A 65,326-nucleotide genomic window follows, 5' to 3' on the forward strand; every position below is an offset into this window, starting at 1 on the left:
ATCGCCCCGCCCCCCTCAACTCCTGACCCCGCGGACTGTGGGGCGGCCTGGTCCTCTGCACCCTGAGCCCTGGGATGGGCACACAGCGGGCACCCCATCCACCGGGGCAGTCAGTTCGGACCTGGCAGCCCCTGCAGGCCACGCTGCGCGGGGAACCTCTGAGACGCAGGCCCAGGCCTACCAAACGACCAAATGAATGAAAGCAAGAACGCAGCGCAAAGGAACCGGAGCTGCGGCGGAAAGGACTTGGAGATCCCGCCCCCGGACGCCATTGGCCAATCATCGGAGGCCTTCAGGCTCGTGCTCGCCCCCCAGCCGCGCTCCTTGCCAATGAGAGAGGCCGGATCTGCCGGCTGCCTACCCCGGCCCCGGCCCGCTGGCTCTGCTGTTCGCGTGTCAGTCTCTAAATAAAGTTCTTCGCGGCTTTGAATTTTTTTTTTAAAGCGCCAGCTGCTGTTGCGGCCGCCGCGGGCGAGAGCGGCAGAGTCCCCGCCCCGCTACTTCCGGTCCCGCCGCCCGGAGCCGGTGCTGCTGTGAGGGGCTGCGCTTCGCCGCCGCCGGCCGGCCGGGCATGGTGTTGGGCGCCGGTCCCGCCTCGCCTGTCTCCGGGTGCCCAGGTGAGGAGCGCGCGGCCCTGCGGCGAGCGAGGGGCGGCCGCCGGCCAGAGGGCGGCTCGGTTCCCGCGGCGCCGGTGCACCCGGCGGGCGGGCGGGCGGCGCCGGGGCCGCCTCAGGCCGCGCCGCTCCTCAAGACCGGGCGCCGGGGCCCGAGGGCCGGTGGGCGGGCGCTGCGGGGCGCGGGCCGGGGTGCGGGCCGCGGCGGGGCTGGAGGGACGGCCCTCCCGGAGCCCCGACCTGTGCCGGGCACACACGGCCTCGCTCGTGGCCGCCGTCGCGGGGGAGCTGCGGCCGCACTGTCGGGGAGGAAGCGCAGCGCCCAGCGGGCCCAAGGTCACCGGCCCGACGTGGCCGGAGGCAGCGGGAGTCGGACGCGGGCGGGCGGCCTCCCGGCCTCCCGGGGAATCGGGCTAGGCCAGGGGGCGGCGCGGGTGCGGAGGAGCCGGGCTCCCGCCCCGCCAACTTGCGGGCGGCCTCCGGACAGCCCGGAGCAGCCGCGGCTGGGGTGGAGGATCTTGCCGGGGCCCAGAATGGGGGAGGACATCCTGGACCAATCCCTACGGCCAAGTCCCGGATTCTAGACCTGGTTCCGCTGGTGTGTAATCTTGGGTGTGGCCCTCGGCTCCCTGGGTCGCGGTTGCCTCTTCTGTCCCCGGAGCGGATCGGGCCCGCCCCTCTCTGCCTCCGTCCAGCGCCGGAGTGGGGTCGGCAGGGACTGGAGTGGCCAGAGAAGGCTTCGTGGAGGAGGTGGAGGAGTCTGTTATCCTAAAGAAGCAGCATTAGGGGTGGCGAAGGGAGGGCGGGCCTTCCAGACCTGGATATCAGATTGAGCAGAAGCTTCCAGAAATGAGCCGGGGGTTGGTGAGGAACACGGAGGAGGCCCACCTCCCTCGTGCAGAGGCCCCTGGCTGGGCAAGGGGGTGAAGGCAGGGGACCGGAGCGGTGGGAGCCGTGTTGAGAGAGAGATCACGGCCACCTAGGTGGTCTGGACTTGAGGACCTCCACCCCCGACGTAGCTGCCACTCAGGAGGCGGCAGGTTTACCGCTAAAATTAAAGGGCTGGGCTCCAAAGGTCACTGGGCAGCCAGCCACCTTGCCCTGGCGTTTTAAAGAGGGAGGGTGGGGTGTGGACTTCTGTGTGTCCCGATCTGGGCCGCTTTGGCTGGAGATGTGGGTTGTCCCCTAGTGACCTGCAGTTCCATCTTTTAAGCTTAGGTTGGGACTTTTCCAGGGCAGGAAGAATTGTAAATGAGGAGTTCCCCACCCACTGAGCGGATGGTCACCGGGACCTGATTTGGCCACAACAGGCAGGAGCACTGAGTAAACACTTGAGGATGAGACTAGGAAATAGCACACCAGAATCTTTGAACAGTCTGGGAGCACGTCCCGCCCAGAGGAAGAACTTAAATGGCCCGATTTCAACTAGTGGAGTTTAGAGACTGCGGGTGCTCGTCTGTGTAGTTGATCTGTTGTTACTGAAAATGCTGCCCTCGTCAAAGTGTCATTTGCAGTGAAGGGGAAGTTTAGTTTTGAACCAGTCCTGCAAGGCGGGAAGCATAGTTAAGGAGAGACTTCTGAAGCAAACTGCAGGTGTTCCGTTAATCTGACAGCTTGAATAATTATTTTTGTTCAGATCTCTTTGTATAGACTTGACTTAACAGCTGAAGTAGTCCTAGATTAGACCATTGGTTTGTCCCGAAGTGGCGTGTGGGAGAGGGACAGGCGACGTAGGGTAGATGGTCCCCGTGTGTAGATGGCTTAGAATGTTAGGAAAATAAGTCTTGTCTTCCTGAGGAAAACAAAGCACTAGTGTTATTTTCTTCTGTCTTGCACAGCCAGTGCCCAGTGTATTTTATTAAGGGCCGTAAACTTGTTGAGGGTTGCAAACCAGCAGTCTGACTCAAAATGGGATTGAGTATGGGGCACACTCTGCCTGCAGAGAAGAATTCAGGGTGGGGTAGTAAGGAGACGCGACTTAAGCAGAGACCTCCAACTGCAGCGACACGGAAGAGTGTCCGGGGTGAGCCTTTGTGTGTGTGTGTGCGTGTGTGTGAGAGAGAGAGTCTTGCCGGGACCCTCTGGGCATCTCCTCCTGTGCAGGTGCTCAGGGAGCTGAGCGTGGACCGGTCACGTGCCCTGGGACTCGCTTTTCCGCTGGGCCCTGGGACTCGCTTTTCCGCTGGGCCCTGTATGAGGACTTTCCCGGGCTGCCGCCTGCCCAGCGCTCTTTGCCGGTGCTGGGCTTTGTTGTTGGCCGTGTGTGTAGTGCCAGGGTCCGCTGGAGGATGAAGACCAAGTGGACCTTGTGACAGCTGCATTTCTCGGCCTCTCATCAGGCGACGCATCCATGTGCTCAGGCGTGGGTGCCAGGCAGCGGGCCGGCGGGGGGGGGCACACTGCTTGGGATCCAGACCTGCGTGCGGGGTCGCGGACCGGATGGTGCGGGTGGAGGCCGACCAGGAGCGCCCGCTCCAGACGGTGCTGCGGCCTCTGGTGGCTTGTGGGCTGGAGCCCCCACAGGCGTTCCTGGCTCCCCAGCGCCCTCCCTGGTGAGCTTCCTTTGTGAGCCCAACCCCTGGTTCCTGCCGCAGGTGAAGCTGAGCTGAGCGTTGGTGGTTTGGTCCTCCGTGTAGGTCCAGCTGAGGAGAGAGCGTGGCAGAGTGGGAGTGAAGAAACTGTCACGTCTTGTCACCTTTATTGAGGGCCAGCTGAAGCACGCTGACCTGTACATATTTAAATATGCAGTTTGATCGGACTTTGGTGTGTGTATAGCCTGAAATCACCCCCTTGTTCGGGGTGGAAACATCCCCGTCATCCTCAGAGGGAAACGAGTGGGTCTGCGGTGACCTCTTGTAGCAGCTGAGTGGCCTCCGACAGCCCAGTTCCTGGGCCCCAGGTGTCCCAGGGTCCACACCCATGACAAAGAGTGGGATCTGGGGGAGAAGTCCTCCCCAGATTGGAAATTCTAGGAGCTTGTGAGCGCTCGTGTCGGGTGGAACTGTCTTTTGAAGCACTTAGACCAGGGGTGCGTGAGGGGATCAGGCGTGTGTGTGTCTGTGCGTGGGTCCTGTGCAGTTCAAAAGGCCGTATTTAATATGTTGTTTTCATGGTACACATAATAGAAAGTGAAGTCCGACCGTCTTTATGGGCTGGAGGGATACACAGAAGATGGTGTAAAAAGCTCTGGGAGGACCTGGGTGAAAGTGGTTAAAAATACCAGTGGGAGTAGGGTTATTCTTACGGTTTGCCTTTAAACATCTTGAACTCAAACCAAGCGTTGTGTGCTTACGTCCATTTTTCATCTGGAAGTTTTAGATCATTTTCTTTTGAAAATGATCCAAATGGTATCAAAAGGAAATTCTGTTAAAACCACAAAGGAAAGTATGGGACTATTGAGCTGGTGACCAATTTTCATCCTCAGTCAAAAGAAGTTCCAGAATTTCTCTCCAGCTGGTACAACAAGCAAGAAGGGTTAGGAGGCCTGCCAGGTGAGGGGTGCTTTACGTGGAGAAGGCAGATTCGGCAGGATGCTCCGTCTGTAGACGCTGCGGGCCTCTTCGGTCCTTCCTCGCAAGTGGCCAGGTGCATCCCCTGTGTTTGGTCTTTACGGTCCTTCCCAGTGAGCTTTCAGAGAGGGCACCTGAAACTCGGTGGGTGGGAAGCCGCCAGTGAAGAGAATCCAGTGTGGGCACTAATTATAACTGAATTATGCCGAGATTGCCTAACACTGTAAATACAGCACAACATGAGTGAATGTGAAGGTGCTAATTAAGGGTCCAGCCACACCTTTATTAAAGGAAGGAGGAGAGAAAGCGAGGCTCCCTCCTCACCAGAGCCCGTTCCCCTCCGTCTGCGATGGGCCAGGCACTGGGGCCACACCGGGGGTGCCTGGTCCCCACGGCAGGAAGGGCCGCGCTGGGCCCCCGTGGAACCATCAGCAGAGGCTCTCCTAGACCATGAGATCGGGGAGCATGGTCACTGCTACATGCCAGGGCCTGGTGCCCACCGAGTGCTATGTGCTTGGCTCTTCAAGCCAAACTTTCATTCATACCTTAGAAAATCATATTTAGAGAGGCATAGAGAACCCCCAGATTCATTATGAAGGACTCTGGTCTTCTTTATGTACCTTACATGCTAAATTTTTCTATAGCTAAATTATGGGGAAACAATTAAAACCCCCCTGACATCACTGTCTTCGCTGTCCAGCCACGGTCCGGAGATGCGTCCTCACCCTGTGTTTGGTCTTTCAGGGTAAAGGCAGCAGGAATGCTGACGCTGGCGAGCAAACTGAAGCGGGACGACGGTCTCAAGGGGTCCCGGGCGTCCCCCGCAGCCTCCGACTCCACTCGGCGGGTTTCTGTGAGAGACAGGCTGCTTGTTAAAGGTAATGGCCGTCCCTGCGGGCAGCTTCATACCCCAAACAGAAGGAGGCCTGGCCGGGGGCGCTCTGGGGAAACGGAGCAGCCTGTTGCTGAATAGATACACCTGTTTGAAAATATTTCAAAATATTAATTGCTTATCGTTTACGACAGAGGAGTTCGTACTGCACACACACCACGAGAGTGCTCATGGCGAGAAAGTGGTATTAAAACCATGGTGTGTCTTCTGCACGTGGACCGTTCTCTGCAGGAGCTGCCAGGATGCCAGTGGAAGGAATAAGGTGCCAGGAACCAGCGGGCTCACATCTCTGGTCTCGGCGCTGTCATTCCCTGGCTGGTGCGTGGCGGGGGGGCTTTCTTCTCTCTTCCGGACGCCTCGCTCCAGAGTGTCTGACCTGTAAAGGGAGGAGTGGAACGTGGCCATCTCCGAAGACCCTCCTCTCTTTTTATTCAAGCCCCAGCCTGAGGGGAGGCTTGTGCAAAATCCGTTCTCTTCTCAGAAGTGATAACACAGCGTCCTAGGGCCGGAGGCTTTGGGGAAGGGTTTATACCATGTGTGTGTGTCAATATGCGAGCCTTTGTCTGGAACTTTTGCGTTTATTCATTGACCAGACTTAGAGCCACTGAGTGCAGTTTCCTGGGGACTTGAGGGCTACGGACGATGAAGAAACAGTTTCTGCCTTTAAGGCACTGAGAGTTTACAGCACTTCTTACTTTGTGGCTTTTTTTAGTATAAGGAGCCAGGAGGCACAGAGGGTTAAGGAGTTGGTTAGAACTGCCTGTTTTCCGGTTGAGTGAGGTGGATGCCATGGCGTTTGCAGGTCTAGGAACAGGGCTAATGGGAGGACCGGGTGAGTGTGCGGGCGCTGTGTTGGACCTTCTCAGAAACAGCTCTGCCAAGGTTGTGAAGGGGGAGGCTGGAAACAGGTGGCCTCGGGTTCCGGGAGACTCCAGTGGAATAAGGGACACTCTTCTGTGCTCTCCCGCTGCCCCTGAATCTTGACTTAGCTCTGGCTTTCCCATCTGGTGGCAGATGAGTTAAAGATGGAGTGATTCTTCAGTCGCCTTTGACATCTTGGCAACGCCTTCCAAGTCTGGGAGAGCGTCAGATTGTGCTCAGTTTGTGACCTCTCCGGCAGGGTTACCCTCTGGGGTCAGAGGTGGGGCCTGGGCTGCAGCACCTCACCAGGGAGCCCTGGGAGGACTTGAGCCTCCTAGATGCTGGCTCCAGGCTCCCATCTGCAGAGGACCCGGGAAGGGAAGCAGGCCAGGGAAGGGGGTTGATGCCTGGGGCTGTAGTCCTTCCAGGGAGGGTGTTCTGATGCCCAGGAAGTTGCAGTGAGGAAGGAGGAACGGGTGGGAAGCTGGCCAGTAGACAGCGCCGTCTCTGTACCATCTCCGTGCCCTGGTCGACGGCAGCTGTGGTCCGCTGAGCACATGGGGCCAGGCCCTCCGTCGGGTACTTGATAGGGCCGTTCTTGTTTGACTTTGGCTAAGCCTTGCCAGGAGGGTAGTTCATTTTATAGCTGAAGAACTGAGACTCAGAGAGGTTTAAAAATGTGCCCAGGTTGCAGTTTTGTTGCAGGAAGACAACCAGACCCCCATGTTGAGGCAGGGCAGGAACTTGCAAAACAGACCCAGCAAGCAGACACCGAAGGAGCAGAACAGAAGTGCAAGTCCACGGAAAAGAGAATTTAGGGAGGCACAGGGGCTCCAGCACCCCTCCGGCCCTGCTCGGGGATGCACCTGGGAGCTCTCGGAAGTCTCCAGGGCCCGACGCAGCCCAGGGGAGCCCATTGAGGCCAGGAAAGCTAGACTCTGCCCAGCTCCTAGGACAGGCGATATCTTGGCTGGGCTTACCGGGCCCCGCTAAGGTCCTCTGATCTTTTGCGACTCTTCAAGGGAAGGTGCAGGACCTCCTCGCAGGGCCACCTGTTTCCATTCTCCCGGGAGCGCTGGGGGTTATGGGCTTTCTGGGCCCCAAAGCCCTTGCAGATGACAGGTGGTCGTGCAGCAGGGCTCATGCTCCCAGGCCCCTCACGTGACCTGCTCTCTCCGTCTGCCTCGGGGGAGCCGGGCTGCCTGGGGGGCGAGCCTGACCGGAGAGGACGCCTGGGCAGGAGGCACCTGTGGGGAGTGCTCCGGCTGCCAGGTGGCTGCGGGACGCCAGAGCGCTCCTCTGCGCGGCTGGACGTGGCATCCGCCTGCGTCCTGGGGGCGACTGGCGGTCCATGTGGAGTCTGGTGGGCACAGAGGGGCGCTGGGCGGGGGTGACGGTGCGAGTCCCTCCAGGCGGAACTCCCCTCTCGGGGTCTGAGGGGAGTAAGCTGTCCACGTTCGTCCTGGGCCTGGCTCGGGCTCCGGCTCCGGCTCCGTGAGAATGCTGCTGCTCCTGGGGCTCAAGACGTTGCACAACGTGCCTTCGTGTCTCCGGGACCCGGCGCCACGGCTGGTTCTGGGGAGCAGGGCAGATACTAAAGAGTGCCCCCGGGAGCGGGCAGGGCCCGCTCGCTCTGAGGAAGGCCCCATGCAGCCTTGTTCCGAGCAGGCGTGGCCCTTGACAGCTGTCCCTTCAGATGAGACGGTCTGGCCTGAGAGGGCCGGGGCTGGGGGGCTCTGTGCCGCCCACCCAGGCCCCAGGAGGACTGAGAGCTGAAGGCCCTCGGCCGATGGCCTGCCCCGAGAGGCCCCCCCGGCCACGTGTCCCATGCCCAGAGGCTTCCAGGCCACTGTACTTTTGTACCGTTGCCCTGCCTGGCTGACCTGACGTGGGGGGTCAGCTCGGTGCAGACCGCTGTGGGGCGAAAGTGGGAGGGTGCAGGTTGACAGGGCAGCTGTGCCTGGTGGTGAGGGCCGGTGGTGGCTGCACGACTGCAGCTCTTGTTCTTGGGCTCGGGATATCGGGCCCAGTTCTGAAGGTGATAGGTGGAGGCAGCTGTTCCTGGAAGGACCAAGGCTGCCTTGGAGCGGCCGGCAGTGCGAGGCCCCTGCCAGACTGGCACCCCCAGGTCATTCTTGGGGACATCCTCCAGGTGGAGGCGCAGAGCTGCTTACAGCAGTCCCTGGAGGGACAGAAGAGGGAGGTCTGGCCGGGCTTGGACTGGGGGCTGCTGTCTGCCCCGAATCCGGGAGTCGGGGACCCTGCGGGGAGCCAGGTCAGGCCTGGGCGTTTCCTTTTGGCCCTGCCTCTGGCCTGGGCCCGTGCGGGAGCCCGCTCCAGTGCTTCACCCACAGGGCGACGGCGCTGCCTTCCCGGCGGCCTTTGTGGTGCGGAGTCCGTCAGGCTCTGGGTCTGGTGATGCCCCCACCTCCGGGCAGAAGGACCTACTTTCGTGTCTGTCAGAAGCGTGGCGTTTTCATATCACGGGCACATGGCCATGTGTCTCCTTGCCTTTGACGTGGTCCCTTGACAAACATCTTAGAGCCTGCTGTGTATCCGCCTCCTGTTAGTGACCCCTGAAGACCTCGGGGGCTCTGAGCAGGCCGGCAGGGAGCCTTTTCCTAAAGTAGTCTCTGTTCAATGTGGAGACCTGGAACTGAGTTGGCCGAGTTCAGACCCAGGGCTGGAGTCAGGAACAGAGGGAACAGATCCGTGTAAATGGGTCCCGGGCTCCACGCGCTTCCTGGTGTGCTCTTGTTGCAGCGGCTCTCCGTGCCCCGAGCCTGCTCTGCAGAGCGGAGAGGCCTGGCTGCCTACCCGCGTGGGCTTCCCAGCGTCCGGGTGCAGGCGTCTCCATGAGGAGCCACTTGGGGCCTCCCTTGGGTGAGTGCTTCTGTGTCCCCATGAGGAGTGGTCACGTGCTGGGTGGTATAGGAAGGGCCTGGTCCTGTGCAGTTCCTGGAAGAGTGGGAGGAAGAGAACCATGCATTGTTCTCCAGAGCTGCTCTCCATGCCAGGCCCTGCCCAGGACTCGGGAGGTAGGCTCAGCGTTGGCTTTCCTTGTTGGCAGGGGATTCAGAGCATTTAGCAGTGGGTGAAGCTGCTACCATACAATACATATTTTTAAAAGTAGGGCAGTAGGACAAGCATTGTGGAAAACGGTATGGAGGTACCTCAGAAAACTAAATCTAGAACCACCATATGACTCAGCAGCCCTACTCTTGGGCATATCTCCAGACAGAACTTTAGTGAACACGCCTGCATTCATTGCAGCACTATTCACAGTAGCCAAGACATGGAAACCACCTAAATGTCCACTGACAGATGACTGGATTAGGAAGATGTGGTATAAATACACAATGGAATACTACTCAGCCATAAAAAAGAACAAACTAATGTCATTGGCAGCAACATGGATGGAACTTCATACTAAGTGAAGTAAGTCAGAAAGAGAAAGACAAATACCATATGATGTCACTTATTTCTGGAATCTAATATATGGCACAAATGAACCTTTCCACAGAAAAGAAACTCATGGACTTGGAGAACAGACTTGTGGTTGCCAAGGGGGAGAGGGGGGGAGTGGGATGGACTGGGAGTTCGGGGTTATAATAGATGCAGATTATTGCCTTTGGAATGGATGAGCAATGAGATCCTGCTGTAGAGCACAGGGAACTGAATCTAGTCACTTGTGATGGAACGCGATGGAGAATAATGTGAGAAAAACGCTATGTCTGTGTATGTATGTATACATACACATATGTTTGAGTGACTGGGTTGCTTTGTCCAATAGAAATTGGCCGAACACTATAAATCAACTATAATGGAAAAAAAAATCATAAAAAAAATAAAACAAAAATCAAAGTAGGGCAGTGGCCCAGAGGAGGAGTCCTGCTAACGTGGAGTGGGGTGGCCGGCCCCAGGCTAACCTTGAAGGGCTTCTTTGCAGGGTTCGATAGAGTGAAGGGGCCCAGGGAATCTGGCAGCCCCTCGGGTGGGCAGGGAGGGTCTGTGGAGGACGGACAGCAGCTCAAGTCTGCCTTGTCTGCTCCTGTTGAAAGCGGGGGCTATGAGGCCTTGGGGCTCCATTCCCCTTGATGCCAGCCTCTGCTACCAGGGCTGTGCTGGTTTTCAGGGTCCCCACCTTGCTTGCTCTGCAGTGCGCTTCCAAAAGGCTGAGTGGAAAGGCTGATGTGGGGCACGGTGGGACCTCCGGCCTCAACTGTAGCAGTGCCACCTCTGGCCATGGGCTGATGCCCTCCCAGCACCTGTCTCCCTGTAAGGGCATCGTGTAGATCCTAGCAGTGCTGAAGAGGGGCTCTGCGGGTAAAGTCAGGCAGGAAGCCAAGAGGTGAAGTTCTAGTCCGGGAAATCGAAGAGCTAGTGGTTCCGGTAGGAGGAGGTAGTCAAGCCTCCTGGGAAGTAGCTGCAGGCTCTGCCTGGATCAGAGGGTACAGCTGCCCTGCCTGTACTGCCTAATGGGGCTCGGGGCTGGCTCTTGCTGGGTACCATCTGCATAATGACCTAGTCTTAGGCAGCTCAGGCTGCCCTCCTAAAATACCGGAGCCTGGGAGGCTTGTCAGCCACATTTATTCCTCGAGGTTCTGGAGGCTGGGAGTCCAGGATCGGGCGTCAGCAGATTCTATTCCTGGTGAGGGTCCTCTTCCTGCCTTGTAAGCAGCTGGTGCCTCTTCTCATAAGGGCGCCAATCTCATCCTGAGGGCCCCACCCTCGTGACCTCATCTGACCCCAATTACTGCCCCCTCACAATACCATCCCATGGAGGTGGGGGTTTAAGACTTCTCCCTGGGGACCTGGAGGGGGTAGGGTGGAGAAACCCATGGTTCAGTCCACAGCACTTTGGGCATGTCTCTGTCCCCAACGAGGAAGGGCTCCTCATGTCTCAGGGTATTCACCCTGCAAGTACTGCCACCCTGCTAGCAAGTGTGCTTGTTGGTCACGCATTTCCTGAGCACCCCAGCGTGCCAAGCTCAGGCCCAGGTACTAGGTCCCAGGGCTGGGTCAGCATGTACAGCCCCCGCCCTGGAGTACCCGTGGGTTGAGTGGCAGGCAGGGCAGAAACAACTAGAGCAGTGTGTAAGCAGCCCACAGCAGAAGGTGTGAGGACGTGCTGGGGGGACATTGTGCTAATGAGGTGGCGTTTGTAATCTGATATTTCAGTGCAGTCATGCTTCAAGTGGGCTCTGTGGTTTGGTCTTTAGTTAGAAAGGAGAAGGGTCTAATTTCTCAGAAGGAAGTTGTGCAGCCACTTCATTGTGCCGGGTGCTGGCTGCCTCCCCAGAGCCTGGGAGGGGCTGGCATCTTTGGAACAGGCGAGGCTTTATCACTTTAAAAATATCTGGGTTTCCTGTTACCTTCCAGGTGGGGTAGAGTCCTTCAGGTGGCGAGGTTATTGCAAGGAAGGACTGCTGCTTTGCCAAGAGGCCTTTTGAGCCCAGAAAGCAAATGGCTTGTTTCTTGGGTCATAGTCTTCTTGTAGATGGATTCTGAAGTTACGACTCTTGAGGCCAAGTGTAATTATTTGGCATCTTGTGACGTGTACAGAAACCAGTCTTTTGGACAGCTCCCTGAGAGGAGCACTGCCCTGTAGTTTGTTTGTCTTCTGTACCGGCTGGACTGAAATACCAAGCATCTTTATTGAAATCCTTGTGTCTCCGGGATTGTGTTCCTTGCCTGCACTGGTTCTTGGACCAGAAGCCTGCAGAGGCCCTGACTGGTGAGGGGGTCATCACTGGACGGGGTCTGGGCTCTCCAACCCTTGCCCACCTTCCTGAGCGAGTTGCACTGAACATGGCAGTGCAAGCAGAACGCCCATCTTTGGAGTTTACTTCTTGACTGCAGTGTCAAGTTACTAACTCCATCTGTGTACATAGTTCTGTGTAAATATTTTAGCTTGGGAACATAGCCTACAGCCATTTCCTGTACCTGGAGAGAATTAAAATTCAGAGGCCGAGGCCCCACCTGAGACTTCTGGTGTAATTGGTCTGGAGGGGGCAGGGTGGCAGAATTTGCTCAGCAGGTACTAATTATGGTGATGGATGCCCAACTTCATATTTTACTAAAAATCCTTGAATTGTACACTTAATTTGTTTTAGGGAGTTCCCTGTGGCCTAGCAGTTAAGGGCTCAGCATTGTCGCTGCTATGGCTTGGGTCACTGCTGTGGCTGGGATTGGATCCCTGGCCCAGGAACTTCCACATGCCATGCGCACAGCATCCTCCCTCCAAAAAAAAGTTGGTCTGTTTTATACTATGTAAATCATACCTCACCAGAGCTGTTTAAAAATAAATAAATAAATAAAAGGTGAAAGAACCCCTCCCCAGGTGCGGGGCAGGCGGCCAGGGTGGAGTGTCCCAGTCCTCCAGGGGGGTGTCCTCTGGCCCAGAGCTCCTCATCCCCACGCTGGCTTGTAGCACGGGGTCTGGGTCTGCTGCTCTGCCGCTGAGATGCCCTGGTCACTGCCTCCCTGCCCGCCTGGGTCCAGACCTCGCCTCTGCCCTGTTCCTGTGGCTCCCTTTAAAATCCTCTGGGCACGTGTTCTATTTCTCCGGGGTTTTGTAAACCTGGACAGTCGGAGTTCTCACGATGGCGATCAGATAGGCCCAACCAAGAAAGCCATGTTCCGGCCGCCTGCTTCAGTCTCTCAAGAGAGGGCCCTCCAGAAGAGTTGCTTATAAAATCTTATCAACAAAAAGTTAAATAATGGTATAGTAAATACGCAAATAGTATTTGCCTTAAAACCATATAGGTTTAGGAGTTCCCTGGCAGCCTAGTGTTTAAGGATTTGGTGTTGTCGCTGCTGTGGCACATGGTCGAACTCTGGCCCAGGAGCTTTGGTATGCTGCGGGCACAGCTAAAAAAATATATGTGTGTGTGTGTGTGTATTTAAGTATATATATGTATATGTATTAAGTTCTATGGGTAACATTTATTTAAAAGTGCTTAATATGCATGATTCATTTGATATAATATGTCCTTTTTTGATCAAATGAATGCCCTGGGCATGCTGTTGGTGCAGAGCTGGCCCTTGACCCCTCCTGGTCAGAGGGCCTGGTGTGGCTGGCCTCGGCGTGACTTTACTCAGGCCCCTGCCTCGGGAGGGGCTGGAGCGGGCCCAGCAGAGACAAAACTAAAGGTCACCATGCTCGTCGTAAGTGCAGCAGTCTTCATAGGGTCGGGGACATTTTAGGTGTGTCGACCCTGGCGTACGGAGCACCCGACTGCCGCGAGCATAGACTCCCAGGCTCACATTTCATCCCAAAACTTGTCCCTTTTCCATTCCTTTCCTCCTCCCTCTGCCTGCCCCCCCCCCAATCACTTTTCTGGATGCCCATTGCAAATGCCTGGGTCCCAGAGCTAAGATAGTAGGTCACCTGTTTCTGCCCAGGTTCTCAGCTGGCTGCTGCCAAAACCTAACCCCCTAGCTTCAGGATAGCCCTGGGCCAGCCTTCCCACCTGTGCCTTCAGCACCCAGCTTTGCAAACACTGTGCCCCCCCGCCCCCCCTTGAAGGAACGCTTTGCTTCTTAGTGCTTTATGGTCTGGTTTCCATCTTTCCCCTTCCCTCCCTGCTGTTTTGAAGGCCCTCTGCAGGGTCAGAGTCCCATCCCATGGCCTTGCCTCAGGCCTCGTCCCTCCCCCCTGCCCCAAGCTGCCCCTTACCCCCCCAGCCGCCTGCCCGCTCTCCTGACTCACTCCTACTTCTCCGCCTGTTCCTCGGGGTGGGGGGAGCCCCCTGCTCCTGTCCTCTGCTCTCTGCCCATGTTCTTTCTTCTCACCGGTCTCTCCCTTTTGCGGTCTCGTGACGTGAGTGGCGTCACGCTGCAGGGGTGCCCCAGCCCTGGTCACGCACCCAGACCTCACCCCCCCAATCCCGGTCCCGACTTCCCCCGCAGGTCAGCTCTGAGTGCCATCTCTGACCCTCCCCTCCCCCGTTGGCAGGTCCTTTCATCAGCTTGGCTGTCAGGCACCCTGACTCCCTGCCTTTGCTGAGTCCTTGCTGCCTGTCAGGGCGCCTACCTCAAGGGTCCCCTCCCTGGCCTCCACTTTTCCCTTTCAAAAGTTGTCCTGCTGAGGCAAAGCTGAGGAACTTCTGTTCAGAAACCTCCTTTGGCTCCTTTATGCTGCCGAATAAAGTTGAGAATTCGCAGCTGTGAACTCAGGGCCCACCACCACCCAGGCCCTGCCTTTCAGCCTTCTTTCCCGTTGCTCGGGCTGCCTCTGTGCCTGCTGGTTCCTGTGCTTGCCTGTGCTCTCTGCTTTTGCGCACTGCTGACTGACTTGCTTGAAGTGCCCTTTTGCCTCCCCCTGCAAAACTGAGTTCTCCCTCTTCTTTAAAGCCCGGCTCCAAAACCTCCTTCTTGCTTCAGTCTCCGTAGCTGGAGGGAATCTCCGTGCTCCGAGGACCCAGAGCATGTGCTCTTCGGTCCCAGTTATGTCCGGGTGCCCCTCCAGACCTCAGCTCTTTAGTAGCAGGGTCGGTGGGTGCTCGGCAGCTTTGTCCTGGCAGAGGGGCTGGGAAGAGGCCCCAGAGGAGGACACTAGGCCCAGGGGTGAAGCTCCAACGAGGAGGCTCCCTTGGCCTTCGCTTTACCCTGGATGCCAAGGTGCGGGGGGCCCAGTGGGAGGGAGAGTTCCCCTCACTGTCGAAGAGGGCTTATGGGGAGACAAATCTGGAAAAACTGGAAGAGGCGGTGTGAATATAAATCAGGTTTTGTGGGCGGTTGTTCCCCTGCTTGGGGAGACAAGTTTTCAAGAATGCTTTAGTGATTGTTTACCTTTGGGTAATTTCTGTGTTAATTTTGAATTCTTTTCCCTAGCACTGAAGAGAAATGGCAAGGGCCTCTGGCTGGCATCCTGCAAGTCGCTCTGTGTATTTGAAAGCAATTTCATTTCATGGCGTAAAATCTGTACTTTAGACCAAGTGTAGACTTCAGTTAGTTCCGGTTTCTTGTTTGTTTGTTTTGCCAGCATTTTGGAGGGATTGCCAGTTTAGCGCTGGTGACTTATGGGCAGTAACTGACCAACATTAACCATCATCTCTTTGTTCCCACAGAGGTTGCAGAGCTTGAAGCTAATTTGCCTTGTAAGTATAGCGTCCCTGGTCAGACACCAAACGCCGTAAAATAATTGCATGAAGAACCTGGTTTATGTTTTAACAACCTTGCGTAGCGAAAAGCCTGTTTTATGGGTACATTAGGGATAAACACGTGATGTGTGTAAGCAGGTAGCGGCTTTTTCCGGGGCTCTGATAGCAGGGGAAGGTTCACGTCTTTCTGAGCGTAGCACAGCCCTGCTCCCTCTCCTGACTGTCGCCCAGGAACGTCTAGTTAGCATTCTGACCCGTGTCCTCTTGGAGTGAAAAGGCAGATTAATTTGTGATGGACAGTCCTATTTTTTTTTCCATTTTATGGCTGCACCCGTGGCATATGGAAGTTCCTGGGCCAGGACTTGAATCCAAGCCACAGCTGCGACCTCCACCGCAGCTGAGGCAATGCTGGATCTTTAACCCACTGTGCCGCGTCTGGGCATGAACCTGTGCCTCGGCAGCAACCCGGGCCACGGCCGTTGGCGTCTTAACCCACTGCGCCACGGTGGGGACTCCTGACCGCCCTGTTTTTCTTAGTGACAGTCCCACCTTTTTGGTCCAGAAAGTGCTTACCTGTCATTTGTCTCTGTGCTCCATTTGTCTCCGGGTCTCCTCGCTTCGCCTGCTCCTTCCCGCTCCGACACTCGGGGACGGACGGCCAGCCTCACTCTTGAGCTCACTCACTTAGCAGGCAGCGAGCTCGTGTGCTGAGTGTCAGCGTCCCTTTCCTCCCTGTCCTCGGTGCCTCCCTCCACCTTCATGTTTTATAAGACTGTCAAAGTCTGAAAGCTTCAACCGTTTCAATATTTTTTTGTAGGACTTTTTATCATTATGTTCAGTTAAAAGTTGTTCTGAGGCTGAGGATGTTTATCGAATGTGAGTGAGATATTTGATACGTGGGTCTCCTAGTCTGGGCAGGTGCTCCACAGAGTTTGGTATGACACGGGGTAAGAAAGCACCCACCCCAACCTCCACCCAAAGTTGGAAAGACAACAGGGGGGTGCAGCCCTTACGGGTTGTGGAATCAGCATGTAAGACGAAGTAGGTCTCGTTCCTTGAAAAACAACTTTGAACGTAGACTGTTGATGTCTGAGTGTGTGAGTGTAAAATGCTTCTTAGTGTGGGTCACAGTCCAAATGTCTTACAAGTCACTGGGTTGTTTGACTTGTTTCTTCTAGTCAGAACTACAAGGAAATATCTTGGGATTCCACCGACTGAAGTATTTACAAATGATTTGCTTTAAAATGTTCTGAGTTCCCTGGTGGCTAAGTGGGGAATGGACTTGGCAGTGTCACTGCTATGGCTCGGGTTCGATCTCTGGCCTGGGAACTTCTGCATGCTGCAGGTGTGGCCAAAAAACAAAACAAAGTTCTAGGGAAACAAACAAAAAACAATGTGTGTGTGTTTGTGTGTGTGTGTCTAGGACAGACTTCAAAGTACTGAAGCTGCGCGATGGATTCATTATACTCTTTCTCTGTTCCTTTCATATTATGTAATAGTCTAATGAAATCCAATTTTAAAAAGTAAAATGAAATAGTCCTTCTATTTTCCATTCCCATCATATCTTCCCACTGGCCCCCCAGCTTGAACATACATCCACGTGCATTTAATCAAAGGCCATAGAAAACTTAAAACTTAAGTCATATACACAGTTCATTTTGTCCATGTATAAGAATCTTAGATTGTTAGTTTGTAACCCATAGAGTATAGTTTAGCGTTACCTAAAAATTTGGTTGAAAAACAATAATTGGCTTTCAAACCAAAATTTATCTTAGGTTTGAAAAAGGCACAGTCCAGCTTCCTAGCCCTCATATATAGCTAAGGTGTCAGATTTTAAAAAAACATAGTACATTCTTCTTTTCTCTTCTTCTCCCTATCTCCTCTCTCCGTCAAATATAAATCAGTTTATACACGTTCGCCAGGCTTTCCAGAAGTATGCAACTCATTATTTTAAAGAGGAAACACAGAACCACCAAAGAGTAGATCTTTGCTATCTGATTAATAATCTTTCTGAAGTATTTATGAAGGCAAACAATAACTTGTCATATAGCAGTGTTGCTTAGTAATTATTCAGAACTAGTTTGGAGCTCTGTATGTGCAAGTTTATAGAGGTTTCTCCATTTGCAAAAAATAAGAAAACATCTCTTTCAGATAGGCAGACATAGGGGGAGAGTCTTCTTAGCCTCCGCCTGCAGGTCGAGGAAAGCTTGGTTCTGGAGTTGTAATAAAGCCCCTGCATTGAACTAAAACCTGACTTTTAACTCGTTGTTGTCATTGTTAGAACTTCTTTTTAACTTTAAAATGTTTGTTTTTCGTGGATCCCCCGTGGCTCAGTGGGTGAAGGACCCAGCTTTGTCATCGCTGTGACTTTGGTTACAGCCGTGGTGTGGGTTCACTCCCTGGCCTGGGAAGAAAACTTCCATGTGTCATGGGCATGGCCGGAAAAAAAAAAAAGTCCGGTTCTTTTTAGGAGTTTCACTGTTTTTTTTAAGTCTGCCTGGACAATTTCTTTATTCTTGGTGGTCCAGTCTGTGTTACAAGGATTGATTTCTACATCTGTACCTTTATTTCAAAAGCAAGAATACTAGGTGTAAAAGCAAATGAGTGGTGCCACTTTTAATCAATGAAAACATTTCCCAAGCTCTCGTCATATGTTTTTGTTAAACTTTCTTTTCTTTTTTCTTTCCTTTTTTTCTTCTTTTGTCTTTTTAGGGCCGCAGCCACCGCATATGGAGGTTCCCAGGCTAGGGGTTGAATCGGAGCTGCAGCTGCCGGCCTCCACCACAGCCACAGCAACACCAGATCCCAGTCGTATCTGCGGCCTACACCACAGCTCACGGCAACACCAGATCCTTAACCCCCAGAGTGAGGCCAGGGATCAAACCTGCATCCTCCTGATACTAGTCAGATTCGTTTCCACGGAGCCAGGACAGGAACTTCTTTGTTAAACTTTCTGTGCATCTCGAGGTTAGCCTCAACGTAAGGACTGGTGCTAACTCTCAGACCTTCCTGACTGCTGTTTCTTTCGTAGGTACGTGTAAAGTGCATTTTCCTGATCCAAACAAGCTTCATTGCTTTCAGCTGACTGTAACCCCAGGTAATACTCTCCTATGTGTAAGTACTGAAGTGACTTCCAAAGAGCGCATTCTAAAGGCTTGATCTGTCCTCCAGCCTTTGCCAGTAGCAGCCATTCCGGAGGAAGACAGGCTCGTGCTTTGTAGTCTAATGAAGCGTAGCGCAGTGATCCGAGGCATTTGGCACATGCTCCAGGAATCAGACGCAGGCTTCACAGCCCAGGCGAATGAGGAAGGAGGCTGCTGACATGTGGTGAAGAGCAGGAGCTCTGGGTTGGAACTGGAACTGGAACTGGGTTCAGATCCCGTCCTGCCGTTGAGCAGCAGCGTGACCGTGTTACGTTGCTCAGTCGCCTCTCTCAGCTCTGGCCCACCCAACCGCAGCGTGGGGATCCAAGAGACCCTATCTCGCGGGCCACTTGCGAGGATTAAACAGATAAGGTGTGGGAAGCCCTCCAGCCCGGCTCTGGCACAGGGACGCTAGCAGATTACCAGCTGTCCTCGTGAGCGCCGCTCGGTGGCTAAGCTCCAGGGCTCCAGCCGGGCCAGCGCTTCTCCTTGTGCTGCGGTGCCGCGCAAGGGCCGGCTCGTGTTTCCCCAGCGCCGCAGCCATGGCGTTGATGATGAGCCCTGGGTGCCAGGGCCAGCAGCGCTGCTGGGGGCCGGCTGGGGAGGCAGAAAGCAGCACAGGGACTTAACCAGAGGGGAGGGAGTCGTGTGGAGGAAGGGGAGGGTGTTCTTCTGTTTGGGGGACGGAACGGGAGCGAGAAATAGTAATGAGTCACTCGCTAACTAAACAGTGAGCGAGAACGCGGAATGTCGGGAAGTGGTGATGAACCCACAGAGAAGCCCCGTGTTGTATAATAACAGGAGAAATCTCATTTTCAAAATGTGCTTGAAAATGTTACGCGACAGCTCAGGGACACGGACGTCAATTCAGTCCGGTACCATTTCCGGGTCTGAGATGAGTGACCTCGAGGGAGAGACACCAACCCCAGGGCAGTGTGGTCACAAAGGGCCGTCCGCACCCTGACACCCAGAGACCCCAGCGCGCGGCTTCTGGCTGTGAGCCAGTGAGGGTTCTGACCACCCTCCGGCCGCTGTCATAAACACGTCGCACGTGCTGCTGTTTCTCGAGAGGGGTCTGAGCACACTTCGATGCTTCCTGGTGACTGCCGGCCGGTCGGTCGCCGTCATGGGGCTGTTTACTGTTACTGGTAAGCTCTGCAGGGTATTTTCAGCAATTACCATGGTGATGAAGACGGGTTCTCTGGGTGTTGCCGCTGTGGCGCAGTGGGATCGGCAGTGTCTGCAGCCTGAGGCACAGGGTCCATCCCCGGCCCGGCACAGTGGGTCAAGAATCCAGCATTGCCCCAGCTGCAGCCTGGCTCGCCACTGCAGCTCAGATCCGATCCCTGGCCCAGGAACTCCGTATGCCACAGGGTGGCCCAAAAAGGGGGAAAAGGATTTGTTTTCTATTTCCTGAGTAGTCTCACACTTCGTGTTTGTAGTAAGAATGTTTTCTTCCCTCTGCCTTTTTAGGGCATTTTCAGTGGCTCTCAGAAAATCAGTCAGTGCTCTGCCCCGGCCCACGCTTGCGCCTTGTGGTTCTCAGCCATTCTCTGGTTTTGCCAGGCCTCTGTTGCTATCTTCTGGATAAGTGGCTTTTTTTTTTTTTTTGCTTTGACTGCACCCACAGCGTATGGAAGTTCCCTGGTCAAGGACTGAATCTGCTCCGGAGCTGCAGCCTGTGCCACAGCTGCAGCAACACGGCATCCCTAGCCCTCAGCCCCGGGCACGGGATGGAACCAGCACCTCCATAGAGACAAACCAGGTCCTTAGCCCACTGCACAACAGCAGGACCTCCCTCTTTGCTTCTTCTTCTTCTTCTTTAACTGAGGGGGTTTTGTCTTTTTGCCTTTGCTAGGGCCTTACCCGCGGCATATGGAGGTTCCCAGGCTAGGGGTCCAGTTGGAGCTGTAGCCGCCAGCCTACCCCAGAGCCACAGCAATGCAGGATCCGAGCCGCGTCTGCAACCTACACCACAGCTCACGGCAACGCCGGATCATTAACCCACTGAGCAAGGGCAGGGACCGAACCCGCAACCTCATGGTTCCTAGTCGGATTCGTTAACCACTGCGCCACGACGGGAACTCCCCAGACTTGGTAACATTTTTATGGTTTTGTTTGGGGAATGTCCCTCATGCTTGGGAATAAATGTACTCTTCAGAGAAAAGATGGAAACGTAAGTTGGTTGTAGAGGAAAAGAAAATGACTGAATTTGGGGAGGGGGGGGGAAGTCTCCACATCAGCTCACAAAACAATACTAGTAAGCGAAATGAAACAAAGCCAAAGCCTGGCTGAGATACCCCCGGGCCTTCTGTGAAGTTAGAGAGATGGTTCGAAGAGCTGGGCCAGGCCATAGTGGCCCAGCTGCCCTGTGGGGGTTCCCTCAGCCTGTCCCCACTGTGACGTGGTGGCTCGTAGACAGAGGGGACGTGGACGACTTTTTTAAAATTTTAGTTGTCACTTTTTAAATAAGCGTTACTGAGGTGGAGAACTACAAATAATACGATGTACTAATTTGAACTGCAGAGCTGAGCTTACTGAGTTTTGCAAAATGGGTACACATCCCTGTGCAGCCGCAGCCGCAGCCCCAGGAAAGATAGGCCAGCATTCCCGCCCTTCCTTCTCCTCTTCGCAGTCGGTTCCTCGCCCTCTGCTCCCTGCCCGGAATGGCTTTCTGACTTCTCTTACCATAAACTATTTTTGTCAGTTCCTGACTTTCGTATAATTGGAATCATATTCTGTACCCTTAGTCTCTGGCTTCTTGCACGTAACGTTTTTGAGTTGGTGTGTGTCGTTCCGTGTAGCAGTATTTGTTGTCTGCCTATGACGTGATTATTTATTTTCCTGTTGATAGCACTTGAATTCTTTCCATTTGGCTCTGATGAGGAGGTCTTCTCTTGACAGTCTCATGTCATCCTTTTTTACTCACGTTTTCAGTTTCTCTTCAGCTCCACTTAAGAGTGAAGTTCTGAGTTATGGGAAAGAGGTCATTTTAACTTTCTGAGAAACTTTCTAGAATGGCTTATTATACGCAGGCCAGCAGTGTGTAAGTTCCTGTTGTTCTACATACTTCCCAGTGCGGGGGCGTGAGGTGGTAGCTCATTGTGGTTTGATTAGCATTTCCCCGGTGCCGGGGTCTTGATGGAGACGGCGTTGAGGCTGTGGATCCGTTCGGGACGAAGTGGTGTCTTAACAACATCGAGACTTCCAGTCCACCAGCAGAGTAAAGGTCTCCATTTATTTAGATCTTCTTGAGTTTCTCTCAGAAAGTTTTGTAGTTTTTAGTGTATAGGTCTTACAAATATTCTGTTAAATATATCACTAAGTATTTCATGTGTTTCAAAACTGTTGTGAATGGTATTTTTAAAATTTCATTTTACTTGTTACTAGTGTATAAAAATACCATTGACAGAGTTCCCATCGTGGCTTAGCGGTATTGAATTGGAGTAGTATCCGTGAGGATTTGGGTTCGATCCCTGGCCTCGCTCAGTGGGTTAAGGATCCAGTGTTGCTGTGAGCTGTGGTGTAGGTCACAGACGTGGCTTGGATCCCCCGTTGCTGCTGTGGCTGTGGCGTAGGCCAGTGGCTACAGCTCTGATTCGACTCCTAGCCTGGGAACTTACATATTCTGCTGCTGCAGCCCTAAAAAGCCAAAAAAAAAAAAAGTATATGTATATATATATATATATATATACACACACACACACACGTGACTTTTTAATATATTGATCATATGTCCTGTGACCTTGCTAAATTCCATTATTAAATTCTGGTGGCTTTTTCATATATCTTTTGGATCTCTACGTCCATGACCATCGAATATGTAGTTAAAGACATTTTTATTTTTAACTTCTCTCTCACCGGTACGTATGCCTTTAATTTCTTTTTCTTATTGCACTCGCTATGCCCTCCAGTACAGTGTCAAATGGAAGTAGGGAGAGCATGTGTCTTTGCCTTGGCCCTGATCTTTAGGGGAAGTGTTCATCACTCACTGAATATGATGCTAGCTGTAGGGTTTTGTGTTTGTTTGTTTTTGTCTTTTTTAGGGCCGTACCCGAGGCATATGGAGGTTCCCAGGCTAGGAGTCGTATCAGAGCTACAGCTGCTGGCCTACACCACAGCTCACGGCAATGCCGGATCCTTAACCCACTGAGCGAGGCCAGGGATGGAAGGAACTCTCAACCTCATGCTTCCCAGTCGGATTCATTTCCACTGCACCATGACGGAAGTTCCTGGGTTTTTGTTTGTTTGTTTGTTTGTTTTTTATTAACATGTCCTTTGCTGAAGGGTTTTTTTGAAAGTAAATATTGTTGCTTTTTGAATGTTAAACCAGCTTTGTATTCCTGCAATAAATTCCACTTGGTCATGATGTAAATACTTGTTTATATTCCTGTATGCAGTTTACTACTGCTTTGTTAGAGAATTTTGTGTCAGTATTCGTGTTTTTCTTTTCTTACGATTTCTTTGTCTGGCTCTGACATAAAGGCAATGCTAATGTAATAGAATAAATGCAGAAATATTTTTTCCTGTTTTTGTTGTTGTTGTTGTTTTAAGGCCGCACCTGCGGCATTTGGAGGTTCCCAGTGTAGGAGTCAAATCGGAGCTGTAGCTGTTGGCCTACGCCACAGCCACAGATCCAAGCCATGCCTGCGGCCTACACTACAGCTCACGGCAACGCTGGATCCTTAACCCACTGAGTGAGGCCAGGGATTGAACTTGCATCCTCATGGATGCTAGTCAGATTTGTTTCCACTGAGCCTTGACGGGAACTCCTGTATCCTGTTTTTTAAAAGAGTTTATGTAAATTCTTCCTTAAATTTCTTCCTTAAATATTTGATGGAATTCCCCAGTTAAACAGCCTGGCCCTGGAGTTTTATTTATGAATTCATTTATTTAATAGATACAGGATTATTCATCGTTTATGTTTTCTACATCGGCTGTTGTAATTTCATTTTTTTGAAGGAATTTGTCCATCTTACATGTTGTAGAATGTGTTGATACAAAATCTCTTTCATTCACAGTGTTTCCTGCTAGTCTGTTGCTGTCTGTGGGACCTGCACTGATACCCCCTTCATTCCCGATAGTGGTTGTTTGGATCTTGCCTTTTTCTTGATCATGTTAGTTTGAGGTTTATTCTTGGCAAAGAGTAAGCTTTTGCTTTTCTCAGTTTATCCATTTCATTGATTTCTGTTCTTTCCTTATTTTCTCCTGCCTTATACTTTGGGTTGAACTTGCTTTTCTTTTTCTGACTTTAAGGTGGAAATTTAGATTGATTTTTTTCTTCCCCTCATCTAAAGCGATGCTGACTGAGGTGTGTTAGGTTATTTCTCTCGGCATAATGCTTTCGAGTTTCATGTGTGCTCTCTTTTGTGCCTCTTCACTGGTGAGTGGTGCTTTGTGGTATGGGTGTAACTGGTGCATTCATACCCGGTTATCAGTGATCCTTTATGTCGTTTCCACTTGGCGGCCATTGGGCACAAAGCTGCTGTAAACCTCTGCAGGCAGGTCTCCATTTGCCAGTGTGTTTTTATTTCCCCTGGCCGTGGAATTACTAGGTCATGGTACCAGAGTAAGTTTAACTTTATAAAACACTGCCACGCTGTTTTCCAAGGGGAAAGTGCTCTTCTGCATCCTGCTAGCAGTGCGTGAGAATCCCGGTTACCCCCCTTCTTGCCGACAGCTGGTGTTACCCGCCTTCTCAGTTCAGCCGTTCTCATAGGTGTGTATCTCATTGTGACTTTAATGTGCACTTCCCCCTAATGCCTAAAGATGCCGAGCGTCTTTTCCTGAGCTCACTTGCTGTCTGTATATCTCCTTTGTTCAAGCATCCAAATATTTTACCCACTTAAAAATTGGATTGCTTGGCTTCTTCTTAATGAGGTGTAAGTCTCTGTACCTGGGTATAAGTTCTTAATTAGATATGTGGGGTGTTTTCGAAATTATCTTTATTAGGTATGTGTTATCTTTATCTGATATCATATCTATTATATTATCTTTATTAGATATGTGGGGTGTTTTCTGAAGCATAGAGAAGTTCTGGGGCCAGGGATCAAACCTGTCCCACAGCAGTGACCTGGGCCAGTGCAGCGAAAAGCGCCAGATCCTTAATGCACTGCACTACGAGGGACTCCTGTTCATGTTCTCTTAATTTGCATATTTTATTGATGAAAACTCCCTGACTGATGAGTGTGGTAATAAAAGTGCAGCTTATACTGAGTCGTGACATTTAAGTTGTTTTCCCTGTCATCCCCCTCGTGTTTGGCCCTTCGTTATTCTCAGCGTTCTTTCAAAGCTTTAGAGTTAGTGCAGAGGGAAAGCGTCTAAACGTGAGGTCAGGAAGGCCTCCGTCTCTGGGCAGAGGGGTGGGGCTGGCAAGCCTGAACCTTTCGGAACAACGTGTGCATAATCATGAAGGCGGTGAAAAGCTCTGGAGGTGGTCAGAGCGCTGCCAGGCCTTCGGCTGGACCGCCGCCCCGTCTCGTGGGAGCTGATGTGTGGTTTGCTGTTACTCTGTCGAGGCCGCAGACGCAGAACGTGTTCGCCCATCCCTGGCTCTTTCGAGGTCGACGTTAAACATGGGGACATGACCATCTCGAGGCGGCAGATTCCAAGAAGAGTGTTTTCCCTCCAATAACCCTGGAACTAGAGGGGGCAATTCTCCTTTTATATGTAATGAAAATGTGACGTCAGCTCTTCAGGCAGTCAGTTATCTGCCTTCGCATTGAGTTTTGTGGGGAAAACGCCACTGCTCTTCTGCTTGCTCCTTCTCAGAACTCTGTCGATGCGATGTCTTCACGTACCATCTCACGGAGTCGGGACATGTTGTCTGGTACACCGTCCTTACACCCAGTTGTGTCCTCTGCCTCACGCATAAACGGAGGCAGACGCTGTCTTGGGATGCTCAGGCTTCTAGGAAGGGGCATGAAGTTAAATGTCTGATGCATGGTTTTTAGATCTGGTTTTTTTTGTTTGTTTGCTTTTTAGGGCCGCAGTGGAGGTTCCCGGGCTAGGGGTCGAATCAGAACTGCAGCTGCTAGCCTACGCCGCAGCAACAGTGGATCCAAGACGTGTCTGCAGCCTGCACCACAGCTCATGGCAATGCTGGATCCTTAACCCACTGAGCGAGGCCAGGGGTCGAACCTGGGTTCTCATGGATACTGTTGGGTTCGTTAACTGCTGAGCCATCCCACGCTGTGTAATTGTTACGCTTTTTGACAATGTAAAGTTCGCTGGCACGTTTTCATTTTCCCGTGCCACCTGACAGTACACTTCATGTAGCAGGCTTTGTTTTTATCTTCTTCAGAAATCATGTTTAGGGAGGTACAATTTGCAGACAGTAAACTCACCATTCTTGGGGTTACCATTCTCTGTGTTTTGGCAAACATACAGCTGTGTAACCACCAGCACAATCCAGATGCTTAGAATGTGTCCATCGGCTCCAAAGTTGGTCCCTCTGGCGGTCCCAGCCCCTGGTGTCATTAATCTGATTTCTGCCGTCATTTTGCCTTTTTCAGATTGTTATACAAACAGTCCCAACCTATATGTAGCATACTGTGTGTATTCTTTCACTTAGCACAGTGCTTCTGAGTTTATCCGTGTCATTGCATTTATTACTTCTGTTGGCCATGACTGACTTTGAGGACGGAGAAAGGGGCCATGAACCAAGGAGTATGAGTGGCCTCTTGAAGCTGGAAAATGAAGGAAATGGATTTTTCCTAGAGCCACGGAAAGAAAGGCAGCCCTGCCAACTCTCATTTTAGCCAAGATTCATTTTGGACTTCTGGTCTATAAGAGATTATGCATGTGTGCTGTTCCAGCTGCTTTGTGGTGGTTTATTACAGCAGCAATACAAAACTAATGCAGATAGCTGCGTTTATGTCGTAAGAAATCTTTGCCTTTCTTAGACAAAGATTTTGTTTTTTATTTTCTTATTTTTTTTGTCTCTTGGCTATTTCTTTTGGCCACTCCCACGACATATGGAGGTTCCCAGGCTAGGGGTCGAATCGGAGCTGTAGCCACCAGCCTACGCCAGAGCCACAGCAACGCGGGATCCGAGCCGCGTCTGCAACCTACACCACAGCTCACGGCAACACCCCATCATCAACCCACTGAGCAAGGGCAGGGACCGAACCCACAACCTCATGGTTCCTAGTCGGATTCGTCAACCACTGCGCCACGACGGGAACTCCAGGATTTTGTTTTTTAAAGTCATTTTATTGCTTTAGGTTTTTGTGGCTTTTGGGTTTTTTTGTTTGTTTGTTTGTTTTTGTTTTTTTTTTGTTTTGTCTTTTTGCCTTTTCTAGGGCCACACCTGCAGTATATGGAGATTCCCAGGCTAGGGGTCAAATTGGAGCTGTAGCCGCCAGCCTACCCCGAGCCACAGCAACGCGGGATCCAAGCTGCATCTGGACCTACACCACAGCTCACGGCAATGCCGGATCCTTAACCCACTGAGCAAGGCCAGGTATTGAACCTGAAACCTCATGGTTCCTAGTTGGATTCTTTAACCACTGAGCCACGACGGGAACTCCTGCTTTAGATTTTAAACTGAGGCCTGTGACCAGTTTGAGTTAGTTTTTGCATATGGTGCAAGATAAGGTTCTAGCTTCTTCCCCTCCCCCCCAACTCTTCCCAGAATGAATGGGGAAGTGTTCCCTTCTGTTTCCTGGAAGAGTTTATAGAATTACTGTTAATTCTTTATTAAATGGTAGAATTCCCCAGTAAAACCACCAAGGTCTAGCATTCAGTCATCTTGTTTTTGTGGTAAGAGTTTGAGTATGATTTCTTTAATAGCTATGGGCTGCCTTTCTTATTTTTGAATGTGCTTTGGTGATCTCTTATCCTTCAAAGAATTTGTTCATATTAACTACATTTTCAAATTTATTAGTGTAAGGCTGCTCTTAATATTCTCTCACCCTTTTACATTCTGCGGAGTCTCTGGTGCTATCCCCTCTTTCCTTCCTGCCATTGAAAATGTCTCTCTTGTTTCTTGATCACGTTACAGCTAGAGGTCAGTCTTACTGATCTCTGCAAGGAACCAGCTTTCGGTTTCATTGATTTTCCTCTGAGATGTTTTGGGTTTTGCTCACATTTTCTCATTTTCAGTTTAATTGCTCTTCTTGGTCTCATTCTCAAGGTGAAGCTTAGACAGGTAGTGGTGTATTTCCATTTCGCGTCCGGACCTTTATTCTGTAGTCTCGTGTACTTCACATCTCTGATACCCACAATACACTGCGACCTTTGTTTTAGATGATTACATTTTCTTTTTATATTTATCAACATATTTACCATGTACAACCTCATTTCTTTTTGCAGCTCTGAGTTCCCATCTGTTATTTTCCTTCTGCCTGAAGAACATCCTTGGATTTTTTTGTAGTGCAGATTTGCGGACGGTGAATTCTGCCAGCTTTGCTGAATATTGAATTCTTAAGTTGACAATTTCACATTTTAAGGCTGTCATTCTCCTGCCTTCTGACTTGTTTTGGGGTGTTGTTTTCTCTCATAAGAAGTTGGTGGTAATTCTTTGTTGCATGTTATGCGATGCGCATTTTCTTCTCTGGCTGCTTTTAAAGATTGTCTCTGTTACAGTTTTAAGAGTTGGGTTGCGATGGGCTTTGATGTGGTTTTCTTTCTGTTTATTTCACTCGGAGTGTATTGATCTTTCTGGAGTTACAGTTTTCATCCAGGTGAGGTATACACGACCACATTTCTTTAAATGTTCCCTCTGTGACCCTTGTCTGGAACTCCGCTTGTATGTGTGAGTGTTAGTACTTTACACTCCTCTGCGTGTGACGTGGCCTCCATCGCGGCACTGGGTTTGCTTCACGCTTCTCCGTGCTTCGCTGCAAAGCGTTTGTTTCTGCCATGTTTGCTTGACAGTGAGGTGCATCCAGTGGGTGTTTCAGATACTGTGTCTTTTTGCTATGGGTGTTCTGTTTGCTCTCCTTTCTCCAGCTTTTCCGTTCCTTTCCTTGTGGTCCTGGTTTCCTCAGTAGCACTCTCACAGCTGGCTCAGTGTCTGCCCGAAGCTCCGGTGGGCACATCCACCCCCTTCCATCCTGCCTCCGATGCTCCCAGCTGCCTTCGTCGGTACACCCCGCTCCTTGCTCTTCCTCCCCTGCCCTGCCCTGCTTGTCCCCAGATCCCAGTGAGACAGCCTCTCATGGGCCAACCAGAGGGCCGCAGCGGGTACGCAGCCTACAAGCCTCAGTGGCTCTGTACAGCAGCGGCGTCACAGGTCACAGCCTCCCACGGCCGTGGGGGGGGCCTCAGGGACCACACGTGGTCTATGCCCCACTCGTCCCCGTGCTTGTGACTGTGGAGGAGGTGCTGCTGGCCTCCAGGTCTTACTGAACGCACCCCCACCGCAGCCCAGCCCTCCCTGCGTGACTGAGCCCACACAGCTTTCTCTCCGCAGGGACGCTGCCGAGGACGTGCCCTGGTCCGCAGCCCAGCGCCACCGCTTTGTTTTCCTGTATTTTCTAATGAAAAAGCTAGACCTGTGAGCCGAAGCCCCACCCTCGCCAACCCCGGGCCAGTTTTCACGCAGCTCTTGGGGATGGTTTTCACAAAGTTAAAGGCATATGCATAGTATGTGACAAGGTAGTACACGTAGGAGCCCTGAGCCCGAAGCAGGTACGGCCTGGCCCTTTCCAGAGAGAGTCTACCACCTGCTGGTCTGCAAGCTTGGCAGGGGTTGTGTTTTTCCTACCTTTAAGTTTAAAATTTGCATAGAGTGTAATGTCCAGTATGCTGTAAATATTGACATTTAAAGAAAGCATTATATATACTACTCTTTAAATATTGCCGGTAGACTTTAAATACTGTGGATATACCCACCATCATATATTAAAAAAAAGAAGAAACAAGTTTAATGGTTGGAAAATGGTCATTGCTGCTTTTTGCTCCTTGAACTCACGTTTTTTATTGCACTTCTCTCAGAGTTTTGTCCTAATCTGCTTATAAGAATGTTTTCACCTTATCATACTCTTCGGTAACTCTCCCTCTCTCTCTCTCTCTCTCTCTCTCTCTCTCTCTCTCTATATATATATATATATATATATATATATATATATATTTTTTTTTTTTTTTGGTCTTTTGAGGGCCACAACTGCAGCATATGGAGGTTTCCAGGCTAGGGGTCGAATTGGAGCTACAGCCTCTGGCCTACACCACAGCCATAGCAATGTGGCCAGATCCCAGCTGCATCTTTGAGCAGAGGTCACCACAGCTCACAGCAACGCTGGATCCTTAACCCACTGGGCAAGGCCAGGGATTGAACCTGCGTCCTCATGGGTGCTAGTCAGGTTCGTTAACTGCTGAGCCACGACGGGAACTCCTCTCTCTATTCGGTTGTTCAAGAAGTTCCATTGGGCGTTGAGCATTTCCTTCTGAATTTTTGTTACAGGCACTGCTTGTACCAGCTCCTGACTCCTGGTTTTCCCTCTGTTGCCTCCACTGACCCATTTCCTGACCACTCTAAGTTGGGGGTACCTCAGGGCTTTGTCCTGTCCTTGGACCTCTGTAGTCAGGTCCCTGGAGGCCACGCCAGCCTCTGAAATCCGGGTAGGCCACTACACAGCTCCCAAACCACTTTGATGCAGCCCCGATCTCTCCCCTCCACTCCGGAAAGATCTTTTGGCCGCCAAACAGTGTCTCCTTGGGTGTTGAAATGTCAAATTAATCTCACATCTGAGGTTGCCCTTTGGCCAGCTGGGCCCTCTGCAGTCTTTTCTCTTGGAGGTGGCAGTTCCTCCCTTCCCTTGCAGGGCCAGAGATCCAGCACCTCTCTGGCTCCTTCCTTGGCCACCCCACCCCTAATCCGCTTGCACGTCCTGCTCTTGCCCCCTCACAGGAGCTGCACCTCAGCAGCATCCACCCTGGTCCTGGCAGCATAATCTCTCACCTGGACTGTGCATCAGATGCCTGGGGGGGGCTCCAGCCCTGTGACTCATTTCTGTGGCCCCGTCCCCCCCTGCCAGGCCCCTCTGGTGGCTCCCTGTCTCACTCTGAATGAAAGCCAGTGCGCTCCCAGTGGCCTGGGGGGCCAGCCCGCTAGTCTCCAGCCAGCTCTTCCTTCCCCTGCGTCGCCTTCTGGCCTCCGCGTTGCCAACGGCCTCAGGCCTTTGTGCAGATCCCACCCCCCTTCCCGGTCTGTGTTCCTTTTCCAGCCTTCACTCTCAGACTGCTGTTTAAGATTGCCGCTCCCCCAGCTCCGACTCTGGCTCTTTTTCACTTTCTCTGACGTGATTTACTTATCTTGTCTCCCTTCCACAAGAATGTAAGCTTCCAAAGGGCAGGGAGGTCTCTTGCTGGTGTGTCACCTCTGCCTAGAACAGTTCCTGACACATCGTGGGGGCTCATCAAATGTTTGTTGAATAAATAATGACTTTAAATGACAGGGAGTTCCCGTTGTGGCTCAGTGGTAACAAACCCGACCAATATCCATGAGGACAAAGGGTCGATCCTTGGCCTTGCTCAGTGGGTTGGGGAGCCGGCGTTGCTGTGAGCTGTGGTGTAGGTCACGGATGTGGCTCGGATGTGGTATTGCTGTGGCTGTGGTATAGGCCGGTGGCTACAGCTCCGATTCGACCCCTAGCCTGGGAACTTCCGTATGCAGCAGGTGCAGCCCTAAAATGACGATAAATAAGTAAATAAATTAACAAACAAACAATATGTTGCAAGCTTTGGTGGTTATTAAACAAAATAGCATATCTTCTGAAATGTACCTGAGAGTGATAAGGTTACTTTTAGCATTTTTCTCTCATTTAAGTGATGTATTTGAATGCTGGAAAGAAGGGTTCGGTATCAGTTTTCTCCTTCCTTTGTCTTTGCAGATGTAGACGCTGAGAACGGCTTTCCGTGTAAGGCAGGAGGCAGGCGTGGAAGGCGTTCCGTTATCTCTGTGTCATTGCTTCCCTCGACTTCAAAGTTAGAGGCCAAGGCCGTGTAGGATGTTTTCGTGATCGTATAGCTGACTGCTGGATGAGCTTCCTTCTTGCATTTCCTTGGAAGCAGAGAGCTGGAAACTCCCTGGTGGAAATGGTTTTGGGCACGCCGTCACGGGCGTCCCTTTGTGTCACATTTTCCCAGAGGTGCACCGAACCGCTTTCCCCCGCCTGCGGCTGCCCACTAACCACACCTGTCTTCTCGACCAGACAGCATCTCACTTGCCCTGAGTTCGCAGAAAGGGCTGTGCAGACGGGGATGCACCTATCGTCCCACGCTCACCCGTGTAACAGTGCACACGTAGGCCTTGCGGAAGCGTGTGGCTGCAGAGTTCGCTCCTCTGGCCCATCAGGGAAATCCTCAGCGCGCCAGCAGGCAGAGCCAGCTCTGGCAGACCTCTCTCCTGCAGTCTTAACTTTTAAAAAGGTTTGAAGATGTGTCTGCAATAGCCGTCTCACTCCCAAGTTTAATTCCTAGTGCCCAGGCGCGGTGCGGAGCTGGTTGCCTGCGTGGAGGAGGCGAGCGCCGCTGCTTCTTGGTGACGTCTTTGCTTGCTTCTCCCCAGGGCTCGTTTTTCTTACGGTAGCCTCGGGATTGAAGTTATAGTGAAACGCGAATCATCCCAGATGCCACAGTACGTCTGAATTCCAGACGTTCCAACATGAACTGTGTCTTGCTTTTAATGCCACGCTTTGCCTTTCGCTGCACTGGGCGTGAGATGGGGGAAAGCACCAGGCTGCATAACGCCGCAGCCCCCGGGCCTTTCCTGGGGGCTGTGCAGCCCACGCCGCGGCAGGGCCTCCCAGCAAGAGGAGAGGAGGCGCTGGGCGCCGGGGGTTGAGGAGAGGGCAGCTGACGGGACTGGGGTCTCCATCAGGAAAATCACAGCACTGCCGACAGGTGTGTATAACACTAGAGCACTCTGGACACCACCGTCTAGAAATGGATCCTCTTAAAGCTCTCCGTGCCCACACACTCCTTGGACAGTCTCTGCTCCCAGGGGTACCCATGCCCTGGCTGGACGACACTGGCATGTGGTCCCTCGGAGGCAGGGGGCACAAGAGGAGAGCAGGGCGACTCCTCTCGTTGTAACCCTGGGGGTGGGAGCAGGTGGCTGACTGAGAGCTGGGTGCCAGGAGCTTCCGTTACTGTGTTTCATTGTTGTACTCGAGCGCCACCCCCTTCCCTACGAAGCAGCATCTTTCCAGCCACAGTAGCCATGGGTAGTGCCATGGTTGCCTTGTCCCAGACTCAGACGTGGTGTGCCCTGGGTTACAGACACTCTGAGCCAGCCCTCTGCCCCTGGCTCCAGAGCTCGGCGGGCCTTTCTCCTCTTTCCACCCTGCACAGTGCAGAGCTGAGAGCCAGACCCAGGAGGTGAATCAGCTGGGGTCTCCATCAGGAAAATCACAGTAAATGAGAGATTCTTGGGTGCATCTCAGTCCAGTCTGCTCTGCTGCTTTAAATTAGACTGTGGAGGAGTTCCCGTCGTGGCGCAGTGGTTGACGAATCCGACTAGGAACCATGAGGTTGTGGGTTCGGTCCCTGCCCTTGCTCAGTGGGTTAACGATCCGGCGTTGCCGTGAGCTGTGGTGTAGGTTGCAGATGCGGCTCGGATCCCGAGTTGCTGTGGCTCTGGCCTAGGCCGGTGGCTACAGCTCCGATTCGACCCCTGGCCTGGGAACCTCCATATGCCGCGGGAGCAGCCCAAGAAAAGGCAAAAAGACAAAAAAGTAAAAATAAATAAATAAATAAATAAATTAGACTGTGGAGTTTCTGGGCAAGTCCAGTAATAAAAAGCAGACTAGATCAGGTCCAAAAGCTGTGTGGCTAGAAGAGGGACAAAGAAGCAGATCATTTTCCAGAAGGGGGTTTATTCTATGAGCTAGAAAAAAGAATTAGAACAATCTGCTTCTCTTTTCTGTGAGTTTAGAGACGATATAAGCCTAATAATTATTAAATGACCACTTGACTCCGACAAGAATCTGGTAAAGTCAAGGCCATATTTAGACCAAGTAAGAATTTCTTTGAAACTGGCAGGCAGTAGAGTTTAAACTCTGTAATGAGGGAGGTGGAAGGCCAAGAGAGAAGAGCTGACGGCAGTGCGATGAGCTGTGGCTGAGGGCGGGGACTGAGCAGATCCAGGCGGTCGCCCAGCAGCCGTGATGTCCACGCACGGGGCGCCCACCGTGAGGGTCAGGGAGCCGGACCTTCCATTGCCGTCATCAGTGTCAGGATGGGAGGGGCTCGTGTCCACAGAGCCCCTGGTTGACAAGGGAGCACCCCGAGTATTTTGTACCTAAGATGTCACTTAGGTGAAGAGTTCTTATATCTGGAGGGGGAAAACTTCCCCCTCGGGAGTTCCTGTTGTGGTTCGACGGAAGCAAATCTGATTCGGATCCATGAGGACGCAGGTTATCTCTGGCCTCGCTCAGTGGGTTAAGGATCTGGCGCTGCCCTGAGCTGCGGTGTAGGCTGCAGACTCAACTCGGATCCTGCATCGCTGTGGCTGTGGTGTAGGGCAAGTGGCTACAGCTCCGATTCCATCCCTAGCTTGGGAACCTCCATATGCCGTGGGTGCGGCCCTAAAAAGACAAAAGAAGGAAATTTTCCACCCCAAGTGATCTTTTCCAAAGACTTAATACTAAGTCAGTCACTAATCCAAGTGTATTTATAAACACTAGAAAACAGACATTATCAAGTAGGTGAGAGAAGGGTGGATGATTAGGCAAGCATTTAGAAAAAATATACCACCTTATTTGCAATTAACTGTAGGTGTGGAGTTCCCATTGTGGCTCAGTAGGGTAAGAACCTGATTAGTATCCATGAAGGTGTAGCCATCCCTGGCCTTGCTCAGTGGGCTGAGGTTTCCATGAGCTGCAGTGTGGGTTGCAGCTCCAGCACAGGTCTGGTGTTGATGTTGCTGTGCTGTGGCCGTGGCTGTGGCTGGCAGCTGGAGCTCCAACTGGGATTTGACCTCTAGCCTGGGAACTTCCACATGCCTCAGGTGCAGCTGTAGCAGAGAGAAGAAAAAAGAAACTCAGTCATGTGAACTGATGAAATATATGAAACCATAAGGTTAATAGGAGGAAATGTAAAAATGAAATATTTCTATAATCTTGGTAGGGAAAGACTTTTTTATTTTTTAATTTTTTTTCTTTTTAGGGCCACAGCCACAGCATATGGAGGTTGCCAGGCTAGGGATCGAATTGAAGCTAGTGCTGCCGGCCTACACCACAGCTCACCGCGACGCTGGATCCTTAACCCACTGAGCGAGGCCAGGGATCGAACCCACAACCTCATGGTTCCTAGTCGGATTCGTTTCCACTGTGCCACGATGGGAACTCTGGGACAGACCTTTTTAAATATAATATCGCAGAAAGACTGGCGTCTTAAAAATGAAAGCTAATTGAACAACATCAAAGGGCAAACAGCAGACTAAGAAGCACTGTAACAAATGTAAAAAGCAGGGGTTAATCTAGAAGGTTTTTCTATTGATAAGTCAAAGATAAACACCTCAGGAATAAAAGAACTCAAGAACCTTAATCCTTCAGTTCTTGTAAGAAAAAAATACAAATGGCCAGTAATATGAAATAAACTTCAGCCTCACTTGGATTCACATCAGAGGAATGGAAAATAAAGCCAAGTAGTAGTAGTTTGCTGCTTTCACGCTGGCCAAGAATAAAACCGTTAGGGCCCAGGTAATGCCTGTTTCAACTGCTGGGCAAACATAAGCGCCGACGTTGTTTCAAAAACTCTTAAGAAAAAAATTTTTTTAGTGATGGTTTGTTTGAGACTGTTTCCTATTAAATGTACATTCTGTATAAAAAACTGAGGGAAGTGAAAAAATGTAGTATTGCTGATTTGTTTACGATGATAAATATTTTAGAGGAAGTTGAACCTTCATTTTAAAGATGGTGTTAATTTTGTCAAATTGTGAAATTTAGAGTATTTTAACTCGTGGGGGGCATTTCCAGGCCCCCTAGTGCTGGCATGCCCTCAGTTGGCAGTGGCCCCCAGCCGCTCCTATAGCTCAGAGCCAAGCTCCCCCGCAGGCCGAGTCTAGGAGGGCAGAGGGTGGGTGGCACAGTCAGGGGAGGCGAGACGGAGCTGTGGGGCCTGGCGGTGCTGCTCCGACCTGGACCTTTCACTCCCCAGGCAGCCCCTTTCTGCTCTGAAGGCTGTTCCAGGCCCTCAGCCAGCCCGCCTGCGGCTGTTGACCGGGCCCAGCCGCTGAGACAGGGATTTTGTCTGTCTGTTGTGCTGCCATGTTGCCAGGATCTGGAACAGTGCCTGGCAGAGGGTCCATGCTCAGTCAGTGTTGGTTGAATGACTAGAAGCCATGTGCCAGGCGCTGGGAAAAAATCACTGAACACAAGCCTGCGTGCCCCTTGGAACTGAGGGTCTCATGGCAAGACCAGCAGCAGACAGGGGACCAAGCGCGCAAGCCCCGCATGAGATGTGCTGGCTTGCTGCTGTGGGGGGTAGGGTGGGGCTGGGGTGAGAGCTGGGCTGCTCTGGAGATGAGGAGGAGAGGGAACCCTCCAGAAGGTGCCTCCCCCTCCCAAGGGCGCAGGGCCAGGGAGGAAGAGCAGGCAGGCCAGCCTGGGGCTGATTGGAATCATCAAGGAAGGAATGCTGCAGCCCTCTTTTTAAATTCTCGGTCCTGTTTGCCACATCCTAACATAGTGTTTGCCTTTTGTTTCCTTTTTTTTTTTTTTAATTTAAAGGATTGTTTTGTTTTGTGTTTTTTGATAGATGAGGGTTACTACCAGGGTGGAAAGTTTCAGTTTGAAACTGAAGTTCCCGATGCGTACAACATGGTGGTGAGTAGCCTGCGTTTGAGCTGTTGCTTCCCCTTCGCGTGGCGGGGGGCAGGGGGTGGGGCGGCCGTCTCAGGGCCCAGCAGTACCCCCCACACCCCACGTGTGTCCACATGCTGCCCACCCAGACCTGGGGCTGAGCTCGCCGTGGCTGGTGTTTCTGTGGTTGCTGTCCCTCATCAGCAGGATGCAGAGCTTTAGCAGAGAGAGTCATTTTCCCAGCAAACATTTGCGAGTGCTGTGTGCCAGCCAGTCTGTGCCCGGGTCCCACTCTGCCCAGGTCACAATTACGGTCCCAAGCTGGCCCCTTTCCGGGGGGCTGCCTGTGTATTTCAGCTGTATTTTTGTTTATGGTATCAGGCTAAAATTCCAGAGGTGTATAAAACGTGTATTTTAGAATTTTGGAAAAGAATAATGGCCTGTCGTTTTAATGTATGAATAATTTACATCCCTGGCCCCAGGGTGATTCCTCAGGGACCCTCCCGGTAATAACTGGACCAAGTCCTCTTCTGTCTTTGCTTTTAAGGAAGGTAACTGACCCGTTAGGAAGGTGAGAGAAGGTAGAGAGCGGTGTCATAAAATGCTAAGAGTGGCGAGTAGCAGACAGGGATATCCATCAGTGACAGGAAACCGCTTGAGAGGAAGTCAGAGGAGGAGGAGGGGGGCACCTTTGGAAAATGGTTGGGGCCAGTTCAGCTTTTAGGGAGAGCTGGAATCAGAGCTGCCCTGATCAGGGTTGGCTCACCCACGTCCGGGGGAGGTGTTGTAGGTGACAAGGGCATCTCTGGAACTGTGTTAACAGGTGCGGGAATGAGAACTGGCAACCTGTGTTCAGTAGATGCCCAGGTCGGCCTGAGCAAAGACTCAGGGTCAGAGAAGAGTGGAGGAACGAGGAGACGCAGCTTTGGGGGCTTGGGGGGGTGAGAAACCACTGAAGGTTCCGAATAACACGCAGCCCTGAGTGGGGGCGCTGGAAGGGCTGGTGCTCCCCTGAAGCCGGTGGGCCCTCAGTCCCTGAGCTGCCAGGGCTGGCACCTGGCCAGCCCTACAGATTTTATGTACATGTCTTTCCGTCTATTTTCTTACCCTTCTCTAGGCCTGTCAAATAGGAAAGAAGACTCTAATGGTACAATTCTCTCTCTCTTTTTTTTTTTTTTTTTGCTTTTTTAGGGCCGAACCCGAGGCATATGGAGGTTCCCAGGCTACGGGTCAAATCAGAGCTATAGCCGCTGGCCTACACCACAGCCACAGCAATGCCAGATCTGAGCCACATCTTCCACCTACACCATAGATCATGGCAACGCCAGATCCCCAACCCACTGAGTGAGGCCAGGGATCGAACCCGAATCCTCATGGTTCCTAGTCGGATTCGTTTCCGCTGAACCACGATGGGAACGCCTACAATTCTCTTCTTACTCTGAGGCTGTGGGAGTTGGGCCCAGCCTGTGCCCCATCGCTTTCCCCATAGTAACTGCTCCCTCCTGACAAATGCAATTATCCGCCTCACACGGGTATAGTTCAGTGGCTGTAACAATTTTTTGTTTAAAGCCAAATTTTTATCTATGGAAATTGTTCTTTACTGGGCTATAACTTTAACGGAAGTTCTTTTGGAAATGTAATTTATGAGGGTGGGGAAGAAACTTAATTTTTAAGCAGAGACAGGGACCTGTGCATTTCGGGTCTTTGTTGACCTGTTTCCACCCAGCTGCCCATTGAGCCTTCCACTTTGTCCCTGATCACAGACCAGGGAACCAGTGACAGGGCACTGCACTCCCGCAGGTGGGAGCAGTTTGTGACCTTGGTTTAGGGGCTTAGACTTGGAATTGGGGGCTACTTTGATGGTTTCTGGAAACAGCCAGCCGTGTGGTTCTTAAAACTCCAGACTGACTTTCTGGACCGAGGCCGTGCGTGTGCATTGATTCCCTCGCCTAAAGAATGTTCCATCAAAGGGCGGTGCGCTTGGGAAAAGCCGCGGAGCTTTGAGGAGGAGGGTGGCTTAGTGTAAGCGGGCGGCCCTTCCGAACAAGCCTGGCGGAATCAGACCCGTGGTCCAGGCGCCCCGGGCGTCATCTGGTGGCAGAGTGTCTTCTGCATGAGGCGGAAACGAGCCGCCGAGACAAGGGAGGAGCGGGCTCTGCTCGGGCTTCTGCACGTCGGGCGCGTCTGCCCTCCCGAGCTCTGCGGGTGCCCTTTGCGCCCATCCCTCTGCCCAGGGAAGCTGGGGCTCAGGAGAGTCAGGAACGGACCTGGTCAGCCTGCCCAGTCCCGGTGGCTCAGTTGCCAGAGCTGATGCTCATGCAGAGCCGCCCAGCTTCCCGATGCAAGCCTTTCCCACCACAGCACCTGGTGGCCCCTTTCTAGGGAGGACAGTTGGCCATCCTGTCACGTCCCTGGGCAGTGAAGGGCCCAGAGGCTAGAACAGCGCTGAGCTTCAAAGACGCCTTTCCCGAGTTCGTTGGTGGCTTATAATGATCTTACGTTTTCATGTTCTCTTCTGTCTCCTTTGGAAGATTTCTTTTTATGTTATTTTTTTTAATTTGTTTGTCTTTTGTCTTTTGGGGCCCCACTCGCGGCCTGTGGAGGTTCCCAGGCTAGGGGTCGAATCGGAGCTGCAGCCTCCGGCCTCCTTCATGCTCCTCACTCAACCTTGTGCCCCTGAAGGAAGAGCCTGGAGCGTCTTAATCTCACGGTGCTCGGTGCTGGGCGGGGCTGCCCTGCCAGCCCTGCTGAGCACACGTGTCCGGGGTTGGCAGGCCTTCTGCCCCTGGCGGGGCTTGTGCTGAAAGGGAAACCAGCACAGGAGAATGCCAGGCGACAGGCGTTGGGGGTAGAGACCCTGAGCAGACCGGAAGGAGCTCCGTGCTCCACTTGGATGAGAAAACACAGTCGGCTTCCAGCAAGGCAGCCTGGAAGGGCTTTGTGGAACCTTCTCAGAATTCACGTGCTTTGATGCATAATTTACCTGATTTCCGTACTTCACAAGGACTTTTTAACCCCTAACACTTATACTTCCCACAGTTAAGGTCTATTAAGACCTTATTAAGATTGTGAATGAAAGATTTTTAATCAGTCAGAGCATTATTTTAGAATAAACCTTTTTTTTTTTTTTTTTGTCTTTTGTCTTTTGTCCTTTTTAGGGCCGCACCCGCGGCATATGGAGCTTCCCAGGCTAGGGGTCGAATCGGAGCTGTCGCCGCCAGCTGACGCCACAGCAACGCCAGATCCAAGCCGCGTCTGTGACCTACACCACAGTGCGTGGTAACACCGGATCCTCAACCCACTGAGCGAGGCCAGGAATCAAACCTGCATCCTCATGGTTCCTAGTCAGATTTGTTTCCTCTGCGCCACGCTGGGAACTCCCAGAATAAACTTTTTAGAAAAGAAAGAAAACACCTCCTCGATTTCCCCCTCACCCCCCACGCCTCAGCAGCTAAGTGCAGGGGTTGCGTTTTATCCTTTGTCCTTCTGCTCCGGAACCTTCTCTCACAGTCTCGAGCTGCCTCGTGACCGCTCCCAGTCTTAGAAATTGGCCGAAACGATTGAGTGACGTTAATAAGCTCCTGCAGTTGCTGGGGTCTCTGTCAGACCCCACAGGCTGGAGGTGAGCGGTCGGGCGGCCTCTGAAGCAGCTCAGGCCCTGGGCACAGACAGAGACGGTGGTGACCGAGGGGTGGCTCCGTGGTGGTGCTCCCCCCGGGGGGACGGGGCGCCTGGAGGAGGCGGAGGCCCATGCAGATGGCAGCTCGGCTGTGGTGTCGCACGGCCCCGGGCCTCACGCTGCTCCCACCGTGGGTCTCGTGAGTGGCTGCAGGAGGCCGCCGCGTTTTGCTCCTCCTGGGAGAGAGGGGTCAGGGAGGGCCATCCTGCCGCACTTCCACGAGAACCGCAAGCAACGCCTGCACGCCCGCTGGCCCCTCTTCTCTTTTGTAATTTACGGTACTTTGTGGAAAATGGAGACCATTCCGCTACGTAAAAACGGAGTATTAATAACCTGTCATCTCTGCACCCGGAGATCAGCAGTCGCTTTCTGATACACGTTGTGCACAGGGTATAGTCATGCGAACAAGTGAGCTCACACGCGGAGCAGGGTAACCTGGGCTTTGACATTATGGTAGGTACGGTGTGTATGTATTTACCCCATGAGAACGTGTGTTTTCATCATTCGAGCGCGGATTGTAGGACGCATGACTTTAAACCACAATACATTATGCGCTGGGTGACCAAATTTTTTTATAATATGAACCAGACTTCCTTTAAAGAGCCAAATAATAAATATTTTAGGGCTTGTAGGCCATAAATGGTTGCTGGCGTATATTCTTTTCAGTTTTTTGTTTTTTTTTTTAATTTTATAACCACACCTGCAGCATATGGAAGTTCCCAGGCTAGGGGTCAAATTGGAGCTACTGCTGCTGGCCTACACCACAGCCACTGAATCCGAGCCACATCTGCAACCTACAGCACAGCTCACGGCAACACTGGATCCTTAACCCACTGAGTGAGGCCGGGGAGCGAACCCGCATCCTCATACTGGTCAGGTTTGTTACTGCTGAGCCGCGGGGGAACTCCTATATTCTTTTTCTTTAAACAACCTTTTAAAAATGTAAAAGCCATACTATGTCAGAGGCCATGCAAAACAGGCCCAGCCTTACTTGGTCCCCGGGCTGTGGTCTGCTGACCCGAGCCCTGGAATAGACAGTGCTGTGGCGCACGTCCTGGGCAGCAGCATGTCCTGGGTACTTCTCAGAAGTAGACAGTCGATGCCGACTTGGAGGCTCTTTCTCACTACTCTTCAGTCACCCTCCAGAGAGAGGTCGTGCCACTCCGCACCCCTACCATCCGTGTTTGAAAATGCCCCTCTTCCTAAACCTTTGCCAACATGGGGTATTTTCGTTGCTTTTTTCTTTTTCTGTTTTGGGAGGAAATAAATGGTATCTAAGTGTCATTTGAATTTTCATAAGTAAGTAGGATGCTAAATTATTTTTCCTACTTACTGGCTCTTAATGTCTTTTATGAGCTCTTATTATGTGCTTAGCCGTTTTTTCTGTTAAAGTATTTGTTTTTCTTATTATAGAAGTTCTTATATAGAAATTATGTGAAACGTTTTTCTGAGTTTTCTTAGCTGTGCTATAAACATTTTCTTGTTTTTCTTTTTCTTTCTTTTTTTTTTGCTGTTGTTCTATAAAGGTTTGCTTGTTTTTTGTTTTTTGTGGGGGTTGGTTTGTTTGCTGCACCCCTGTAGTCAAGTCTGCTTTTCCTTCTTGAGTTTTTCATGTTGTAAAACGCTTGAAACAGGCTTTTAGGCCCAGGAGACCTCCTCTCTGTTTCCTTCCAGCCCCCAGAGTTCTGCGTCCTTGGTGGTTAGAGCTCTCCGTGGGGTGGGACTGTGGTTCCAAATGGTTAGCCAGTTGTCCACTGAAGAATCTCTTCTTGCCCAGTGATTTGCAGTACAGCCCTTGCCATATATCAAACCCTTAGTCATGAAATGGGGTGGCTAGAAATGCCAGCCACTAAGGTAGGAGGCGGAGCTGGGCATTTCCTGTTTGTCTTGCTTTGGGGGTGGGGTTAGGTCTCCAAAAGTGGTTCAGTTTGGAAAGTGTGTCAGAATCCAGGGCCACAGTTGTGGTGCCGAGGTTTGCTCTCTGTTTTGGGGACCACAGTGGAGAGGGCCATTGACAAGGGAGGTGTCTGTGTCAGCCTCTGACTGGGGAAGGGGTGAAGGGAGAGCACAGTGAACACGGGGTGACTGTGGGTTAGGGCCTCGTAGCAGGGAGGGGAGCAAGCCTCAGTGGCTTGGACGCTGGTGGGTGAGCCAGTCTACCCGGTATGTACACTGCGGTCAGTTACCTAGAGAGGTGTGCACGCACCTCCCCCCCTCAGCTCCAAGGCCTTCCGAGAGATGCAGGCTGGAGTAGCTTCCTTTCCGTCAAGTGCATTCCGATTTACTTGCAGAAAAGCGAATTAGAGCACATTCATTTGGTTTAAACTCACTCTGAACCTAAATTCTGTAGTCCTCAGACCCCTCCATCTGCAAGGTTGGGTTAATCATTTAGGAAATCGCTTGACGTGGTGTTTTGAAGTCAGGAAGGAAGGTCAGAGGGTCCTGAAATGGATGCTTGTTTTGTACACGGACAAAGATGCATTGATGGCAGGACTAGAGAAAGTGCAGGAGAAGATGCGGCGGTGCAGTGTTTTCTAGGTTAGCATCTAGGGGAAGATGTGATTTCAGAGATTTTGTACCGTGAGCTGACCTGTCCGGTGATACTCTGTGCGAGGACTGTCATGCTGCACAAACCACAGTGACCTCAGAGCGGGACTGGCCCTGCGAAAGGGGCCACCCTGCTGCAGGTGGGGGACTCTCGGCCTTTCTGGAGGGAGGGCATTGGTGCTGCGTTGGCAGCCAGCGCTCTGGCCTTCATCTCGGGGAAGTGTCTCACGCGGCTGTGAACAAGGACAGCGTTGATGTAGCAGGTTTGCAGCAGAAGTGCGACGTGACCTAAATGTCCACTGATAGAGACTCCTTGTTAAATGCTAGTGTTTGTACCATGCGGTGCACAAAAGCCCAGAGTCATCTGCAACCATGACAGAAATACACGTGTGAAGATAGATGGCACATTTCTCTTCTCTTTTTTTTTTTTAAGCCCGCACCTGCAGCATATGGAGGTTCCCAGGCTAGGGGTCAAATCGGAGCTGCAGCTGCCGGCCTACACCACAGCCACAGCAACGCAGGATCTGAGCCTCATCTGAGACCCACACCGCAGCTCACAGCAACTCCAGATCCTTAACCCACTGAGCGAGGCCAAGGATCAAACCTGCGTCTTCATGGATACTAGTCATTCCTTTCCACTGAGCTATGATGGGAGCTCCGAAGAGTGCTCTTGAAAGAGCAGCTTTGTCCAGACGTGCCACGTCCTAAGTGACGCTGATAGGCCTCAGGCCCATGTCCCCGTTTTCATTCGCTCTCCAAGTACAGAGTGGACTAGAGCTTGCATCTAGAAAAGTGTCGATGACAATAGCGTCTTCAGAAACACGCACAGAGGGAGCCAGCACTGCTGTGGGGAGCAGCACCTCCCCTGCAGCTCAGCAACATGGCACGGAGGAATCTGTGGGCTCCTGATGGAGTTGGGACCTGGGGGGGGGGTGCAAGACTCCCCACCCCCACCACCTCGTGGAGTGCACTGCGGCTCCTCCACAGCCCCGGCCCAGGGAGGATCAGAGCCCACAGAAGCCCAGCCACCAGTGCTGTCTGCCGTCAGCCCCAGGCCCGTAGGGGCCCGTCCTGCTAGGGTGTGGGCAGGCTCTGCCAGTGAGACCAGCACTGTGCATGCAGTGGAGACGCTGCTGCCAGGTGACGCCAGCCAGTGTCTGGGGGCTGCTTGCCGCCTGATGAGCAAGTGGCGAGGCGCCAGGGGGCTGCGTGGAAGACTTTGGACCAAGGACGTGCTCGGCAGAGCCTGTGACCTCTTCCTTCTGTGTTGCAGCCCCCCAAAGTGAAATGCCTGACCAGGATCTGGCACCCCAACATCACAGAGACAGGTGAAATATGTCTCAGGTGAGTTTCTCTCCCTGTCCACCCTGTGCCTGAGCCATGGGCTTTCCACATGTTTTCTCCACTGGGAGGAGATTTCGAGGCAGAGCTGTCCCCTGGCTTCCCCATCCCAGCCTGGCCTCTGCAGTCCACCCAGAATGCCCTCTCAGAGGCCCCTTCTCCCCTCCTGTTTTATTTTATTTTTCTAATTAACTTATTTTCTGGCCACACCTGCAGAAGTACCCAGGCCAGGGATTGAACCCGAGCCACAGCAGTGACAGTGCCAAATCTTTAACCCTTTGAGCCACCACGGAACTCTTCTCCCCCTGTTTTAATTCCTCCACGTGGTGAATTGGGCTGAGAGGGGAAATATGGTTAATGGAATTTGGGGGGGATGTGGGTGGCAGGCTTCAGCGGACCGGGCCCTCGTATTTAGAGGTCCCACCTTTACCAAAACGGCCTCGATGTGCGTAGGGGCACGTTGAGAGCAGGATGAGGTCCCCTAGCGCTCCGTGTGACCTGTGCCCATAGGTCCCGCCCTTCCTGTGGCAGGGGGTCAGGGACCAGCGATTGCCTGCTTCTTGGGGTCACCGGTCACGGACGTAGAGAAGCAGAGAGGTTGCACGGGGTGGTGATGGTGGTTTTTAAGTAAATTAGCTTGTGGGCTTTGTCTTTCTGCGTCCTGTGCTTTCTCTGGAAGGAGTGATGTTTAACTGGCGGGGCTCTGGTGCCGTGGCCCCCGCTCTGGCTGCAGGAACTCAGGGCCCTCCGTCTGGGGTACACTGTCTGCCTTCTTACTGTGCCCACGTCCCTCCTAGGGCGCGGCCTCGGTGTCTTGCCCTCACACCCTCTTCGCCCCGTCGTAAATGTCGGCTGCTTTTGGAAGGACACGTGCAGACGGGGACCATTGCTCCCCGCGAGGGCGCGTCACACCTGTTTTCCCATTTTATTTTTGTATGGAGCCCCCTTTTCTTTCATATCTGCTTCATTTTTTAATAGCTTAAAATACATTTCATAAGAGTATACTTTTAAAAAACATCTTGTAAATGTCTGCCCCTTAAGTATTGAAACTTTAAAAAACTGCAGGCTCCAGTTCCAGATTTTAAGCGGTTGCTGGTCCAGCCTTGTCTCCCCAGGCTCTCACCTGCACGCACCTCTTCTCCTGCGGGCTCGTGGCTCCGCCTCCTGTCGTGTCCCCTTCTCTGGTCCAAGTGAGGTCCACAGGGAATTTCTCTTGGCCCTTTTTGCTGCCTACGGAGAAATCAGATTATCAGTAAAGTATAATAGGAATTTAACAGGTGGCAGCCTACTACAAAAGCCAGAAACCTGATTTTTAAAAATTATTTTTTTTAAAAAGCCAGAAACCTTAAAGGAAAATCATTAACAGATTTAGCCACATTAAAATGAAAAATACAAAAATCACAGGAGTCCCCGTCGTGGTGCAGTGGTTAACGAATCCGACTAGGAACCATGAGGTTGCGGGTTCGGTCCCTGCCCTTGCTCAGTGGGTTAAGGATCCGGCGTTGCCGTGAGCTGTGGTGTAGATCGCAGACGCGGCTCGTATCCCGCGTTGCTGTGGCTCTGGCGTAGGCCGGTGGCTACAGCTCCGATTCGACCCCTAGCCTGGGAACCTCCATATGCCGTGGAAGCGGCCCAAAGAAATAGCGAAAAGACAAAAAAAAAAAAAAAAATAATAATAATAATAATACAAAATCACAAAAGCGAAAGAAAATTTGCAGGAGTACATCCTTTGTATGTAAACAGTCCTTTCAATCAAAATGAAAAAGATGGGACGCATTCGCTGGAAAAATGAGCATCGGCTGCAAAGAGCTGATTCCTGTGGGAGCCCCATGGGCGGCGAGCTTCTCGGGGATGCTGGTCTCCTTGGTGATCGGAGCCGGGCCCCTGGAGACAAGGACACGCCGTCCACCGCTCCTTAGATGGGCAGATACAGAAGCAGATACTCGGTGATGTGGGTGTGCGTGAGAGGGGGCAGGAGAGAACCGGCCCTCGCTCTGCTGGAGGCTGCGTGTCTCCACAGCTCCCCTCGGTCCTTCAGCCCTGAGGCCTCCCTTTCACTTGTACCCTCACCTCAGACTTAGCAGCTGCATCTCTAGGGGTCTCGCAGAGGGCAATACCGTGTCGGTTTCTGTACAGGGACCACCTCTTAGTGAAAAGCCAGACAGTGCCCAGCGATGGCTTTGGGCACAGCTGACTCGTGGCATCTCTTGAATAAAGGGAATGACAAGACTCGCCCAGCCACTCCCAGTGCGTGGGGACCACTGGGGTGCGCCCACCTGCCCTGGCCGGCGCTTGACGCTCCACGGGACCTTGCCTCGTATGTGGGGGTAGTGGGACTCGCCCTGCTCTTGGCTCAGGACCAGAAGCGCCATGTCTGTGGGATTGGAGGGCTCAGGGCCATGACCCTGGGGGTTGCACTTGAGACTTTTGCTCCCAGAATCCAAGTCTCCAGTGTGTTCTCTGGCATCTTCTGTCCCCTGGCCTGAACTCTAACAGTGCATGGCTGTCACCTGAGCTCCCTCAGGCCTGCCTTCTGCTCCAACTGAGGCAGACCCTCCATAGCAACTGTGCTGCCCTCCACGGTGTCACCCTGCCCAGATCCGTGGTCCCCAGACCTGGGCACCCCTGGGCTCCAGGGGCAAAGGCCCCCTGCCCTGGCGGTGCTGGTGCCAGAAGCCAGAGGGTGCTGACTGGTCAGCCGGCCTGCCTGCCATCAGCTAATGGTGGTTGAGCCCGGACACCGCGGTTGTGCCTCTGCCCTGCTTCATGGGTTTTGCCGGCTGGTGGGGAGACAGGCGTGAAACAAGTCAACAAGGACGAGCTACAATTGCAGTAGGGTCTCTAACTGAAAAGGCTTAGCTGGGTCAGAAATACTTTCTTTCCCCTGTCTTCATAAAGAAGTCTCTCTGGATCGCATAAACCGCTGGGATTTGACAGCTGCTTCCCAAAAAGTTACTCAAAAGTTGTAGCGGTTTTACCTCAAAGCCACGGATACATCTGTGGGGTGGAAAGACGGCCCCCGGGGGGTTGGGAGCGGGGTGCATGGGGGAGTTTCCTCTCTCCTTTCTCTGCGATGCTCAAAGGCAGCTGCAGTGGTTCATTTAAGGTTGGCTTTCCTCATTCTGAGTCATCTTCACGGACAGTTAAGTTTCTGGCGTTGATTGGAATTCTGCATGTTTATACTTTCTCCTCATCTTCATTGATTTACGTGGATTCGAGCACACGCTGTGAGTCCCCAGTGTCCCTCGCAGGACACCGGACCTGGAAGGCCTCGCCCTAACGTGTTGGCGGAGGATCTGTGAGGTGCAGAGCTCCCCAGTGCCAAGCCCTCTTCTCACCAGAGGGAAGCTTGGAGTGGTTTTCACACGGCTGTGCATTTACAGTCGCTAGAACAGTCCTGAAAATGGCCTGGGCCCCGTTCCCCTCGCAGCAGCACGTCCGGAAGCGTGGACACCGGCCCTCCACCCGCGCCTCTGGCACGTGTTACTCTGCCCGTATCCTACGGTTTCCCTCTGAGTCTTTCAAAAACAAACCACCACAGCTATTAGAACCCGTGCTAGGTGCTCACGTGGGTGTGAGCCGGCGGCCCCTGCGGGGGGCGGGGTGGGGGGCGGCACAGTGCCCCCCTGGGCCTCCGTCTCCGCCCCCCCGCCCCCCCGCTCAGGTCTTGGGGCACCGAGTGAGTTGAGGGTCACACGCAGACAGGCAGCTCTCAGTGTCAGCTGTTCTGTGGTCGTTGCTGTCGCTGTCGTTTTCTGAGTGTTAAACTGATGCGCACTCTGATGGGGGGAAGCCTGCTCTTCCCCACCGAGGGCACCCCTCAGAAACAACCCAGGAGAGGACCATGGGACCTGGGCAGGCCCAGGCAGAGGAGGCCTTCTGCAGCGAGACGGGAGACCCGCGGGAGACCCGCGGCACGGCGGCCGCTCCTTGCTGACCGCTCTGCCTTCTGTCTGTTGCAGTCTGCTGCGAGAACATTCGATCGACGGCACCGGCTGGGCTCCCACGCGGACGCTGAAGGTAGAGTTCGGGGCCTTTGCCACGGCCTCCCGCAAGGACAGCGGTGTCTGGGGGCCCCTGCCGCCTGCCTGCCCGGCGGGGGCTGCTGGGCAGGCGCCCGCCCCGGGCACTCCCTGTGCCCTTGAGCGTGTGTGCTTCCGTGCTTTGCCGCTGCTCCTCCGTCTGTTCCCACGTCGTTCACGGTCGTCTCACCCTTAAAGCCGGGGGAGTCGCCGGGAGTGGTGAGAGACAGAGGAGGGGGAGGCCGCCTGTTCTCGGTCTGCTCTGAGTTGTGTCCGAGAGAGGAGGGTGGCAAGACGGGGCCGGGTGGGCTGGAGGGTGGGCCCCTCGCTGGCGGTCGGGGTGGGGACTAGACAGGTGGCCCCAGTTGCTTCTCCAGGATGGCTCCATTGGTGTGGGGGGCGCCCGGGTGAGGCCACGGGCCGTGCTGCCCCTCAAGGCTTCTCCGTGGTGGTGCCCACAGGACGCACGCAGTTTCTTCAGACGTAGCGGGGACTCCAGGCTGGTGCCCACTTGGCAGCCACCTGAGTCACCATCCCTTGACTGAGGGTGGACGGGTCGCACAGGCATCGCCTCTGCCCCGCCTGTGGGATCAGTGCTGCTGAGATGCACGCCTGCCCGGCCCAGGTTCAGGGGCAGCTGGGCTCCCAGCCTGCGCTTGGCTCCACGCACAGGCGTGGCCTTCCAGCCCAGGCCCTCCCTCCCTGGCCGCTGTCCTCCTCCTCGGACGCTCATGGTCCCACGTTTCAACGGAAAGACCAAGGGCTCGGATGAGCTCACCTCCCAGCCGCTCTCTCGTGCCCTTTCTCCACACGTGTGCGTTTGGGCCCAGCTGGGCGCAGACGAGAAGGGAAGGGGGTCCCAACCAAAGCCACTTGCACATCTGAGCCTGTGCCCAGTGCACGGAAAGCCAGCTGCTGCTGGCCACTGTCCCTGGCACAAGGGTGAGCCTGACTCTGCGCCAGGCTCTCTGCCCTGCGGTTCCTGAGGGTAACCCCCCAGGCCCTGCCTTGTACAGTTCCTTCTGCAGAAATCTGACCTCCACAGTATGCTGACTGACCGCCTCGTCTCTGAGCCCGTCCTCACCTGTCCCCTAGGCACGTCTCAGCCACTCCTAGGGGACACGTGTCCAGAGAGCCATGCCTGGGTCACGGTGGCCCAGCAGGTGATGGCCCGGGCCCAGGCCGGGTCTAGTTGAGTGTATGGCCTCAGCTTATGGGAGACAGTGCAGATGTACTGTGTCGACCGCTCCTGTGGCCAGAAGGGACTGTCAGGTGTTTGGGGGTCCCCCAGGAGCACTCTGGGGAGGACAGGGAAGGAGCTTGGGGCCTCTGTAGACCTCATGCGCTCCTGACCATGGCTACTCACAACGGCGCTGGCCTGGCCTGCTCTGGCCGTGCCCTGAACGTGCCCTGCCCTCGTGGGACTTAGCCTCTGTGCGGGCCGTCCCGCTCCCTGGAGGTGCTCCCCTGCCATCCCCTCTCTGGCGGGGACACTTCTTTGGGAGTCATGCCAACGCACCTGTCTGTCTGACCGCCTCCTGCAGACCGAGGGCTTGGGTTCGCCCCCAGCTCTGGCCCCAGCCCAGCTCACACCCGAAGGATGGGACGTGGTGGCTGGATGGGTGACGGTGCAGAGAGGACTGAGTGGGAACCGGCCTGGAACAGACAGACCCCGGAGCTGACCAAGAGCAAGGCTGGGAGGACAGGTCCTGCGTCACTCGAGAGAACAGGACTGGTTCCAGTTTTAAGGAAAATCTCTGCTCTTCAGATGTTCCAGAATGTTCCTCTCCTTGGTTTTTAGAGTAACTGGAACAAACTTAAGACTTAGTGGGACAGTGGATGATGAGCTCATCTGCGATCCCCAGGAGGCAGCTGATGCGAAAGTAGCAGGTTTTGTTTTAAAGATACCTTTTCAGAAGTCTGAACTGTGTTTGGTGATGACAGGCAGGAGGTGGCGAAAAGAGGGGTAGACACTGCCGGTGGGCTCGGTCCTGGGTCAGGATCGAGGGCCAGTTAGTGTTTTCTCTGGTGGTGATGTCCACTGCCTGGGACTGCTGAGCTCTGCATTTCCCACCGTTTGTGGTTAAGCTGAAGGGAGGGCGTGTGGATTCCCTGTCTTGGGGGGCAAGCGGGGCACACCGAAGGTACAGCTTTGATGTGGTGCGGCACATATCTGGTCGGGGATTCAAAACTCTTGCAGTGCACATGAGCCTGAAGCTTGTTTTCTTTTTTTCTCATTTCAGGATGTTGTTTGGGGATTAAACTCATTGTTCACTGTAAGTACGCTGATCACAATCTCAGGTTTTCCTGGTTCCTCTGAGGCCACGTTTCAGTGTTGCATTAAGGATGGTGCGAGGGAATTAAGAGCAGACCACATACATACCCAGCTCCTCCTCTTCTTTTTGGCTCTCTAGGGCTGCGCCCTCGGCATATGGACGGTCCCAGGCTAGGGGTTGAATCAGAACGACAGCTGCCGGCCTACACCACAGCCACAGCCACCTGGGATCCTTAACCTACTGAGCAAGGATCCTCATGGATACTATGTCAGGTTCTTAACCTGTTGAGCCACAGCGGGAACTCCCCGAACCCCCCTTTTCTTTGGCACTTTGAGTCAGAAGGACAGTGAGAGTGGAACTGAGGGGGCTTTGGAGGTGGAGGTCGTGGGGTCGGGAGGGGAGGGAGCAGGGCGTCCCCACTTCTACTCTGCCCCCCAGCTGCCTCTCCTCTAGGGAGCCGAGCGGGGCGGGGACGGGCCTTTGCTGCAGGCTCCTCTGGGTGGAGGAGGAGCCCCGCACTGTCCCCACATGGTCTGCTGTCTCCAGCGAGCCCCAGAATAGACTCAGTGCCTTCCTCCCTCGGCCGCCACATCCGACATCGCCAGGCGATGCCTGTAACGCTCCCGACTGCCGGACCTGCCTCGGTCTTCAGGACACGGCAGCACAAGGACAGTTGTCGGCCGTAGCAGTCATTTAGTTGAGATTATTTTTAGCTTTTTCATCGAAGTGAATGGAGGTTTGCTTCTGGAGATGCAGCAGCTGGAGTGCGATTAAAACCTGTCTGGCAGTTGTGCTTCTTTCTTTAAGGACATCTGGCACCGTCCCCTCTCCAGGCCCGTTCACCTTCCCGATTCTAAAGAGCCAAGCAGAATTGACAGTTAAGTCCAGAGTGGTTACTCCAGCTAACGTATTCATCTTAGCTCCAATATTGAATAAAGACGACGAAGACTCCTGCGTGTCTGGTGTCGCCTCCGTACACAGCAGCATTCGCGTCTGATGTGTTCTTTGTATTTTTACCTATTTTTAGGACTTGGAATCTGTTTTTTCGATTGTAAATGATCATGGAGACTTTACAGTTTTTCCTTGCTGTGTCTGTGGACGTAGCTGTTACACGCGTATTTATTTCCCAGTCAGGATAACAGTCCCCATAGTAAGCATTTCTCCTGAGGAGACACACAGAGTCCTTGATGGCGTCAGAGAGCAGGACTCGTCATCGCAGGTGTCTTTCTCCCCTGGCCTCGGAGAAGACCAGGACTAGTAGCATGAGGGTGAGACCTGGCCTCGGGTCTGAGATCATCCCTGTTCTTGGGGGTTCGGGGCTGGGCGCGTTCCAGGGCTTCTCTGAGGCAGGCAGCGGCTGGTGTCCCCTGAGGCTGGGACACTGGCCTTGGGTCAGGGCCCAGGGCGCGTCCTCCCGGCTGTGAGTGCGCTGCTGGTGGAGGGGAGGTAAAGATGGAGGGACAGCCGAGTCAGAGTAGAGCCACCGGCTTAGGAAGGCAGAGCTGTGAATCAGAAGTAAGGGGGAAAATGACGGGGTCTTTTGGGTTTTGTTTTATTTTTCCCGCTGTCCAGCATGGGGACCAAGTTACACATACATGTATACATTCTTTTTCCTCCCATTGTTCTGTTGCGATGTAAGTATCTAGACATAGTTCTCCGTGCTACACAGCAGGATCTCTTTGTAAATCCATTCCAAGAGCATTCATTTGCATCCATTAACCCCAAGCTCCCGATCCCTCCCACTCCCTCCCTCTCCCCCGGGGCAGCCACAAGTCTATTCTCTAAGTCCCTGATTTTCTTTTCTGTGGAAAGGTTCATTTGTGCCTTATATTAGATTCCAGTTATAAGTGACATCATCTGGTATTTGTCTTTGTCTTTCTGACTGACTTCGCTCAGTGTGAGAGTCTCTAGTTCCATCCATGTTGCTGCAGGTGGCATTATGTCGTTCTTTTTTATGGCTGAGTAGTAGTCCAGAAAGTGAAGTTTTAAGGAAGCACTAGGATTTGCTTTAGAGATGCTCATGTGAGTGGCTGGCCGTTCCCTGGCTCTTAAAGCCAGCGTCAGAAATTAGTGTGGTTGCTCTTTCCTCACCAGACGTTGGAGACTCACGTGCAAACACCTCCCTGCCTCTTTCAGTGGACTGTCCCCATTTGAAGAAGGTACCCCCAGAAGTTCCCGCTGTGGCACAGGGGGTTCATGACCCGGCTTGTCTCTGTGGAGACACCGGTTTGATGGTTTGATCCCGGGCCCGGCACAGTGGCTTACGGCGCCAGCATTGCCGCTGCTGTGGCGCAGGTCGAAGCTCTGCTCACATTCAGTCCCTGCGGGGAACTTCCGTGTGCCTCGGGTCCGGCCAGAAAAGGGGAGAAAAGATAAGATGCCACATAGTTCAGTCCTTCTCCGTCAAAAGAGCTTTAGTTCTTAGGAATTTTCTCTCTAGGTGGTTCTACCACTTGCTGATTCACAAAATGGAGACTTGCGACAGCAGAAAAAGAGTCTTTCCTCTGTTTATGTTGAGTTTCTCTCTTTAAGGATCTCCTGAATTTTGATGATCCACTGAACATTGAGGCTGCAGAGCACCATCTGCGGGACAAGGTAAGCGGGCGGGCTGGGCCGGTGTGTTTGGTGGGGAGGTCCTTCCTCTTGAAGTGGAGGATGGCAGAATCGAGGACCGGAGTTTAAAGCGGTTTATAAGTGGTGTAATAAGTGTGAGTGGTCTCAGGAACATGTCTGACCCGAGGTCAGGTGAAAGTGCTCTTATTGGGGTGATTTCCCAGTCGAGTTCAGCCTGAGTGATTTAAAGCAGGCCACTCGGCTGTCCTCGTGACGGTGTGGGACGGCCACCGTGCCCTCCCGCCTCTGAGAGCCCAGGCACGCGCCAGCCCTCGAGGTTCAGGGTCGTGTTTATGGCTCAGCTTCAGCCCCCTGGGTGGTGGCTGATTCGTTCTGACCCTGTTCCTCCACGCCAGTGCATGACCACCACTCACTGATTTCAGGAGCTGCCGAGTGGCCGTCGCGACGTGGCTCTGCCGTGCCTTGCCCACCGTTCTGGTGGTGGGCCCGCAGCCCTTTCCCAGGGATTTTCCATCCGCAAACAAAAACGCCGTCAGTGTGCTTTGCGCACACATCTTACCCAGAGCGTGGACAGGGTATAGACAGGGCCTACAGCAGAAGTCTGGAGGCGGCCACGTGGGGCTGGGGTGAGGCTGTGCGGGGTGCTCAGAAGCCGGTCAGGCCCCAGCCCCTGACTGCGGGGCCACTTCCTTCGGTCAGAGAGTCTCATGTCCAGTCCTTGCTGCCCCGGAGTCGCCCCGACACTGCGGGACCGGCTGATGTTGCTCCGAACCTAGTTCCAAACATTGTGCTTGTGGCTGAGAGCACGAAGCTGCTTCTGCTGCGCGTCAGAGTGTGCGGTGTGCCATGTTCCCCACAACCCTGGACAGAGGAGCAGGGCACCGCCTTAGCAGAGCCCCCAGCACGTGTCCTGGGCAGTGGGTCAGGCGCTGGCACCAGGGTCCGTGGAGGCCTCTGGGCAGAGGTGGCTGGCAGGCAGCAGAGGGCTTCGGCCTTGGCTGCCCGGCCGCCTTGAGCTGCCAGCCGGCGGCTCCGCCGGGGCGGCCGGGCTGGGTAGCCCTGCAGAGCTGTGGGTTTGTCCGCTGCGCTTCGCTGACAAGCCCTTGCAGGCGTGCTCCTGGGCCCCCGGGCCTTCTCCCGAGACTGTTGGTGTTGCGGCTCCACCTGTCACTGTCGCTGACAAGGACGTCCCCACTCAGCACCGTGGCCCGTTGGCAGCCCTTGCGCATGAAACTTTGTCACAGGGAAGGATCACCTCCCAGAGGCCCCGGGTGCAGACCCGTGGCACACATTGCTCCTCAGTGTATTTCTCCTGGACGTGGCTTCCTGCTCTTTGAATGCGCCAGGAGTCTTGCCATTGCGGGCAGCCCGCGCCTCCGCCCACCAGTCCCGGGCCTTCTGTCTGTGGCGGTTCTCGGGGAGGGCCTCTTGGGGAGGTGGGCGGAGACGCCCGCTGTGAGCCCAGGGGGTGTCAGGGAGGAGTGGCCCGAGCCGCAGCGGGACCACAGCGGCGACAGTAGTGGCAGCAGCCCTGAGGGGCCCTCCCGGGGGCGTCCGCGCCCGCCTCGAGCTCTGGGGGAGCCCACAGGCAGCTGCGGGGTAGGAGGAAGAGGGCTGAGAGCCCACCTGTTAGGTCCTGCGCGGGCACGCGTGTGTGTGTGTGTGTGTGTGTGTGTGTGCGCGCGCGCGTCCCGGACGCCCAGGGCGCCGGGGATGGCGCTGGGCTCCAGGGGTCTGACGATCCTGGCGCCTGGGCCCCCGGGGGTGGGGGGTGGGGGCCGGGCCCTCCCCTCACTCCCGAGAGCTCGCCCACCTGACCCACCCTGCGCCCCGCATGCACACATACACCCTCACACTCCCACTCCCACTCCCTCACACAGTCCTCTCCCTTCTCCCCGCAGGAGGACTTCCGCAGCAAGGTGGAGGACTACATCAAGCGCTTCGCCAGATGATAGGCGGGGCCCCCGGCGGGCGGGACACGTCGGAAGGGCGCCTCCCGCCCACGCGCGCGCAAGGCGAGCCTCCTCCCCTCCGCGCTCCCCGCCCTCCCCCCGGCTCGCCGAGGCCGGGACCACGTGTCCTGAGGCAGCACCTCTCCACGAGCGCCCGTGGTAGATGGGAGCTCCCGTGCATACAGCAAGGAAACGTGTTTGGGGTTCTAAAGAGGTGTCTGCTTACCTTACCATGTTTGCTTTTTTGAAACTGTACTGTATAGGCTGTGGATGAGATTCTCCAAGTTGTGATGAACTCAGAATTGAGGCTAGAGCTCGCTTCTCCCCCTGTCCCCAAAGTCGTTCCCTGCACAGGTGACGCTCATGACGTGCTCAGCGTACCTCGCCGGCCGGCGACCAGAAGCCCGCTACAAACTGTGATTGGATGCAGATTCTCCTGGCGCCTTCCACGCGTGGGGGCCCCGCCTGGATGGCGGGAGGCTCCCCCGAAGGCATAGTCATTCACTGTAGATCTCTTACCCAAAGGCGTATTTTATTTAATGTAAGTATATTTTGGAACAGATTTGTAATTTGTACAATTTAATGCTTTAATTATTTTTTTCTATTCTCATTTAGTTTGTATTTTCATTGTATAGAGCAGACAGAAAGATGTTGAGTCAAGCAACTATTGAAGAGAAATACAAAGAAACCATGAAAGACACAGTATTCATTCTATCCAAATGCAACGAGAATTTAGCTTTTAAACATCAGCTCTTGGAGTTCCCTTGTGGCACAGCAGGTTAAGGACCTGGTGTTGTCACTGCAGCAGCTCGGGTTGCTGCTGTGCTTCAGGTTTGATCCTTGGCCAGGGAGCTTGCACATGCTGTGGGCGTGGCCAAAAAGCAAAATCAGGTCTTGTTTTCAGGTCACATGGGGCAAAGGAGTGTTGGGACCCTTCGAAGGTGGGTCTGGATGATTCGGGGAAATCAAAAGGCAAGGAGCCCTTTCTCGTGGGCCGCCCAGAGGAGAGTGGCTGGAACCCCGCCCGGCGGGGGGAGGTGGGGGGCTGGGGTCCCGGTGGTTGTGTGCCATTCCTGGGCTCAGGAAGGACACCTAAGGAACCAGCCCAGATGGTGTCTGATGCCTTGAGGCCATACCGTGACCGTGGGCATGTGCTCTGGTTCCGGACTCTGTCCCCAGGGATCAGCAGTAGGCACCCTGGTCAGGTCGGCGCGCTTCAGAGCAAGAGCACCACCGGGAGGCGAGGGGGTCGTCCAGCGTCAGGCCGCGGCCGGGAAGCATCTGCACACGTCCCGACATAGCAGTGTGATCCACAGCCGCCGCCGGACTCCCCGTCTGCCAGCTTCCCGTCTGTGTCGGTGTTAATTTTTAACCTAATCTCTGTGAGATCAGCAGGGGGAATTTAGTCCACGCGTCCCATCTGCCATTGGGAATTGTGCCCATTAGGCTGGAGGGTGACCCTGCCTCATGGGCACCCCGTCTGGTGCACAGAGCAGGCGTGGGGCTGGATTAAGGGCGTGGTGGCATCTCTGTGGCTCAGGGCCTGTCAGCACAGAAATCCCCGGGCCCAGGGAGAGGTGCTCCCGTGTACATACGTGTAATTCATGCTCTGCCAGTCGTCACAGGCGCTCCCCAGCTGCCCAGAGGTGGCTCTGGAGAGCAGCAGCTGGCCATCCACACACCTGACTTGTACCTCTGTGACCAGGGCACGCTGCTCTCGGCCGGCACCAGCCCGAGTCATCTCACATCTCACGGCTGTCCCGGCAGCCCCCGTGGTGGTGCAGGTGGCGGTGGAGGGAGACACATGCATTGTCCGTCAGAGACTGCCTTCTGGGAGTTCCTGCTGTGGTGCAGCCAGTTAAGGATCTGGTGTTGTCTCCCAGGCAGCACAGGCTCAATCCCTGGCCCAGTGCAGTGGGTAAAAGATCCATCATTGTCACAGCTGTGGCTCAGATTCTGTTGCTGGCCTAGGAACTTGCATATGCCACAGGTGTGTCCCAAAAGGGGAAAAAACAACAACAACAACAGCAAAAAGACTGCCCCAATTCTGACCTCGCACAATAGAAAAATACCTTGCTGATCAGGGGTCATGGAATTCCTCAGAAGTGACCTTTCCCCATGACTGGATCATCCCTTACTGTCCAGTGGCAGCCCCTCGGAGGTATTTGCTGCCTGCCCCCCACCCCCTCGTCTTGTTAAGGAGCACAGGGCCTGCTCGCCCCCCTCCACGAGCCAGTGCTGGGTGCTTGGGCAGTGGGGCCCTGACTCCCGGGACATGGGGTTTCCCGGGGTCCCTCAGCCACTCTTAGGCCGAAGTGACGTTTCTGGCTGCGGTCCGTGTGCCCCACCGACCCAGTGATGGTTGATGGCGTCTCAGCTGTGGGGGTGCCAGCCCTGGAGCCAGGTGGGCTGGGGCGGGCCCTGGGGGCGCGAAGCTCCCAGACAGCCCTGACGTTCAGCTGGGTCCCTGGGACTCCGCGGCTTAGAACTTGGTGGGTCGGCCGCGAGGTGTTCAAGCCGCCTGCTTCGCAGTCTGTCCGAGGGGCCAGGGCCGGTGTCCCTCAGGTCTTGAGGACTGACCTCCCGCCGTGCTCGCCTCGTCCCTGCAGCCCTGGTCCTCTCAGCTCCTGTGTGTGCTGTTCCACTGTGTCTGGGTGGTTGCAGGACTCCGGCCCCAGGGAGCAGCGTCTTGGGTTACGGTTCACTTCTGAGGATGCGCTGCCGTATCGTGCGCTCATCCTGGCCCCAAGCACCCGAGCGCCTGCCTGCACCACTGCCACAGCCTTGGGCTACATGGGGCTGTGGTTGTGCACCTGCAGGAGAAGTCACGCAGAACACCAGTTCCTGAAACAACCCTGTACTCTTCACGCTGTTGGCAGTAGTCCTTTTGAATGTGGTCTTTAAAGGGAGCACGTGCCTTTGCATTTGCCCGTTGAAAGGTTCCAAAGTGTCTGCATCTCTTCCTCTGCCTCGGTCACATTGCTGAGGACTCACACCACTAAGTGTCTAGAAAAGCCTCACGGGTGCGAGGCCACAGCATCCTTCTTTGTGACTTGGCTGCCGCCAGGCCTGTCTCAGCAGAGTCCCAGGCCCACTCTCAGGACATCTGGTGGCAGAGCCAGCATGTCATGTCTTTTTCTTGGGGCAGCAAAAACAGTGAACAGTCCTGCTGGGCTCCAGAGCTTAGCAAAGAAAGTCTCAGCAGACTCCTGGGCAGTGGTAGTTACCACGAGTTCTGTGTCTTCAGAGGACAAACCCCACGCTGCTGGGTTGCTGTTACTCCCGCCCTTCCTTCTTCCTCTTCCTTTTTTTTTTTTTTTGTTTGTTTGTTTGTTTAAATATATTCCCTGGAGTTTCCATCTTGGCTCAGCGGAAACGAATCCCCCTAGGAACCATGAGGTTGCGGGTTTAATCCCTGGCCTCGCTCAGTGGGTTAAGGATCCAGCGTTGCCGTGAGCTGAGGTGTAGACTGGTAACTGTAGCTCTGACCCCTAGCCTACATGTGCCACCGGTGCAGTCCTAAAAAGCAAAAAAAAAAAAAAAAAAAAGTAAAAATATATTCCTTTTCTTACGTTATCTTCTATCAGGTTCTACCCCCAAGAGACTGGGTCTGGTTCCCTGTGCTGTACAGTAGGAGCTCATTGCTTGTCCATTCTAAATGGAATAACGTGCATCTACTAACCCCAAACTCCCCGCCCCCGCCTGGCAGTTGCAAGTCTCTTCTCCATGTCTGCGAGTCACCCCTCCTTTAAAGAACTGCTGTGGGGAGTTCCCGCCATGGCTCAGTGGTTAACGAATCCGACTAGGAAACATGAGGTTTTAGGTTTGATCCCTGGTCTGGCTCTGTGAGTTAAGGATCTGGCATTGCCATGAGCTGTGGTGTAGGTTGCAGACTCGGCTCGGATCCCACATTGCTGTGGCTGTGGTGTAGCCCGGCAGCTACAGCTCAGATTAGACCCCTGACCTGGGAACCTCCATACGCCACGGGTGCAGCCCTAGAAGAAAAAGCCAAAGAAAGAGAAAGAACGAATGAATTGCTGTGGAAAAATAAATTCCTGTTAACATCAGATGTTTTGCTGAGGTGATTATCAAATCAGGCAGAATTTTTTCATATAAAAAGTCCAAAAAGATGTTAGCTTCCAACTGCGGTCCTTAAGGAGACCCTTTCCCAGTAGGTGCAGTCTGTTCCAGAGTCGTTCTCACTTTCATCCTCTTAAAAGTGTTCAATCGTGGAAAGTCAGGTTTGCTTACAAGTTCGTTATTCGTAAAGTGTGTCTAGTAAAATGCTAATGTATCATCTTAGTAAAATATTTGGCTTGTCCTTGACTGAAGAAGAACTTGGAATGAGAAAACCTGTCACGCCCCTTTCCTCCCTCCTGTAGCCCTGCCTGAACCAAATCCAGCAGCTTGGAGGGCAAATTCCGAGGAGGCCCTGTCACTCACTGAAGTTCCCACTCCTGTCCTGGGGCTCCATGGGCTGCCCAAGTTGATTTATTGAAAGAATTGAAGTTTGAACAAGGTTCTTCAGAAACCCAGCGATGGAGGCCTTTGGGGCCTTGCTTTTTTAAGAATGTCTTTTTATTCATGTTGAGCTGTATGAAGAACTGAATTATCTCTTTTTTAGTTTTTATTGTATTTATTTATTTTCAATTTTTCATTTTTTGAAGGCCGCACCCACAGCACATGGAGGTTCCCCAGCTAGAAGTCGAACCAGAGCTATAGCCGCCAGTCTACACCACAGCCACAGCAACGCGGATCTGAGCCATGTCTGCAACCTGCACCATAGCTCACGGCAACGCCGGATCCTTAACCCACTGAGGGAGGCCAGGGATCAAACCCACATCCTCATGGTTCCTAGTCAGATTTGTTTCCACTGCCCCACGATGGGAACTCCCTATACTCTCTTGTTTTCAATCTGCCTTAGGGCTCATTCATTTTCATGGCCAGATTCACCAGGCCATCCTCCTGCTGAATTCACTGGAATTTTTTTCTTTCTAAATGTATGGCCTGTTGAAAGAAACAATCCATGTGCCAGGAGTTCCAGGGCTGGAGGAGAGACCCTGCACAGACAGCCCTGGGCCGGGCGGACAGGGCCCAATGCCTGTGGGGACAGTGGACGGCTGCTCGGCCGGTGGTCCCGACCTGGCCGCTCCCCGGGCTCTGATGCCGCGTGAGGACGGCCTGGTGGGACCCATTCATCTGTCTTGTATCTGGGGTGGTGGGTTTTCCTCGCCTTCTCACAGCTCATCATTCCAGGGAGTGTGTGGTGCTTGACAGGGAAAGATCATTCTGTCGTTTAAACCACTTTTTGTCAAGCGGCTCTTTTACAGAACGTGTCCCAAGCCCCTTAGCCCTGGTCTCCTGCGCGCCCCTTGTCTCGCCAGGATGGGCGGGGAGCCCCATGGAGGGAGGGCCTTGCTTGCTGTTCTGGAGAGGTTTTAGCCTCCAGTGAGGCTCAAAAGGCAGGCCCTGCATCACTGGGGGGGACCATGGCTCTCAGTGGAGCCTGCGGCGTGGTGGGGTCCTATGCGGTTGCTGTGAGCCTTGCCAGGCCAGTGGCCATCACGGGCCCTGCAGGAGGGCCACACACCCGCTGAGACCAGAGCAAATGGGCAGCCTCCTCCCGCCGAGCTGCCACCATGCTGGCCACTACCCCCAGGACCCTACCCTGCGGTGAGGTCCGCTCTCAGACCCTCAGCTTTCCTCTGGGGCTCCTTTCGGGATTCGGTTCAGGGGGGGCCTGCCATGAAGCCTGTTTTACAGGCAGATGGATGGTCCCTGGGGCACCCCCATCTCTCCCAGGCTTCCAGAAGCACTGAGGGTGCCGTCTGCATCTGCGTGAGCATTTCTGCCTATGCCTGGCGTCAGTCAGCACCTGGAGAAGCATCAGGACCTTAGCATAGCTGCCTGGCCCCAGTAACTGAATAGGTTCTTAGGATGTGATGAGAATCAGCGCTGAGTGAGTGCAGCACGAGCTTAGGAACAGCCGAACACCTGAGGCGCTCCAGCCACGCTGAGGAGGGGCTCTGGTGCCACACGGGTGAGCAGACACCACGTCCAGTGGTTTTTGCCGGTGAAAAGATGGTGCAGAAAGAGTAAGAGTCATATCCAGCAGGATCTGGCACAACAGGCGGGCCTGGAAGCCCAAAGCCTCCGTCTCCGAGGTCCGGAGAGGACTGTCCCCTGACCAGAGGCTCTGGGACAGCCAGAGGGCACCTGCGCAAGGAGCTCTGCCCCCACCACCAGGCACCTGGCTCCCGGAGGCCCTGGCCACCACAGGCTGAAGCTCTCCGCCGTCTGAGACTGGGGCGGCCGGGTAGCACTGAGGGGGAGGCCCCCTCACTCCTCTTCCCTCCTGCACACCTGACCCTCCCCTTCCCCAGCGAGAGACAAGGATCAGCCCCACAGCACCAGCTGAGCAAGCCGCCCAGCAGCACTGCAAAGGCTCTCTTGCACCCACGTGCCCTTTTACCCGTTAAAAGCTTTAAGTGGAACTCAGTGTCCTGACATAATGGACAAAATGTCAGGGCACAAATGAAACCACTCAGTACCAAGAGCCAGGAAAACTGCAACTTCAGTGAGGAAAACAATGGACATCAATCATGAGACGAATTAGATGTTGGAATTAAAGCATCCGTCCTAAAAAGGCTTAAAACCTGATTATAAGTTGTCTTGACACAAATGAAATAAGAATTGCAGCAAAGATGAGTGGATTACAGAACTGAAAAATTCAACGGTGGAAGATGCTAAAATTTTGTGGATGCCATCAATAGTAGACTGGAAATGCCAAAGGAGAGAGTCGGGGAACCTGGAAAGATCCATCGAATTTACTCAACCTGAACAGCAGAGAAGAAAATGTAAAAGCCTGGGTTAGACAAAGTCTCGGGCACTTACGGGGCAATAACAACACCCAGCATCCCTGTCATCTCGCTCCCAAAAGGAGGAGAAAGAGAGTGGGGCTGAAAGAGTTTTTGGAGAATAAGATGGAAAGCTGTCTGGATTTGGTGCAAGACAAAACCTTGAAAGATTGCCAAGGAGAATGAATTCCAAATAGGACACATACAAAGAAATCCATGCCAAGACACATCATAAATCAAACTTTTGAGAAAAAAAAATCTTGAAGACAGTGAGAAACAGTGCATCCATCACCTATGGGGACACCAGTTTAAATGACCAAGAGTTTCTCCTCAAAGCCACAGACGCTGAAGGGAAGTGATGTGGTCCTCCAACACCGGGGAAAATTGTCCGCCACATATTCTATATCCAGCCAAACTGTCCTTCAGGATTAAAAGTGAAATCAACATCTCAGAGGAAGTAAAACTAAAGGAATTTCTTACGAGCAGACCTTGTAAAGACTAAGTTTTTCAAACAGAAAGGAAATGTTAAAAAGGAATATTCTTACACATGATGATAAAGCAATAAGTTGTACCATCTGATACGCAAGACAATGATATTGGAAAGTAGAGGAGGTAAAGGGAACTCAATGCAGATAAGTCTTCCTAACTTCATTTGAAGTGGCAAAATGTTGGTGTCAGCGACTTAATACTTCACGTCTATGGCAATACTTGCAGCAGTGGCTAAGGAGAGAAACACGCTAAGAAAGGAAGAAAGAAAACAGTACGGATAGGAGTGCTCTCTGCCCGGATGGCAGAGACTTCTGAAAACTTCAGCCCCCGTAAATGCACCCAGGTAACTGTCAAAGGGAGTTCCCTTGTGCTGCAGTGGGTTAAGGATCAGTGTTGTCACTGCAGCAGCCTGAGTCACTGCTGTGTTACGGGTTTGGGAACTTCCGCGTGCCTCAGACATGGCCAAAAAAGGTCTCCCCCACATCCTCTGTAAAAAGGAAACGAGCAAAGGATTTCTCTGGTGGCCAAGTGTTAGGATTCAGCACTTTCACCACTGTGGCCTGTGTTCAATCCCTGGTCTGAGAACTGAGATCCCACATCAAACCATGGCAGACTGGGGCAAAAAAAAAAACCCCAAAAAGAACTGGCAAACTCAGAGTCAAATTTTTCAGAACTCTGGAAATTAACCAAAGGCTTGCTGCAGTCCAAGGAGTTTTTACCACAGTGGGTGAGTCTCAGCGCAGGGTCTGTAGCGTTTTCACTTATACTAGCCCTGTTCCCACCCTCCAACTCCACAGTAACCTGGAAAATGAACATCCCACATTTGCAACAAATACCAGTAACTTGGGAATTCGAAGAGGAAGCAGGACACGGCTGGAGCTCCTTCAAAGCCTCATTTCCAGGGTCGGTCATTACAGTTGACCCTTAGACAATGTGGGCTTGCCGGGGGTGGGGGGGGGCAAGCACCGCCCCTTCACACATTTGAAAATCCGAGTGTAACTTCACATGCAGCCCTCCGTATCTGCAGCTCCACATCCATGGATTCAGCCAACCACACATCGGGTACTACTGTAGTGTGTATTTGGTGAAAAATCCAGGTATACATTGACCCACAGAGTTCAAACCCATTTTGTTCAAGGGTCAACTCTCTTTAACAAATCTGATAATTCATTGGAAGACCCCACTTGCATAACTATCTTTATTTAACCTGGTTTGGAACTGCCCCAGTTCAAGAAACACTTCTCCCAGCTTGCAAGAGGCAATATCAATATACAAAAATCAGTTATATATACTTGCAGTAGACAATCCAAGAATGAAATTAAGAAAGAAATTGCACTTAGGATAAAGATAATAAAATACTTAGAAATAAATTTCATAAAACGAATCCAAGACTTGTACACTGAGAACCACAAAATGCCACTGAAGAAGTGAAAGCTCTAAATAAGTGGAAAGATAGCCTGCTTTTGTGGATTAGAAGACACTGTTGTGGGAGTTCCCATCGTGGCGCAGTGGTTAACGAATCTGACTAGGAACGATGAGGTTGCGGGTTCGCTCCCTGGCCTTGCTCAGTGGGTTAACAATCTGGCGTTGCCTTGAGCTGTGGTGTAGGTTGCAGACGTGGCTCAGATCCCGCGTTGCTGTGGCTCTGGTGTAGGCCAGTGGCTACAGCTCCAATTGGACCCCTAGCCTGGGAACCTCCATATGCCATGGGAGCGGCCCAAGAAATAGCAAAAAAAAAAAAAAAAAGACCCTGTTGTTAAGGCGGCAATACTCTCCAAAGGAATGTACAGGTTCCATGCAAACCCTGTCAAATTGATCCTACATTTTGTCTTTTTGGACCACACCCAAATCACGGGATTCTGGGGCCAGGGATCAAATCTGCATGATAGCTGCGACCTGAGCCATAGCAGTGACAATGCCAGATCCGTAACCACTGTGTCACCAAAGGAACTTAATCATAAAATTCTTAGGAGAATTCAGAGGACTCTGAGTAACCAAAACAATCTTGAAAAAAAAACAAGTTGGAGAGCTCAGAGTTGACATTACAAAACTTACTACAAAGCTATAGTAATCAAGACAGTGTGGCACTGGCATTAAGAACAAATCGGGAGGAAGAGACTAGAGAGTCCAGAAGCTCCTACATCTATGGTCACTTGATTGCGATCAGTGCTAAGACAGCTAAATGGGGAAAAGAATGGTCTTTTCAACAAATATTGCGGGGGTAACTGGATATCCACTTGCAAAAGAATCCCTTTGGACTCCTTCCTCACACCATGTACAAAGATTAAGTCAAATGGATCAAATATCTAAATATAAGAGCTAAAAATAGAGAACTCTTAAAGGAAAACATAGAAATAAGTCTTCATGGCCCTGATCTAGGGAAAGCACTCTCAGTATCAGAATACAGGCAACAAAGGAAAAATAGACCACAATGAAAAAATTTAAGCCTCAACGGGACATCACGAAGAAAGCGAAAAAGCCCACAGAATGGGAGGAAATATTTTCCAGTCACATCTGATAAAGGTCCAGTTTCCAGAATGCATCAAGGAGTCTTACAACTCAACAATGAAAAATAGCCCAGAGAGGTTCCCTTGTGGTGCAGCAGGTTTAAAGATCTGGCGTTGTATCCACAGCAGCTTGCATTGCTGCTGTCAAGCGGGTTCGATCCCTGGCCCGGGAACTTCCACATGCCATAGGTTTGGCAAGAAAGAAAAGAAAAAAGATAATCTGGATTTTAAAATGGACAAAGGATTGGAAAGAATACTTCTCCGAAATAAATACACAAATGGCCAATAAGCACAAGAAAAAAATAGTCGACATCATTTGTGACAGGAAAATGTCCTCTCTACTCACAAGTAACTTCTGACAGTGGGTGTGTATGACTTTTTTCCCACACAGACCAATTCTCTGACGCCAGCTGGGTTTCCTATGATTCAGTTCTGACGCCATCCCGCTGCAGTTCGCATTGGATCTCACAGGTGTTAGGTTTGCCGAGGGAAGAACATGCAAGGCCACGTTCATAAAGCAGAAGAGATTTATGAAGGCCTCCAAGGGTCACGGGCTGAGCTGGAGATGGTGCCATCTCTGATTGTGGTGCCAACTCTGACTGTGCTGGGCTTATAAAGGGTCTGTGGCTGGATGGAGTTCATGGCGGGAATTTGTGGTGGTTGGGGGTGGAGGTAGGGGTCGAGTCCCAGGACAGAGGGCAGTTCATCCTTGTAGGAGGTTAGTCTATGAAGGCAGTTGGTTTCCGCTGTTTCCATTGTTTCTTGCTGCCCAACTTGAGCCTCCACACTCCGGGAGAGGGTGGCCACAGCCTGTCTCCAAGGTCAACAGCCACATTTGGGGCGCTGGGCGGTCTGTCTCCATCCTCCTGGGAACCTGTCAACAGGGTGAGGGCTCAGTCCAAGACTCCTCCCACTTTTGTGTGTGTGTGTCTTGTCTAATTAGGGCTGCACCCATGGCATATGGAAGTTCCCAGGCTAGGGGTCGAATCGGAGCTGTAGCTGCTGGCCTACACCACAGCCACAGCAACACCAGATCTGAGCCGGGTCTGCGATCTACACCACAGCTCATTGGCAATGCTAGATCCTTAACCCACTGATCGAGGCCAGGGATCAAACCCGCATCCTCGTGGATACTAGTGGGGTTCGTTAACCACTGAGCCAGGATGGGAATGCCAAGACTCCTCCCACTTCTGATCCAAGCCTCTG

General features: G+C 53.0%; 1 protein-coding gene across 3 annotated transcripts; it reads left to right on the plus strand.

Annotated features, from left to right (window-relative positions):
* The first annotated feature begins 466 nt into the window (after positions 1-466).
* Positions 467-54,877, plus strand: UBE2F (ubiquitin conjugating enzyme E2 F (putative)). Of its 3 annotated transcripts, XM_047773913.1 has the most exons (10): positions 467-617; positions 4,868-5,001; positions 14,951-14,980; positions 18,015-18,080; positions 35,833-35,900; positions 43,376-43,446; positions 47,406-47,463; positions 49,709-49,741; positions 52,274-52,336; positions 54,217-54,877. In XM_047773913.1, the coding sequence occupies exons 2-10, from the start codon at positions 4,884-4,886 to the stop codon at positions 54,265-54,267; spliced, it is 558 nt and encodes a 185-aa protein (XP_047629869.1). In that variant the 5' UTR covers positions 467-617; positions 4,868-4,883; the 3' UTR covers positions 54,268-54,877. The 3 variants fall into 3 exon arrangements, with proteins under 3 accessions (XP_047629869.1, XP_047629870.1, XP_047629871.1); XM_047773914.1 differs by lacking the exons at positions 52,274-52,336; positions 54,217-54,877 and adding an exon at positions 50,549-50,693; XM_047773915.1 differs by lacking the exons at positions 14,951-14,980; positions 18,015-18,080 and having other exon boundaries at positions 54,217-54,415.
* The last annotated feature ends 10,449 nt before the right edge of the window (positions 54,878-65,326 follow it).

The sequence above is a fragment of the Phacochoerus africanus genome, chromosome 3, assembly GCF_016906955.1.
Source record: "Phacochoerus africanus isolate WHEZ1 chromosome 3, ROS_Pafr_v1, whole genome shotgun sequence".
Classification (NCBI taxonomy): Eukaryota; Metazoa; Chordata; class Mammalia; order Artiodactyla; family Suidae; genus Phacochoerus; species Phacochoerus africanus.

Bases quoted from the DNA above. Each gene is read 5' to 3' on its own strand.
- UBE2F (XM_047773913.1), top strand. From the start codon at position 4,884: ATGCTGACGCTGGCGAGCAAACTGAAGCGGGACGACGGTCTCAAGGGG. The intron at 14,981-18,014 runs GTAAGTATAGCG...TTTCTTTCGTAG, and splicing joins GCTTGAAGCTAATTTGCCTT to GTACGTGTAAAGTGCATTTT. The intron at 52,337-54,216 runs GTAAGCGGGCGG...TTCTCCCCGCAG, and splicing joins AGCACCATCTGCGGGACAAG to GAGGACTTCCGCAGCAAGGT.